The sequence below is a fragment of the Ursus arctos genome, unplaced genomic scaffold, assembly GCF_023065955.2.
Source record: "Ursus arctos isolate Adak ecotype North America unplaced genomic scaffold, UrsArc2.0 scaffold_31, whole genome shotgun sequence".
NCBI classification, from domain to species: Eukaryota; Metazoa; Chordata; class Mammalia; order Carnivora; family Ursidae; genus Ursus; species Ursus arctos.
The window spans coordinates 11,243,790-11,315,402 of record NW_026622997.1 but is presented as its reverse complement, the minus strand read 5'-3'; the positions used below and the strand labels follow the sequence as shown (position 1 = coordinate 11,315,402).

Below are 71,613 nucleotides of genomic sequence, written 5' to 3'. Positions count from 1 at the left end.
ACCCACACATTTATAATATATTCCCCACAATTACCAAATGAAAATAAAACATTGACCTATGAAAATCAGAGAGAGAGAGAGAAAAGTCAAATAAACAATAGTTAGAAAGACTTTTCAATAGTATTGTTAGAAACTAAAGGACAACGAAACAATGTCTTTAAGTATCTGAAAGAAAACGAATCCTGTTCTAGAATTTATGTTCAAACTCTTAGTTGAATGTGTGGAAGAATAATAAAGACATTTTCTAGACATGTAAGGCTTAAAACATAGACCTCTTATGCTACTGAAGAAGCTACTGGAGGATTAGTGTCTCCAAAACAAGGAAGTAAAGCAAGAACGAGGAAGACCCAGATTGCTGGAAAAGGGGGAATAAGTACATGAAAGAGATGGAAGGGATTGTCATGAAGATGCTGAAAGGGGTCATGGCAACACAGCCGAACCGTAGGCATAGAACGCCATCAGTCTTGACCTGTTATCAGAGTTCAAGAGGAGGCTAATACAATACATGATAGTCTGAAAGTTTGCAGAGTGTTAGTTGGTTGAGAGTTTGGGACATTAGCATCTCCATTCGTGTTCTATTCCTTCTTAAGATGGATGTTATATGGTAGTATAGCAGAGTCTAATCGTTGCACTGAGAAAGAACCAGCGTCAAATCCAGATTCTACCAAGTTCTGTGACCTCGCTCAAGCCACTTCTCTGTATGTCAGTCTCCTTGGTAGTAAAATGGATTATAGAATTGTAACAAGGGTTAATTAAGCAGGATAATTTACGTGAAACTGAATGTCCACCACATTATTAAAAGTAATAACACTCAAAGTATTTATAGATTTGATGGAGTATCTACAAGCAGATATAGATATTTCTGTGGTTTTTTTTTTTTTTTTCATCTGCAGGAGGCAAAGTAAGATTCTAATCATCTAACTGTCTTGGCATATTGCTGCTCAGTGCTGTGATTGGGTATAGTCTCATTGTTTTAATTGATTGATTGATTAATTAATTAATTATATTTTTTTAGAGAGATTGAGAGCAAGGCAGGGAGGGGCAGACAGAGAGGGAAAGAGAGAATCTTCAGCAGGCTCCTTGCCCAGCACAGAGCCCGATGTGGGACAATATCTCACGACCCTGAGATTATGACTTGAGCCAAAAGCAAGAGTTGGACACCTAACAGATTGAGCCACTCAGGTGCCCCTCTAGTCTAATTGTTTTAATTAAGTTCATTCTGGGGGGGAAAGAGAATGCTGAGGGATAAGATTTCAAAACTAGAAGTACATGGACTTTTTAATTATTTTCCACAAACATTTACTGAGAACCTGCTATATTTCAGACACTTTAATGGGCTCCAAAAAGATACACTTTTGTTTTTCTTAAGAGGACCTCAGAGTTTAACGAAAAATGATTCTTTATAAAGAGATACACAGACAAATTGTGGGAAATTTAAAAAAGAGGAAGACTTTTTAGCAGTGTGTTTCTTTAAGTTCCAGAATGTGCTCCTGGAAATTGACAGAACTTGCTTCCTGAAGTTCTTCCTCAGAATAGGATCTATGGTTCTCTATTCACAAAGGATTAGAAGAATGTGTTATGTGGTGCTACACTTCACAGAATTCTAGAATTGGAATCTAAAAAATTATAATGCGGAAAGTGCGAGGCAAACAGCAGGTGCTCAACAAATTCTTAGAATAAATAAACAGGAAGAGGAGTTGGAATTCACTTCATTTCCAAGTAAGGAGGGTGAGCCCCTGGGAAACCAGGTGACTAGTTGAAGGTCAAGCTGGGAGTGGACAGAAAACACTGTATGTAATAGGAAGGAGGAGAAAAAGCCCCTCAGATTTACCCCGAAAAGAAAGAGAAAAAAACCTTCCACTCCTTTCCCTATAGTGATGACTGGTAGGAATAAATACCCTGAGTCTGATCTAAGCATTTACCCTGAGACATATGAATCCTTTCACTTGTTAACAAATATTTATGGAGTACCAGGCACTGTTCCTGGTGTTTGTGCTACTTTCCCAGCAAAGCAGAAGAAGAGTCCTGCTCTCATGTAGCTCCAGTCTAGCAGGGATGGTGGCGGGGGGGGGGGGGGGGGACAATCAGTAAACAATAGATACGGTACTAAGTATGTTGTAGCACATCATATAACATGGTAGGAGGTGATGGGCACCATGGGAAACAGAAAAAGCAGAGCAGGCATAGTGGGTGCTCAGTCCAGACCTCTCTTCAGCGCCAAGGTGCACCCATCCCTCAGCTGCTGGGAGTACCAGCTACCAATGGTCAGAGTTATATCCCTCACCCAGAATTGCTCTTAGCCTCTGGGGATTTCCTCGCTCAAGGTTATGTCTCTCCCAGGGTGCAGCTCAGGAGAAATGTCTGGCTGAACTGGGGCTACAAAGGCGCATCCCCTTCCTCACTTTGGAATACTCTGAGGGCCACCCCAGCTTGGGAGCTCCTGAGAGGGCTGGCTGAGGCCTTGCTGGCAGCCATGTTGGACAGCAGCGTTCCTCTCTGCCTGGCCCTGCCTTCCCACTTCCTTATAGCTGTGTGTTCCATGAGCACTCTTCAAGAACCCAGTGTCAGAGACTTGCTCCAGGAAACACAATCTAAGATAGTAGAGTAAGAAGATCAGGGATGGGAGAACAATGGGTTATAATCTTAAACAGCATGACCAAACCTCGTTGGGAAGATGCCATTTGAGCAAAACTCTTAAGTCATGAGAGCATTTGCCAGCTAAGGGAAACATCACCATAGTATACGAATCCTCTGTTTCCCCCCTGGCAGCCTTAGGGATAAGGGCTTGAGTCCCCCAGGGAGAGAAGGCAGAGGACAATGGTACAAGGGCGAGGACCCCAGCAGCCTGGTAAAGAGTCCTGGACCAGGAAGTTGGCAATGATTTATAGGAAAAAGAGGTCTGATACCCACCGTCAGACTTCTTCCTCACACATAAAGCACAGATTCTCCCAGGATCCTAAATGTTGGGGGGGTGCTGTCTCTGTGCAGTTTGCATGAGATGCTGACTTGAGTGTATTTATTTGACTGTTCAAGAAAGAGAAACACCAGGGGCGCCTGGGTGGCACAGCGGTTAAGTGTCTGCCTTCGGCTCAGGGCATGATCTCGGCATTCTGGGATCGAGCCCCACATCAGGCTCCTCCGCTATGAGCCTGCTTCTTCCTCTCCCACTCCCCCTGCTTGTGTTCCCTCTCTCGCTGGCTGTCTATCTCTGTCAAATAAATAAATAAAATCTTTAAAAAAAAAAAAAAAAAAGAAAGAGAAACACCAAAGGTTGAAAGCCTGGGAACATTTGGGCTACAAAAGAAGCGTGCATATTTAGGAGTGTTATATGTTTAGAGAGAGGACACATATCTAGTAATCACAGAGAGTAAAATAAAAAGATTTTTAAAGTAATGACAATGAATAAGACTTTTAAGAGGAATTTAAAACATTGAGAAATACTGTGAAACCTTTCAACCTTTCATTTCAACATTCAAATTCATTCTGATGAAAGCTCTTTATTAATGACAATTTTAGTGCATGTGAGTCGGATTTTACTCTATATATCTCAAACAAAACTCCTTTCATTACACCTGTCAGTTGGGCAATGCCCTTCACGGGGGAGGAGGAAGCTCCAGCCTGAGTTCTGCCAAAGACATCAGCACAGGCCTGGGGTGGAGATCTGATCACCCTGTGTCTGCAGTGAAATGGAAAGGAGTTTGAGGAAGAGAAATATTGAGTTTAAGGAACAAAATGAGCTGATCCTGTTCAGATTCTAACTCAACCATGGTTTTACTTGGCTGGTATTCTATGCCCAGAGAAGAAAGCGAGAGGTCCTGTGCCTTCCCACAAGGATCTCTTCCTATGTGAGCTCTATTTTTTAAAAGTAAACCTTAAAGAAAATCTCTTATCATAAAGACATATATGGGTTGATGGAAAGGGTTTTGCAGGACAACTTCCCTAATGCTTTCACCCCAGTGCAGCTTTTTTAAAAATTGGGTTAAAATATACACAACATAAAATGTACCTTCTTAACCCTTTTTGAGTGTGCAGTTCAGTGACATTAAGTACATTCATGTTGCTGTGCAACCGTCACCACCATCCATCCACAGACATTTTTTTTTAAAGTAGGCTCCATGCTGGGTGTGCTCGAACTCACAACCCTGAGATCAAGATCTGAGCTGAGATCAAGAGCTGACTCTTAACTGACTGAGCCACCCAGGTGCCCCCCACGGAAATTTGTAATTATCCCAAACTGAAACCCAATCCCCATTAAACACTAATTCTCCATTCCCTCCGTCCCCCAGCCCCGGGCAACTACCATTCTCCATTCAGTATCTATGAACCTGACTATTCTGGGTACCTCATGTAAGTGGAATCCTACAATATTTGCCCTTTTGTGTCAGAATTTCCTTCCTTTGTGAGGTTGAATGATATCCCATTCTATGTGGACGCCATATTTGGTTCATCCATTCATCTGTCGGTGGACACTTGGGATGCTTCTGCCTGTGGACTATTGTGAATAATGCTGCTATGAACACATGCGTGAGAGTCCCTAGTGTGGTTTTGCTTTTGCTTTCCCAGGCAAACCTAGAACCTGTTAGAGTTTGTGCATGGGCTTACTTTCTTTCTTTAGACTAGATAGACTTAAGTAGATAGATGATAGATAGAGAGATAGATAGATAGATAGATAGATAGATAGATAGATAGACAAAAAATAAATAAATAAACCTGACCTTTTATTTGCCCCAACATTATAGAAAGCAATTTTGTTTCTGGCACATGCTACCTTACTTCTCTGAATAAATAACTCCTACATCTTCAAGACTTTTATAGTTGTGAGAAAGGAATAGGTACTAAGCGAACAAGTCATGAGAAGAGGATGGCATGGCTGTGGGAACCCAGGTTTGAGCTGTCCTGGACCAACACTAAGAAATCAAAGAAGGATATGCTAATATTGCAAAAACACACCCAACTAAGGAACTGTTTAAAAGTCCGAAAAGCCCAAAATTCCAGCTGTGTTTTCTTAACTACCTCAGGGCTCAGACTTTTTATTTTCATTTATTTATTTTTAATTGAAGTGTAATTGGCATACAATATCATGTTTGTTTCCAGTGGACAACATAGTGATTCAACATTTATATATGTTACATAGTAATGCCCACCATAAATGTAGCTACCATCTGTCACCAAAGTTGGTACAGTATCATTAACCATATTTCCTATGCTGTGTGTTGCATCTTGTGTCTTATTTATTTTATAATTGGAAGTATGTACTTTTGAATCCTCTTGCTCTATTTTACCCATCCCCTCTGGCAGCTACTAGATTGTTCTCTGTATCAATGAGTCTGTTTCTGTTTTGTTTTGTTTTTTAGATTCTACATGTAAGTGAAATCATATGGTGTTTGTGTATTTGTCTTTGTCCGTCTGATTTATTTCATGTAGCAAAATACCCTCTAGGTCCATCCATGTTGTTGCAAATGGCGAGCTTTCAGGGCTGAATAATATTTCCCTGTCTATCGAGGGACATGTAGGTTGCTTCCATAGCATAGCTATTGTAAATATTGCTGCAGTGAACACAGAGGTGCATATAGCCTTTCAAATTAGTGTTTTCATTTTCTTTGGATAAATATCCAGAAGTGGAATTGCTGGATTGTATGGTAGTTCTATTTTTAATTTTTTGAGGAAACTCTATGCTGTTTTCCAGAGTGGCTACACCCGTTTGCCTTCCCACCAGCGGTACACGAGGGTTTCCTTTTCTCCACATCCTCACCAACACTTGTAATTTCTTGTCTTTTTTGTAACAGTCATTCTGACAGATGTGAAGTGGTCTCTCTCTGTGGTTCTGATTTGCATTGCCCTCATGACGAGTGAGGTTGAGCATCTTTTCATGTGTCTGTTGGCCATCTGGATGTCTTCTTTGGAGAAATGTCTGTTCAGATCCTCTGCCCATATTTTAGTTGCTATGTTTGGGTTTTTTTGATATTGAATTCTGTGGCTTCTTTATATATTTTGGTTATTAATCCCTCAATTATATCATTTGCAAATGTCTTCTCCCATCCAGTAGGTTCTCCTTTTGTATTTTGATGGTTTCCTTTGCTGTGCAAGAGGTTTTAGTGTGATAAAGTCCCATTTGTTTATTTTGCTTTTGTTGTCCTTGCCCCAGGAGACAGATCCAAAAAAAAAAAAAATTGCTAAGAGTTTACTGCATATGTTTTCTTCTAGGAGTTTCATGGTCTCTGGTCTTACATTTAAGCCTGTCCTACATTTTGAGTTTATTTTTGTATATAGTACGAGAAAGTGGTCCAGTTTCATTCATTCTTTTGCATGTTGTTATCCAGTTTTCCCAACACCATTTATTGAAGTGACTGTCTTTTCTAGGGGCTGAGACTCTTAACTCATGATAAGATGCAATCAATTAATTGGGAATAAGTATCTGAAGGGTCAACTTTGGTCGTGCTTTCCCATCTTATCGCACGATGATATATCTCAGATGGTTCATGGCAAGGATTCATATGGGCCAGATGATGTGGCAGAGAATATACCATTTCACAGCTCAGACCATCCTGTTGGCTCACCCAGCAGTGTCACAGGTTAATGTCCCTGGCCAAAGGAGAGGACACTTAGCAGTTATGAATGCTTAGGGCCTCTGGAGCTCAGGAATCAAGTCCAGGACCTGGACTAAGTCTGACGCTGGCCAAGCTGGGAGTTACATAACCCCTCACCTTGGCTTTTCCTTAACACATCTGCTCTCATTTCTCCTTCCCCCTGCTTCCTTTGTTTCCTCATTATGAATGTGGTTTAATAATGCCACCAACCTTGACTTTCCAACATTACTTCTTTCAGTCATAGAGTTCATCATTATCTGTCAGTTGTGTCTGCGGCTCTCAGTTGAAAAATTTGAGGGAGATTCTGATTGACAAGCTTTTGACTCATTGCCCAATCCATGGTGTCCAGTACCCTGAGTGGTGATGGGGGTAAGGTGGGAAAGGTGGGGAGGATGGTGATGGAAATAGTATGGTTTCTAAGGTTGCCCTTTTTAGAAACCACAGTGGACAGCCAACAAGACAGGCCTAGAGCACTGATTGAAAGCAAGTTAGATGAAATAACAAATAGATTGAAAATGAAGAGAGACGTATTTCCCCTCAGCTCGTAACCCTTACCCTGTTTAGCTTTCATCCCTCCTTGTGCAATATGCAGCCCTCTAGACATGACTCATTCATTGGAGAGACTGTAAAACTTCCATAGAAGTGAAGCATTGTGATTTCGCTGTTCTTTTATGGAAAGTCATTGGTTATGTTAATTAATTAGGCAGTTAATTAACTCATCACCTTTCACATGTTTACTGAATGTTGTCTATGTGCCAAGCACTCTGTTTTGTCTCTCCACTCAATGTACAGAGGGTGTTAGAGTCTGGACTACATGTAGCTTAAGGATAAGGCAAGAATCCTAACATTTGGTGAGAATTTTCCAATCTCCCGGACATTGTCAAGAGCTTTTCATGTATTATCTCATTTAATCCCCATGCAGCCTGAATTATTAGGGATTATAATTTCCCTGAGGTAGGGATTAAACCAAGGCTGGAAAAGGTAAATAATTGAGCCAAACAGCCCGAGTAGTAAGTGGAGTGTCCAAGAATGATATCCTACGTGGTCTTTTGCGAAGTTTCTGTTTTAGCACTACTTTAAATTGCCTCAGACAGAAGCATAAATTTCTCCCAGTCTTAATTCCTACACCAATCAGGACTCCACAGCCCTTGGCAAAGCCATGAACACAGGTAGGTGTGGAGGGAATATTTGATTGAAATACACGCTCTGTGTAAGTAGATCTCCAACTCCCAGAAAGAAGTGTAATTTTAAAGGGAATTTAAAAAAAAATACTGTGCCATTCTAATGATTAAGACATCTTTGAAACATCTAATGTTATTTATGACCTGTTAGTGGCTAGGAAAAAAATAAAGCATGGAAATGTACCTGAAAACAAAAGAAAACAAAAAAACCCACCACAAACAATATTCTATCTCCAGAAAAAAAATAGAGTTTACAATGGTTTTAAAAATCAAATCACATGTTTTAAACATTCTTTTGAAATTCTTCAAACTGGCCATAGATGGACATTATGGTAAACTCATTTTGGTTTTATAATTAAATATGTCATCATTATCAACTCCTTTATTTCTTTTTAATACTTTTTTTTAAAGATATTTTTTATTTATTTGACAGAGAGAAAGCCAGCAAGAGAGGGAACACAAGCAGGGGGAGTGGGAGAGGAAGAAGCAGGCTCATAGCGGAGGAGCCTGATGTGGGGCTCGATCCCAAAACGCTGGGATCACTCCCTGAGCCGAAGCTTAACGACTGAGCCACCCAGGTGCCCCTCAACTCCTTTATTCTTTAAAAAAAAATATTTTTAGGGCTCCTGGGTGGCTCAGTCAGCTAAGTGTCTGCTTTTGGCTCAGGTCATGATTCCAGGGTCCTGGGATCAAGTCCCTAGCCAGCTCCCTGCTCAGCAGGGAGTCTGCTTCTCCTTCTCTCTCTGCCCCTCCCCCTTGCTTGTGTGCAGGCATTCTTTCTGTCTTTCTCTCTCAAATAAATAAAAATTAAAAATTTTTTTTAATAAAAATTTTTAAAAGATTTTACTTTATTTATTTATTTATTTATTTGAGAGAAAGAGCACAAGAGAGAAAAAGAGAGAGAGTGAGCAGGGGAAGGGTCAGAAGGAGAGGGAGGGAGAGAATCTTAAGCAGACTCCCTGCTGAGTGCAGAGCCTGACTTGGGGCTCCACCTTAGGACCCCGAGATGATGACCTGAGCTAAAACCGAAAGTGGGCCGCTTAACTGACTCAGCTACCCAGACACCCCTATCAACTCCTTTATTTTTAAAGGAAATTACATTCTCCATGATTATCTCTTTCTGAACTTTTTTCTTTTTCTTTTATTTTTTAAAAACTATTTAATTTGTTTATTTGAGTGAGAGAGAGAGAGAGGATGAGTGGGAAGAGAGGCAGATGGAAAAGCAGACTCCCCGCTGAGCAGGGAGCCCAGTGCGGGACTCGATCCCAGGACCCTGGGATCATGACCCGAGCTGAAGGCAGCCGCTTGATGACTGAGCACCCAGGCGCCCTCTGAATGTTTTTCTAGTTCCAAGTTCCACCCATTTGTTTAAATCCATTTTCATACTCTCTCTCACATGTGGAGATACACAGAACTTAAAAATAATTTCAGTATTTTTTTTAAATTTAAGGGTAAATTAGAATATTCAAAAATGTTTATCACTTCAGTTTCACTTTAATTAATAACATACAGACCCATAATGTTAGTTAACCCAAAAATAGTTATAAAATAACTATCTTGAAATTTCCATATAGTGACGGGAATGGACTTTGCAACCTGAAGGTATCTAAGCTCTAAAACCATCTCCCCAAAGGGCTTCTTTGACTCAGCAGCATGACTCGGGCTCCGCCCCATTGCTCTGTCCCCTTCCCAGGAAAACACACACGTGTGGCCTGTGGTCCCAGGGTATGCACTACCTCACCTCATTCTCACCTCTCCACTGCACTTGATCATGTAAGGGTCACCTTGTTGCCAAAACAGAGCTGACTTCTCTCCACTAATTCCAAACTGTCAGCAACATTGAATATAGTTGATAATTTCCTGTTTCTTTTTTTTTTAATTTAAATTCAATTAATTAACATATAGTGTATTATAAGTTTCAGACGTAGAATTCAGTGGTTCATCAGTCTTATACTGTGCTCATTACAACACCCAGTTACCCTATCCCCTCACTGGCCCCCCAGCAACCCTCAGTTTGTTCCTATGATTAAGAATCTCTTATGGTTTGTCTCCCTCTCTGATTTTGTCCCTCCCTTCCGCTATGATCCTCTGTTTTGTCTCTTAAATTCCATATATGAGTGAGATCATATGATAATTGTCTTTCTCAGATTGACTTATTTTGTTTAGCATAATACCCTCTAGTTCCATCCACATTGTTTACAGATGGCAAGATTTCATTTTTTATTTTGATGGCCGAGTTGCATTCCATTGTATATGTATATATACCACATCTTCTTTATCCATTCATCTCTTGAGGGACATGTGGGCTCTTTCCATAGTTTGGCCATTGTGGACATTGCTGCTAGAAACATTGGGGTGTAGGTGCCCCTTCAGATCACTACATTTGTATCTTTGGGGTAAATACCCAGTAGTGCAATTGCTAGATCATAGGGTAACTCTATTTTGAACTTTTTGAGGAACCTCCATACTGTTTTTCAGAGTCGCTGCACCAGCTTGCATTCCTACCAACAGTGTAGGAGGGTTCCCCTTTCTCTGTATCCTTGCCAACATCTGTCATTTCCTGATTTGTTAATTTTAGCCATTCTGACTGGTGTGAGGTGGTATCTCATTGTGGTTTTGATTGGTATTTCCCTGATGCCGAGTGATGCGGAGCATTTTTTCATGTGTCTGTTGGCCATTGGGATGTCTTCTTTGCAGAAATGTCTGTTCATGTCTTCTGCCCATTTCTTGATTGAATTATTTGTTCTTTGGGTGTTGAGTTTGATAAGTTCTTTATAGATTGTGGATACTAGCCCTTTATCTGATGTGTCATTTGCAAATATCTTCTCCCATTCTGTCAGTTATCTTTTGGTTTTGTCGACTGTTTGATAATTCCCTGTTCCCTGAAACAATTACCTTTTCCCTTGGCTTTGGCACCATACTCCCCTAACTTTCCTTCCACTCACTGCTCATCTCTTTTCTGGCTCTTTGTCTTGAGCCCAGTCTCTAGCTCTCAGTCTTGGCATGTCTTCCCTCTTTACATTGTTTTCTCTATGTCACTCCATCTTGACCCATTGCTTTAAATACCATCAACATTCAAGTAACTCCCGCATGGCTATCCCTGCTACTACTGACCTGATATCGCCATGAGGAGAGCTAATAGGCATTTCAACCACATAATGACGAAAACGCACCTCTCAGTTTTCCACCACAAGCCTGTTCCTTGGTGGTTTTTCTCAGCTCAATAAGCAGTCCTACAGTTGATTCAGTTGTGAAGGCCAGAAATCTAAGATTCGTATGAGATTCTTCTCTTTTTAGTCAGCATCTCTGTACCCTCATTTCCAGCCTGGTTTATCAGCAATACATGCTAGCTCTACCTTCAAAATATTTCCTGACCCAAACTAGCTCTCGGTTGCCACCTTAGTCCATGTCCCCACTTCTCACCCATTGGCCCCCACAGTAGCTGCTTACTGATCTCTCTCAATTTTCACCCATGCACCTTCCACTCAGCAGGACCTGGCTCCTGCCTGTCTCTGCAAAATCACCTTCTACACACTGTCCTTTGCCTACAACCCTCTGACCTGCCGCCTGTCCCTTCACCCCCCTCCTGTCCTGGCACTTTCCCTGGGGCTTCTCAGGGTCTCTGCTGTCTCCTCCCCCACAACCCAAATGGAAGCAGACTCTCCAGTCCCTCTACCCCATAACTCTTTGTAAATTTTCTTAGAACATCACTCTACAAATATATCTTGTGTATTGATTTTTTAACCGGTATTTTGTCTTTCTCCTCCAGAATGGAACTCAGTGAAAATAGGAACTTATGTATCTTTAGCCCTAGAATTGTCCTTGTTCTTAGTCTTCTAAATAGCGTTTGATTTTAGTTCTAAGACTATCACACATTCTTTGTTTTTTTCCATGCAAAATTTCCCCCCATATTTGTAATTATATAGTAGCTTTCTCTACTACTCTTTTTACTGGACATAAATAAGTAGGCATTTTTTTAACATGTTATTTGACCATATTCATAAGCAACCTTTTAATAATTGTGTAATACAGTATTCCACAGTTGTTTACTTTGGTTTTTTTTTTTTAACTTTGTTAAAGATTTTATTTATTTATATGAGAGAGAGAGAGAGAGTGCGAGAGAGAGCACGAGAAGGGGGAGGGGCAGATGGAGAGGGAGAAACAGATCCCCTCTGAGCAGGGAGCCTGAAACTGGGGCTCCATCCCAGGACCCTGAGATCGTGACCTGAGCCGAAGGCAGATGCTTAACCGAATCACCGAAGTGCTCCTACTTTGGTTAATTTTAATGTTTCCCTGTTTTCAACATACTTGTTCCTGTGCGAGTGTGTGTGTCTGTATTGCTGTTTCATCTGTGCCTCTGGAGGTAAATGGACGGAGGTCCCTGATTACGGTAGCATCCTTTCAGGGTGCTGGGAGCCTGCTCTGGCCTGAGTGGGAGAATAAGCCAGGGTCTAGAGTGCAATTAGCATTTGAATTAATGACCTGAGGATAAACAGGTGATTATCCCATTTAACAGCTGTTGAATGGTGTTAAAGAGACACTGTCTGACAGCTTGAGCTGCAAATGTAGGATTTATTAACAATGATTAAGAAAAAAAAAAGTAAAGAACTATTTTTTTAAATAAATGAAAATAGGATTTCAAAAATTAAGTCCTTTCACAGTGCTTTAAACAAAACTAAACTCAATTGATTCCCACTCCTAAATCAAGCTCCTTGTTTAAAAATGAATAGTGCAAATAATCACATTTCATAACTTCCTGCCTTTTGTCTGAATAGCGCGGAGTGATTTATAGATATTCTCACAATACCCCTTCAGTGAGGCAAGGAGCACTTAATCATGATCCAGTATCTGCATTTTGCCTGTGGGGAAACTGAGTCATAGACAGCCTGCAGACTTTCACAGGGTCATATTCAGAAGTAGAAGAGACACGATTAGAACTCAAGCTCCAGACTTGACGCATTGGCTTCTAAAATAACACTTTTATTTTTTCCCTTGGTGAAAACCGTATTGAGAGTTTCAGAGTTAGCAGCAGGTGAGAACATTTTTATTGTACATGATGTTTATCTTGACAGTTTCCCTTTAATTACGTGTTTCGGGTTAGAGCTGTGGGAACCCTTGTAGTCTGAGTTGGCTCGGGCCTTATGGAACATGTGATTGCTCCGATTTGCTTTGTCTTCACGCAAGCTTATGTTTCGTGATTTATTTGCCTTAAATTTTAGGTTTGTGAATTTAGGGTCAAAACAGATGTAAAGGTACACAGGTTACAGCATGACAGCTAGTGGTCTAGGTTTTCCAGAAGTTCTGTAAAACTCAACACAGCTTTCATGGAGCCAGCCTTCCCTCGGTGATGAAGCCACCGACCTCAGCAGAAGCCGTGCTGGGGAGAGTGTGTGATACATGCAGATGTCATTTTCTCCCCGTGGACATGTGTGTACAGGCACCGAAACCACAGAAAGCCAAACAGAGGGCGACAGTATAGCAGCTCTGCTGGGCTGTTCTCCACGCAAACTCCCCAGCATGATACTCAGCAACAAATGTGATTTATTCCTGGAAAAAAAAAAAAGCACCTTAAAAATATTTTTCCTGTCAAGGAAATAAAAATCATTATTCTTCAGGAAGCTGCCTTTGACTCTTAGTAAAAAAGTAAAAGTAGATACCCAGTACTGAAATCTTGTCTACTTAGCCATCAGGTCATTTACGCTGGTTGTGTGGGGTAAACTCATTTACCGGTTGGTAGGTTGACTTGCCTCTGTTTACTACTGGCATATATGTAAATAATCTCCTTCCTCCCTCCCTCCCCCCTCCTCCCTTCCTTATGTCCTTCCTTCCTTCCTTCCTTCCTTCCTTCCTTCCTTCCTTCCTTCCTTCCTGCCTTCCTTCCTTCCTTCCTTCCTTCCTTCCTCTCTCCCTCCCTCTCTCCCCCCTCCCTTCCCCCTCCCACCCTTCCTTCCTCCCCCCTCCCTTTCTCCCTCTCTTCCTTCCTTTAACAGTTAACCAGATAATCCAAGGGTCAGATCATCCTAAATGGTAACCTGGCACTTGATTTGCTTTTGAGAGAACTCATCTGTTACACTTTTGTTGGAGACAGCAGTAGTGAGGAGGAGGGTCAGGATAGGATTGGGTTAAGTTAGATTTACTCTAGATATGTCCCAAATATTGTGTGGAATAGACTTATACAAAAAACCATTTGTTGGTTATTTGGAAATCAAATTTAATTGGGCATCCTATATTTTTCATTTGCTCAATCAGTTTAGTCAGGCGTGAGCTCGAAAGGCATTCTGGGAGTTTTCCCAGCCCGCTCCCTAGAGGTGGAGGGCCTCCATTTTGTCTGGCTTGGTCCTTGAGATAGGTCCTGTGTTCCGGTGGCGTGCTGCCTCCATCCCCATGAGAAAGAGGGGAGTAATAGTTTCTAAAGATCTTTCTCATTCCCATGCAATACATTATATTAATGAAACTTATCACTTGAAATGAGCCCTGGTAGCTGTCTTTGCTATCCTAATGACTAACGACTGCCTATGGGCTATTAAGGCAAGGCAAGGGGTAGGAGGAAGGCGGGAGAGGAAAATCTGGAGATGCAATGAGACCTTCACTCTCCTATCAGCTGTTCTAGAACAGCTCTTCCAGCAGGAAAGCATTGCCCAGTGGTTTGACACTCTGAATGATGCTTCTGCTCATAGGAAACTTTTCAATGTGTTTCCTCCATGGGTGTCTGGCTCTTTTGTTTTCAGCTGTGCTTTGCACAGGAGCTGGAAAGCTAACTCCCCAAAAGTGAACTTCCTCTCCTTCTATAAACTGACCCCTGGTGGTTGCTATAGCAACTGCAAAGAGCGCATAATGAGCTGTGTAAACAAGCCTGCTTCCCAGTGCTAGGGCACGGCAAGCCCAAGGGAGAAAGAAGGGGAAGGAATTTGATGGGCCTGAAAAGTGGTTCTTGGGGAGAGTTGGAGGCGCTGCAAAACCTCCCTGCCCCATCCCACCCCTCCCTTCCCTTCTTTAGTCTCCTCTCACCTCTTGACTTCCCACCAGGCCAGGAGAGGAGACAAAGGATGTAGGAGGGGAACGTGCAGGGGCTTGTCTTGCACGCTGCGGAGTCCAATGCCATGCGACTGAAAAATGAAATCTAAACATTTACCCAGAGCCCTAGGCGAGAAATGTGCCAACCTGACCCTGACAAACAAGCCACCTGTGTCGCTGCCACACCTGCTTCAGGCCAAGCTGCCCTGGCTTGGAGGGAACGGGTTCTCCAGCCCTCAGCTACTCTTCCCTTTAACAACTCGAGCAGAACCAGAGACAGAAGCCTAAAGATTTCTGAGCCCAGCGCTGCTGATGTTGATGCTTTGTCCTTTTTTGGAAGGAGGGAAGGACGAAGGCACACAGTACCTAAGAGTTTTAGGATTGTGAAGCCAAACACACACACACACACACACACACACACACACACACAGTTTCTTCTTCTCCAGGAACTTGGCTGCTACTTGCAGGAAACTGTGCATATAATAGCAGAGGTCACAGCATTATTTTCGGTTCTCTTTGGTTAACTCTCTCCCACCCTCATCCAACTGGCTGCAAGGGAAAGGTTTTCTACACTAAGTACGAACTTTCCGATGTACATGACACCACGAAGTCCCTAGAGCCTTTCTAAAAAGGTGATGCACGTTGGTAGATTGGGTGAGAAATCCTGTATTTCATGTCTTTAACATGCTCGGTATAGGTTTTCTTCTTTCTATGCAAGTTAGTGTTTTCTCAGACCCCTGATAAGAAATCTAGTATAAGGAACTGTGTTGACTTTTAGATTAATCCTTTACATGGTACTTTTGATATTTTACAGAATTCCCACGTCTATTATTTCATTAGATCCTTACAACAACCCCCAGAATCACATAGGGGAAATTGTACCTTTAATGAATTCTTCAGATGAGGACATGAACATAAGAGAGATTGGATGACCATATTGCAGAGACACTGGGGCTTAAAAATGAGTATAAAAGGAGTTATCAAGGTATGTATTGCTATTATTACCAAGATACCAAATCTCCCTGTATTTATGAGTCTAGGTATTAAAGAAAATTTATGTAAGACTCATATTATATATAAACTATAAAACCTAGATTTATATGGCATTTTCCTCCAGTATAATTATTCTACCTAACATTATTCTACCTAATCCAAATAATTCAACCAAATAATCCAAATAATTCTTCCTAATATTATTCTTTATATTATCTTTTCATAATAGGTGACCAGGTCCTACTGTTTTAATTTGATTCCTCGTTCTTGCCTGGTCCTCATTTTGTCAACTGCCATTAATATATTGCTATCATTTATCTTTAAAACCATATTAGGGGCGCCTGGGTGGCACAGCAGTTAAGCGTCTGCCTTCGGCTCAGGGCGTGATCCTGGCGTTATGGGATCGAGCCCCACATCAGGCTCCTCCGCTATGAGCCTGCTTCTTCCTCTCCCACTCCCCCTGCTTGTGTTCCCTCTCTCGCTAGCTGTCTCTATCTCTGTCAAATAAATAAATAAAATCTTTAAAAAAAAATAAAACCATATTAACAACTATTGTCCAAGGCTGACATGCTTTAAGCTTATTCGCCTTAGTGAGAAAGAAGAAATAACAGGCCTCCCCGTCATTCTTGTTTTTCCCACACAATTTCTTCTTCTTTTTCTCTGTTTAAATTGAGTCATTGGCCATAGCATTTGTGGGAACACCCCTCCCTGCTGGGTGGACCATGCTTTTGTGAGATTTGGGGGGAGATAAAGGGAAGGACCTCTGGGCTGGCCATGCTGTCTCCTCGGGGAAAATAGGGGAATCTATGAAAAGTAGCAGTATTTTGGAGCCCACCCTTCCTTATTCCTGCTCAATGGTGGGAAGAGATGACTGTCTTCTACTAGATATAACCCATGATTCCCAGGGACCTGCCAGTGGTGGCCTCTGTGGGCGGGATGGCTAGAGAGTCAAAGAATACATTCATTCCTCGAAGACCCAGGGACTAGATTCCGATGGCATCCCATCCCTCCCTTGGAAAAGATTATCGCCTTTGTCATTGGAAGGTATCAGTAGTGTTGAGGTTCCCACGGAGACCACATTTGCTTCCCCCGCTCAGGCATTATTCACTCAGATGGTGCAAAATATTACCAGCAGACCTTTCGGACGTGGATGGCTCCTCCCCTAGGTTCAGAACATCAGCAAGCTCTGGAGCCATAACCCTCCAGTCACAGGAAAGAGCCCATTCTATGGACATTTGAAAAGGTCCCCTGAATGTTTGGGTCTTCCAGGTCGTACGTAGGGGCCTCCGTCACCCTAGAGGGAGTAACTTCTGATACCGCCTTTGACATAAAAGCTCTCATTTAAGTTCTTAGAGCAGAGAGAAAAAGCATGACGTGTTATCGTTGGGAAAAAAGTTGGAGATCTTTAACTGGAACTAGGTTTTCCACATTTTAAATGTCAGGGTTCCTTTCATTGTCAAAACGTTCCTGGGCGATAGTAGTTGTACCTTTATTCATGCTAGACTAAAGCTGTCCGGTAGAAAGCTTGTGGGAATCGAAGGCTGGATCTTGAAGAGATATCTGTACACCCATGTTCATAGCGACATTGTTCACAACGGTCAAAAATTGGAAGCAACCCAAGTGTCCAATGACAGATGAATGGAAACAAAACATGGTCTAGACATACAATGGAATATGATTCAGCCTTAGAGAGGAAGGAACTTCTGACACATGCTACGACGTGGATGAACCTTGAGAACATTTTGCTCAGTGAAACGAGCCAGTCACAAAAGGACAAATACTGTATGATCCCACTTCTGTGAAGTCCCTAGAGTAGGCAAGTTCATAGAGACAGAAAGTAGAAAGGTGGTTGCCACGGGCTGTGGGGGTGGGAGGGATGGGGAGTTCGTGTTGAATGCGTACAGAGTTTCAGCTTGGAATGTTGAAAAATTCTGAGATGGATGGTGGTGGTGTTTGCACAACAGTGTGACTGAACTCAATGTCACTGACCCACACTTCAAAAGGGTTCAGAGGGTAAATTTTATGTTATGTGTATCTTATCACAATAAAAAAAGAACGGGTGAGAATAATTTTAATAATATATCACATTTTACCCAACAGAACCAGAATATTATCAGTTCACATGTAATCAATATTAAAAAATTATTGGGATAGTTTTTATTCTTTTTTTATATGAACTCTTTGAAAACCATTTTATACTTTACACTTTGAGCATATCGCAATGGCCACATGTCAAGTGCTCAGTAGCCACATGTGGCCAGTGGCTAACATGCTGAATGTTTTGCTTTAGAGAATATTTGGTGGGAATATGGCTTCAAGGACCCCTTACAGCTGCTCCTAGACCCCTAGAGTTCCTTAAACCATGGGCTGGGACCTGATGACAGTCACACACCAGGTGTCTTTCTCCTCCAAAAAGAAGGAGACTGAGGGAAACAGATTGTAACCCTGAGCTGGTGATAGCCAGGAGCTCTGCACTAAACCTCAGATACGGTTTAGTGACTAAGGTTACTGATACTTGAGAAGAAAGAAAGAAAGAGAGAAAAAAAGAAAGAGAAAGGAAGAAGAAAGAAAGAAAGAAAAAGAGAGAAAGAAGAAAGAAAGAAAGAAAGAAAGAAAGAAAGAAAGAAAGAAAGAAAAGAAAGAAAAGAAAGAAAGAGAAAGAAAGAAAGAAAGAAAGAAAGAAAGAAAGAAAGAAAGAGAGGAGTCCTTAAGAATTGGAAATCAGAAGGCAAAGGATTTGATTTGGGGATAATTAGGGCTTGATGGGAAAAGTCTCATGCAATCTGGCATCCTTATCACTGTTAAAAAAAAAGGAGGTTCTATGATGATCCTTCTTAGATAGCTTAATGAGTCAGTTTCTTTTTTTCCTTCTCTCCCTCCTTCCCTCCCTCCATCTTCTCCGTCCTTCCATCCTTCCACCCATCCTTCCCTCCCCCCTTCCTTCCATCCCTCCTTCCTTCCCTCCTTCCCTCCTTCCCTTTTGAGTGTTCTTGTCTGGGTCTCTCTGACAGGTGTCTATTTCTCTGGAAGTCTGATAAGAGCTGTTCCCCTGCTTTCCCCCAGCCCCTTTCCTTTTGTTCCACAGGCTGGGTAGGCAGAGAACATGGTCTGGTCCCCGAGCAGAGGGCTGCAGTTCTCCCCATAGCCACCCTGCTGCTGTGGGGAAGCCGGTGGGTTTCTGGAAAAGTGCTCATTGAGAACGCTAAGGCTCCTCCCCGACCTTCTGGCTTCTCTGCTGGGGACGTGGGGGGTCTGCCTGCAGCCTAATCCACTACTGCAAATTCCTGTGCTTCCAGAAACCACTCCCTTACCTGTGAGAGACTCCAACTTGCTGACTGCCCAGGAAAGACAAAATGGAGCATTGCCACATGGCCCAGTGAGGGAGACTCCTGTTACACATGCCTGCCACTTCTTAGGATGATAAGCACTGGATTTGCTTAAAAGTGGGTTTTCTCACACGTAACGCTGCCCACCAGCCAAACTGCAGACGAGCACTGTGTATGCCAAACGAATGTTGCTGGCAGAAGATGAGCAAGGCTTTACCCAGCCATCCTCTGCTCGGTGAGTGAGGCCACGGTGAGTGCCTATGCGCGTGCTTCTAAATAAGAAGGCTGGGAGGCCGAGGCAGAAATGGGCCAGTTTCAGTTCCTATCATGGTTTTACAACCTCAGAGTTAATTTCCTCCTCCAGAAAGTCAAGGGAACAGCTGTCACCTGCCATGCACAGCCCTATGGCCTCCGAGTGGCGTCTACTAAAGGCCGCTCGGTGAGCACAGATGCAAGGCTTGGATTTCTAAAGCTTGAGAAGGAACTGATTGCTAGGAGGGGCGGGGGCATGGCTGATGGCACGGGGTCTGCCCCTCCTGAAATCTGGCCACCCCTCTACGTGCTTCCTTGGAATTGCAAAATGCACCCTTGTTCGTTAGGCCTCGGGCTCCTTGGTCCCCCTGGGTTTTCCACGACACAGCTTTGTTCGGCTGTGTGGGCTCCAAAAAGAACCCTGGGATGTTCTGACGCCAGAATTCAGGAAAATCAGCGACCTGGTGAATTAGCAAAGTAGCTGAAGGAGCACTGTGTCTCCAGCTCCACGCCGATCAAAGTGCACCCTCCCAGGCCCGGCTCTGGGGACCAGGATTTTTGTGGTGTCCAGACGCTGGGCTGAGGTTTGGAATCAGACTTAGCGTGCTGCCAGGCCTTCCTCTTCCTCTGACAGCCATGGATGACTCTTTGCTCTGCCCATCAGTCTCGGGCCTCGTTCAGGCAGGTTCCTAACACCCGGGCTGCAGTGAACGTTGACAACAGACAATCCAAGGCAAATCAGGATAATGGCATCTATGCCGCTTTGATTCCCCTTGGGATTAATGTCACATGAATAAACAGTCCACAAAGCCTATATTCATAGAAACGCTTAGGATGTAGAATTGGAGCCAAATTGGTGCCCGTGGACAGCCTGGGACAGGGGGACATGGAGGACGGGGTGGGGCTCAAAAGGGGCGGAAACCAGGGGGCTGCCTGCTCAAGGATTTGGAAGTGGCTGCATTTGCAAAGTGGTGCGTCTGCCTTGGTAGGCAGGACGTGAGACCAAGCAGGGAATTCATGTCACAACGTCAGTCACAAGAGCTGAGCCTGGACTAGATGACTAGCTGCTCAGGGTACAGGGACCAGGAAAAATAAACAATACTCATTAACTGAACTGTCCTGCGGGAATGAGCTGGGCTTCAATTCATGTTGTATTTGCTCCAGGACTCGTGGCCCTTAAAATCCCTGCAGGGAGCTGCCTTGTGCTAGGTTGAATGGTTCCTTTTTTTTTTTAAAGAAAAAATTCTGAGGCAAATATGGCAAAATGTGAAAGCGAATGCACGGGTGGCTCCCTGGGGCTCAGCTGTATGATTTCTGTATTTTTCTATATATTTTTGATTATTTTGTGATCAATAAAACATATATTTAAAATGAAGGAACTGAACCTTCTTGATTTTACCCGGCAGAAACTGTTCTGGGATGTGGTGGACTGTCTTCCTTCTCACCTCTTTTGTTAAGATTCTAGGCAGGGCCGGGAATGCTGGACTCATGGACAGCTGTGTTTTACACCCTCCTCCCCCGCAACTCCCCCCGCCCCCCCAGCAGGACAGCAGCACCATCCCGGGGTTTGCACACCAGGAAATCCTGGTCCTGGTATCACCACATCCTTACAGCTCAGCTGATCCCAGGGCATGCAGCAGAGGGAGGCACCATCCTGGCTTCGTCGGCATCTGTGGTTGGCTGGGAACATCTAGGATGATGATTCATCGGGAAGTCAGTAGTAATCTCCTCTGTTTCGCAAAGAGGGGGGCATGGCAGCACCGCAGGGTGACCTGCCTGAAGCCACAGAGGGAAGATAAATAACTGGGAGGAAAAACTAGAGCTGAAAAGCTCCAGCTGAGATTTAAGGCCTGAGGCTTGTGAACTGTTCTGGGAAGGGCTTGGCTCTCCCAGTAAAGGGCCTGTGTGATGTGACTGTGGGTCTCAGTGGAGCCCTGACCATTCAGTGTCTTCTCCGGGTCCGTGGTGTGTACCTCTGGCCAGGCCTGCAGAGTTGCCCTCCGGCACAGATCCTTGCTAATTCCCTGCAGGCCAGCTTCTAGGAGAAGGGCCTATGGTCCAGACACTTGAAGAAGGTGGCTGGCAGCTCAGGAACTGGTAAGACTGGTTTCCAATGCTGACAGCCATTAGGCAATGCCAGGAGGACAGGGTTAGGAGAAGCCCTTGGAGTGGGCAGATGGCAGAGCTGCTGCTACCAATTTAAAGGAGACTAGAAAAGCTTCTGGAATCTCCAACTCTGCTGTCCATCGCCCCTGGTCCTTCTATCCCTAGGGTATGATCCTACAATATGGTGACCTCTTTGTTAAGCCGTGTGGGAATAAATTGTGTTGAAAGTAAAATCCAAGTGCCGGCATACCCTCAGAGAATTACCAGGGGTCTGATTTTACCCTAAACCACTTGCTTTCGTCTCAGAAAAAGTTAAGACCACAAAGTATTTTTAAATGGCGAGTGTGGCTTGGATTAAAAGTGTTCCTTTTACAGCACTTGGCTGGCTCAGTTGGTGGAGCATGTGACTCTTGATCTCGGGGTCGTGAGTTCAAGCCCCACGTTGGGCATAGAGCTTACTTAAAAAAAAAAAAAGTTCCTTTTATATAGAGGAATTTTATTTTTTTTCCAGTTATTTACTTTTTAAGTCAAGACTTGAAATATAGTTACGATAGCATCTTACATAAAATGTTTTCTTTGAGCACACTTGTTTCAGGCCCTTGGAAACCCATGTCATCACGTAGGGCGTCATGACTCGAACAGTTGGGACTTCTGTTCGGTCAAGATGTTTGAGGAGTTAGCTCTGTTTGCTACTTTAGAATAACAGCCCTCCCATATTTTCTAGGGGAGGCAAAGCTTCATTAGCCCAGACTATTTATCAGTGGTTTTTAAAGACAGGGAAATGTTGATTTTATGAGAACATTTGTCCCACCTTAATTTGCAAGGGATTAAAAAAAAAAGCCACTGACATGAAACATAATAGGAAAGTATTTGGTTCTTGTGAAACCCATAAATGTTTGTGATAGAATTTCTTCTACATAAAAACAAGCGAGAAGTCATTTTCCAACTGCCCCATCTTCCATGTTGTCTCGGTATCGGGTCTTCTCAAAGCCCACAGAGGGGAGAGGTTGCAGGCTTGGCGGGGTCCCACAGTCACTTCCCTTGCCTCGCAGAGTTCAAATGATCTGCCTCGTTGCATTGCTCTCGGCTTCCTTACCCAGAGGAAAGTCCCCATGGCCCATTTAGTGTGCAGTGCTTTTCCACTCTTTCATAATCTATTATTGTGACCTTGAGATGCACAGAGGAGGCTTTGGCAGGGTGTACTTCACACGGAGCCAGCTCTGTTGGCAGCCGGGCCCCGGTCCCACACGTCCGTGGCTGTGGCTGCCCCGTGCTCCCCAGAGGACATGTCTTTGCCTGCCATCCTGCATCCTGGCACCCTGGTCAGGGGCTGCAGGATCCCAGAGGCCGAAAGGACTCCTGTCAGGTTCTCTGAGAAGTACCGTGTTCTTGGGGGGCTGGGTCAGCAAAGAAAGTGGAAGAAAGGGTGTGTGTGTGTGTGTGTGTGTGTGTGTGTTTTCGAGAAAGGCACAGAGAGGGACAGAGACAGAGAGCCAGAACTAAGATAAAGCTCAACAATATACTCTAAAAATAGATTTCAAGTTATTTTGTTCTAGGATTGTCCCTGATGGATTTGATTCTTATAGAAATCACCTATAAAAACTATATACTTCACACGAGACAGTTTGTTCTTCAGGGAAGACATGGAGTCTCTGAGACAAACACCCGGCCACAGGAAGAAGGCTGGGCAAGTCAGAGCGCAAGAGGCAAGGGGAAGGAAGCTCGGCGCGGAGGGAAAGTGCTGGAAACCCCAGCTGCCCACAGCGCTGGGCTCCACCCGGGTCCCTCACTCTCTGCGCACTGCGCCGAGCCTCGTCCTTCTCTCCCTCTTCACCCTGGTCCGCGCTGGCAGGTGCTCCTGCCAATGCTTGCTGCATCAGAGGAAATGAAGGGGAAATCTGATTTGCCACTAATTGGACTTGCTGTAGGCAATTAAGGTTAAGCTGACACGAAGGAACTATCAGACACTGGGATTTTCAGTGTTTTTCTTCATATTCCTGGGAACTTTTTCCAGAATCTAAGTGATTGAGATACTGAATGTGGTATCAGGATTTTAAAGCCCTTGAAGTCAGGATACTGGACATAGCCAGTGTGCACACTATCGTTATATAGATGAACATATACCGTGTGTGTGGCATATATAAAGTGTATGGGGGGTGTGTATGGTATACGATAAGCATACTCAGTGTATATATAGTACATGGGTGTACCTAGATGTGTAAGCGAGATGGAGATCTCCTCTCTCTCTCTAGGTAAACACGAGCGCGTCATACAAAGTGCACCGGCTGTTTTCCTTTTATTTTCTAAAATAATCTGGTCTTTAATTCCTGTCGTGATCTATCATTCATAGATAAAGAGGGCCGGGATGCCGTTCCTGGGCATTCTAATCCCTTCCTTGCAGTGCATTTACTATCTGCATTGACCTTGCAAATGTTTCCAACCATCACCTGCCTCAAGGCTTGCAGTGAAGTTTTGGCCCCGCCGCCTGTCTTAGTCTTAGACCTCGTTCCCAAGCAGAAACTTCTGTCCCTCTGACCAACCCAGTCAGTCATTTAATCCTTCATTAGATGAAGTAAATCATTGTTTGATAAACATTTATTGGTTGCCCATTCTGGGGGGAGCTCTGTGGGCACTGCAAATGTGGGTGTGTGTGTGTGAGAGAGAGAAAGAGAGAGAGAGAGAGAGAGCCTCAGGAGCTTGCTACTCAAGAGGGGACACACAGGTGTACCCACACGTTCCACTTACGTGCCGATTTCCACTCCGCAGTTCTTGGGCCACATAAGTAATTCCTTAAACCGTGTCCGCCAGGTCAGAGCCAGCCACCTGCTTTCATTACACCACCTGCTGTTTAGTTTCAGTTTCTGGTGCCCAGTGACCCTCCCCCAGAGAGCTGCGAGAAGGGGATGTAGACACCTCGCCCTCGTCTGCTGGCAGCAGGCTGTGGAACTGCGGAGAGGGGCGTCTCCAAGGGAGGGGGCAGTGATGGGGGACCGGGAAGCTGCAGGACCCAGTACTCACCACCTGCCCCCGCCCAAGGTTTCCTCTGCTCTCTGTGATTCCTTCTGGACCCTTCCAGGGGAACGCACATCTTGTGTGGCAAAGCACTGTCTGCGTTAGCCTGCTCCCCGCGACCCGCCATTCTGCACACGGGGGGCTGCACCTTATTTTTTGAGCTGAGGTCAGACCTTTGCTCCTGTCACCACCCCCAGGCTGCTATAAAGACCCTCTTAAAGCGGGCAGGTGTGATCAGAGCATCACGGGGAACATGTGTGATAGACAGTGACCGGGACCTAGAGGCGTGGGTCCCCCTCATGGTCACTTCAGTTCTCTGGGTCCCAGTTTCTTCCTCTGACTCAAAGGGTTTGGACTAGTGCAGCCCCAGGCCTCCAACTCTGACCTGTATGGTTTAGCAGAGTACAGTGGCCTTCTTCCTACTCAGGAAAGGTGAGGTCTTCCTCCAGATCTGGGCAAGCACGTGGGTAGGTCTTGGGTGATGGTCCAACCTGGACAAAGGCCTTGTCTGCCCAGATAATCTGTGCAGGAATGTCCTCGGTTCTCAGGGCCGGTGTTTATAACTGCTGGGGAGGGTTGTAATGAAGAAATGCCCTTCACTGAAAAACCAGGAATACTCCCTGAGCCCCTGCTGGGGATAGCGCACCCCGTGGGGGACACAGGGGAACGTGAGGGCAGGCCCGGCCCTCCAGGGCCTCCAGCCTAAGGAGCGGCTCCTTGTCTAGTGTTTCCTCTCTGTAATCCAAGGCAGCAGAAGAGCAAAATGTGTCTACCCTGATGTTGCTGGTACCGGGGGAAGCACGGAGGCAGACAGGGGCGCTCTCCAGCTGTCCACCCGCTAGCTTCTCTGTGCTAGACGTCCTATACTCTGTCTTGTCACAGCCCACTGGTGTGTGCAGACAGCCTTCCTTCCCTTCCTCACGACTCCTGAATTTGGGTCCTCCAAGCTCACCACCCAGGAGGTCTCACTCGGTCTTTCTGTTTTCAACCTTTCTGTTTTCAACAGCTCTTGCCTACACCTTGCTTTCAATAAGGCCTAACTTTCTGCTGCCTGCCTCCTACCGGGGTCATTCATCCACCGCGCCTGAATTTACGGTGTTGAGTAATGTCACTACTCATGTTTTCAGATTCTGTATACCATATATATATTTCTTTTTTACCCAGTGGTAACCAACCCAACTAGGGGTAGGAAACGGAATTTATACACATGTAAGGAAAAGGATCACAGATTCCAAGCCTTCATAAACTACATCAATCAATCAATCAATCAATCAGTCAGTCATCTATCTATGTATCTATTCTCTCTCTCTCTCTCTCTCTCTCTCTCTATCTGACTTCACAGAACACACTGCTCAGGTGTCTCCAGGTGCTCGTGGCAGCTTATTCCCCTATAGATGGATATGATTCGAGAGAAAAGATACTGCTTAGAGGAAAGGAACAATACAGACCATGTTTGTAAAGGTCCCTCACCAGCTGAATGAGAGTCCTGATAGCTGTTATTGTCTTAGAGATAGCTAAGCCCCTGGCCACTCCCTCATGCCTTCCTTTTTGCTGGGCCCTGCCTGTCCACACGCGTTTTCAGAATTCTCACTGGATCCACTGTCAATGTTCTTTCCGTCCTCATCTATTTTATTCAAATATCTGTGTCCAACTACTATATTTCACTGATTCTATGATCTGCACCGCTTATTTTGACATTTCTGAGACTGAAATACATTTAAAATTGGTGGTGTGTCATAACTTGTCAGGATTGCCTTCCTTCCTTCCTTCCTTCCTGTTTCCGGGAACACCAATTAATGGAGCTACTGATGGCATTTTACATTTGCTGGGATATTGCATGTGGGAGCCTTGAGAGATCCTGGACCAATGATAATGGTTTTAATAACTCCCTTCTCAGCAAGATGGAGGACACAGGCATCTATTAAAAAACAAACAAAAAAAGGCTTCTCTGCTCTCAGTTTAGGAATCTTCCAGGTGCTGCTTCTACTCTCCTCCAAACTTACTTGACTGTCATGGCGGCTGTGCAGTGTTCAGCTTAGACTTTGTTTTGCTTGCTTTCTGTCCTGTCCCATCTGGGCCAGGGCCTAGTTTGAGGAGCAGACGATGATTACTGCTCCCATCATTGGGTCCGAGCAAACCGAGCCATATGTACTGATTAGGGACTGGGAGACTTGATCTTGGACTTACCAGCCTCCGGAACTGTGAGAAATAACGGTTTATTATTTAAGCCACCCGGTCTATGGTATTTTGTGATAGCATCCTGAGCTGACTAAGACAGTGGCAATGCTTTCCGTGACCTGATCTCAAGCCACCACTTCAGCCACATTCTATTTGCTAGGAGCAAGCCACTCAGTCTAGCCCACATTCAAGAGTAAAGGCGTTAGACCCCCACCTTTTAAAGGAAGGTAGGTCAAAGAACATGTGGACATACTTTCGATATCCCTTTGTGAAGGTTTTACAACAAGAGATTATTCTGTGACCCCGATGAGAAAGGACGGTGGGTTGTAATCTAGCTCTAAAGCGGGAGAACTGGGTGCAGATTCGAGGTGTGTTCGTACGACTCACAGAATTCAGAAACATACTGCAGGTAGACTGAGCTGGTACCATGAAGAGACGTGATGTGGAGAAGGAGGAGTGGAGTCAGGACGTGCTAAATGTGAGGTGCCTTTGGGATGGTGAGATGGGCATTTCAAATAGGCAGTGGTGCGTGTGGGTCTGTGGCATTAATCTGGGGGTTGTAAGCATGAAACCCATGGATGTAGATGAGATCATCCAGGCAAAGGGCATAAAATCAGGGGAGCCGAGGGCCCAGGGCAAGGCTACAGTGCAGTGTTCAGCTTAGACTTTGTTTTGCTTGCTTTCTGTCCTGTCCCATCTGGGCCAGGGCCTAGTTTGAGGAGCAGACGATGATTACTGCTCCCATCATTGGGTCCGAGCAAACCGAGCCATATGTACTGATTAGGGACTGGGAGATCCAAGGCTATGTTCACCGCAAGGGGCCTTTCTTCAAGGGGACCTGTTTCTGGTTGCTCCGATCATCCCTGCTGGAGTATTAGCTTGACTGCAACTGATTGCTCAGGCAAGGGGAGGGATGCATTTTTCTCACCTGGCTCCAGTATGGCCTTCTCCATCAGATGAAAAGAAAGTCCACTGTCGTGAGGTGGGTGCTGCTGGAGCCATGTTGGACATGAGATAAGTTATGCCCAGAATGATGCAGCTAATCAGAGTGCTTCTTATCTTTGGCCTGCACTCTCTCAAAGTGACCTTTGAGCCACCATGGTAATCATTACTTGGGTAAGTCCTGTCCCAGATTACAGTGACATGTGGCGAAAAGGAGCTCTATAACCTGCACGATGGCCTGCCACCACCCTCACTGCTGGCTGTCTTGCCCATGGAGACTACAAGTCCCAGCATGCATTGCACATGAGTCCTGGCTACAGCTTCCTTTCATAGAGAGGCCCTGGAGGCTCTCCCTCGCCTCTCCCAGAAATGTCCTTCCTCATCTTCAACCTGGCAGGTTGCCACCCGGGCCTTGATTCCAGCAAATGCTTTCCTTCAATGCAGTGGTGGTCATCTTTTCATTCCTGGTGGTTTTTTTACGCCATGATGAGACAGGAAAAGCGAGATGTCTAGCAGAATGCCACCTCCCTGCTCATTCATTCAGCCAGTGACCAGAACCCTGGCAAGATCCAGGGTTTTGTCAGATGGGAGCTGTGGTAGTGAATAAAAAAAGTGAAACCAGATGTTCTTTCCCTCCAGTTGTTTCATATCCATGCAGGGGCTTGGAGAAGGAGGCTGTAAAAATGTCACAGTCCTTGATTCCTGAGGCCCAGATTTACGCACCGTGTAACCTTGCACCATAAATCCACTGCCCTCGCCGGAGCATCGCTTCCGAAGGGGCAGCGCCCAGCTGTGGTGTTGACCAGAGGCAGCCAATGGTGCGGGAGGGACACGGGTGGGGAGCACAGGCCAGGGAGCCTGGCTGGGGGCCAGCGATTGCTTTTCAAGAATTTTAAAGAAGTCAAAAGATTTTTACAAGATTGGCTTGGCGTTTGGCCTTCTTAGGAGATAAGCCAGACTCTATTTTGCATTTTAGTCTGAAAGGGAGCTCGATTTTTCTTTGGAACGTATCTACACATGCAGGAGAACTCAGTGGGAATGAAACACACATAGGGGAGAGAGTTTCACTGCTGGTTGAAGTGCAGGCGGGAGAGAGGAGAGGAAGGCAGGGGCTCGACACCACCTGTCTGAGAAGGCCATCCTCCGGAAGCCAGAATGCACCCTGAGTACCACAGGAAGACATCCCACTTTGGCTTTAAAATGGTAATTCTATCTGCTGTGTGAAGAATTAATTAGGGGCTTGGGGGCAAGAATGGAAGCAAAGAGACAACTTAGGAGGCTTTTCTAGAAATCCAGGCAAGAAATGATGGTGGCTTGAACACGGTAGAAGACGTGAATGTGAACAGAAAACGGGCTTGGAGGTCTGGTGGTGACACAGTGGGAAGAATCAAGGGCGCTCGCCAGTTTGGTGGGAGTGGCTGAGTGGACCATGGTGGGACCGCTGAAATGGGGGGGGGTCAAGTTTAATGAGATTCAGACCTCAGTTTTGGACGCATTGGATTGGAAACGCTTGTAGACGTCTATGGGGATGTTTTAAAGAGACAGTTGGATATATGGGGCTGGAGCTACAGAGAGAGGCCAGGGTTAGGATATTAGTCTGGGAGTTATACTATAGACAGTAATTAAAAAGGTAGAAATGGAGCTGGTACTCAGACTACAGCTGCCCGTGTTGTTGACACTAACACGTGGTCGCTTTCTGACCTCTGTGTAGATGCCTACTGGTGCCAGGAGGCCTTAGGTCATGGATGCATCATTCCTTGGTCTGCTGCCTGTGCTTGACATCTGTCTGTCATCTTTCCAACTGAGCCCAGAGCAGCTCCGCAGTTTCCCCACAGGCCCCCTGCAATTGATGGGGGTTCACACGTGGTACAAAAACCCCTTACCATCTTGACTTTAGACCAGCAGCAGTCTTCCCAACTTCCCCATTTCTGTCTTTTTCATCATCTGGCTCAAATTTTCTGCTCTCAGACAACGTTTTCCCAGCTTGTTGACATTTTTACAGTAGGTAGAACCTTATTATCTTATTATTAGTCACTAAACCGGAATGCTTTGTTTTTCTATTTGAGCCCTGTTGCCTCAAGTGTTATGTTAGTTTCTAGCACATTCTAAATGACTAAGTTCTGAGAGCCGACTTTAAACAATGCTTCTAGGTATGTGTCTAACCAGTGGAGAGTCAGGGTGTCAGTCAACGATGCCCGTTTACAAGGATGCAGGTTGCAGTAGACCATTTTGTTCGTGCTTATTGTGTTTCATGAAATTTCTGTTCTACACAGCAACTGTGGTTTTTATTTGTTCTAATTAAAGAGTAACAATGTGCAGTTCAGTGGATTCCTCATATAAAATGCCTCAAATAGCCTCCCCCTTCCCCTGTCCCCAAATAAGGCTGAAAACAGACGCACGCTTGTACTGTAGAATTTAAAACTGCACTTGGGTGACTGAAGCCAGAACATATGTGCAGAACAGCTGAGGGTGTTTACTGTGGTCTGATGTGGAGCCTGTGGGCCAAGCAAGGCAGGCCTGGGGCAATTTGATTTACCATCCAGGAGGGCCCAAAACTAGAACTATGCTGAGCCCAGGATGGAACCGTCCTCTGTCCACACCTGTGAGCTCCAACCCCCACTGAATCTTTGAAGTTCACAGAGCTCTCCTGAAGGAAACAAGGGAGCCCACAGCTCTAGGCCCCGTGTCCAGCAGGGCTATCCAAAGCCCTTCTTATTCTTCCTGAGTATTTGGCCTTTGCTGGTACCGAGATCCCTCCCTGGACCGGAGCCTCAGACTTCATCCCCTTTTGGGAGGCTTGTTGCAGATAACTGGGACAAAATACAAGCTGGGGAGCCATGAGGGTACGTGGGGAATATGAAATCGTGTAGAAGGTCAGAGTGTTCATAGGAATGTGTACAGTGAGACACAGAGACAACTAGCAGGGAGCCCTGGGGAAGATCCAACAGGTAAGAACAGTAAATGAGCTCTTGAAACTAAGAAGGCAAGGTCATTGTTGGGGGGCGTGGGGCAAGAGCCAGGGGTGAAAGGGTTATGGAAGTCAGGGAGAAGCAAATTCCAAGAAGGAAGAATGATGCGTCATCACAGTGCAGATGGTTATTAAGATGAGAAGAAAAGTGCCCATTGGATTTGGAAATCCAGCAGTGACTGGTGACTTTAATAAGAGCTGGGGGGAGGAGGGGGCGGAAGCCAGCCTACAGGGGCAAGGAAGTGATGACAACAAAGACACTAGGTGAAGCTGCTCTGCGAGAATTTGGCCAAGACAGAGACAGAGGGCAAAAGGAGAGGGAGCCCACAGGGTGGAGGAGGAGTTTGGTCAGCTTGTTTCTGTTTGCTTGGTTTTGCTGGAGGTTGGAGTGAGGGTTTGTCACGGGATCCGCTTCAAGAAGAAGACTTGTTTCTCTAGAGGTGTGTCTGGAGGGAGGTTAGGAGTGCCAGGAAAAGACCAGGGAGTAACACACCAAAAGAAGGCGGACTCTTCAAATCCAGCCTCACCCCTTTGCCTTCATGATTCACCCCCGTCCCTCAGTGAAAGTCAGCTTGGTGTCATGGCCCCACCTGGGGGACAGTTCGCGTGATTCCTGCTATGGCCAGTAGAACATGTTGTCGTTTGTGTTGATTACCATTTTGGTTTTAATTGGGAAGAATCTGGCTGATGAGAGCAGGGGATAAGGGAAGGGGGAGGATGAGAAAACAGGGAGGGGTTCTCTAGGAAGGAGGGCAGATGGGGTCTGCCTGCAGGCAAGCCACCGGCAGGGCAGGAAGGGCAGGACTCATCCTTTGAGCCTGGGGAGGAGGTAAGGGTAGGGGTGAGCCAACATCCTGGGAATTCATGCCTCGTGAGCCCTACTTTTGCTCTTAAATAGGTGGCAAGGCCACCTGTTGTAGGGGATGACAAGGGTGGGCTTGATGACAGCATCTGAAGTCAGCTGTTGGGACTGAGGGAGATGAGCAGGGTCCAGGAGGGGACCTCCTCGGCACTGCTTGCTGGGCCCAGGTGGATGGCAGACCGAGGTGTCTCTGGCACAGATGGTCCAAAGTTGCCTCCATCAGGGCCATCTGGGTGTAAGAAAGAGGGATGTGTATGGGGATTCGAAGAGGGGTCGGGGTCCTAAGGCCTTTGTTTATTCTTTTGCCAATACCACACTGTCTTGATTACAGTGCTAGTCTTGATTTGTCAATTATAGGTCAGGCCTGTTGACTTCCTCTTAGGATTAATGCGAAGGCAACCTTCTTACTCTCTCCAATTCATCTCACCCCATTCTCCTCATGTAGCTATAACGGTGTTTTTAATTAAATCAGTAATCACTGTTTATACAACCAAGGCTATCAATATTGTTTATAGCAAATCTGAGTAGTGTGTTATGATTATATTTTTCTGTGGCCTTTTGAATTCCTTTTCGTTACCTATTTGTCTCATTCATTGCTTGTGTGCTTTTTAAATAGACGTATCTGTGGCAGTTTAAAAATATGGCCAAACGCCTTGGACCCTCTTCCCTTCAATATGGAGAACACTTGTGGTGTGTGTGGGCTGTACTCAGTGAATTTCTTCTAACTAATAGAATATGCTGGAAGTGATGGCATGTGACTTCTGAGACTAGGTCATAAAAAGCATTACATCCTCCTCCTTGGTCTTTCTCACGGATTGCTTGCTCTAGGGAAAACTAGTTGCCGTGTTGTGAGGCCACGTGATCAACCTTATGGACAGGGCCATGCGGAAAGAGACTGAGGCCTATTGCCCACAGCCATCAAGAACTGAGGCCTTCTCCGACAGCTGTGTGAGTGAACCGTGCTGGAAGCTGAGCCCATAGTCCCAGTCATGCTTGCGGCCAACCAGAGCCCCAGCTGACATCTTGCCTGCGACCTCAGCAGAGATCTGAGCCAGAATCTCTCAGCTAAGCTGCTCCCAGATTTCTGACCCTCAGAACCTGTGAGATAATAAATGCTTATTATCTGTAAGTCTTAGGGTAATTTGTCATGCAGCAATAAATCATTAATATTATATCTCTAACTTCTTCCTGATTATCGCTTTGTCGCTAGATCTGCCACATTATCTACTCTGTCAAGCCTAATTGTTTTTCTCCTGGATCTTTCCATCTTTCTGCTCCCACTGGACTGGTTATTCTCGAGACCTGCAGCATACTTGGCGTCTTTCCGACCCTACTGATTGGGGTCACTGCTTCGTAGATCCCTATCCTGTCTTATTCTGCATTTTTATTCTTTTCTTCCCCTGAAACCCATCAACTATTAGTCCCAGGAAAAGGTGCACAAGAGATAATTTTCCTAATCCTTGAATGTCTAAAAATGCTTCTACTTCTGCTTCTATTGACTACTAGTCAATAGTAGTTTGGTAGATTACAGAATTCAAGAGAGAAAATGGTTTTCTCAGGGCGCCTGGGTGGCTCAGTCATTAAACGTCTGCCTTCGGCCCAGGGTGTGATCCCAGGATCCTGGGATCGAGCCCCGCATCTGGCTCCCTGATCTGCTGGGAGCCTGCTTCTTCCTCTTCCACTCCCCCTGCTTGTGTTCCCTCTCTCACTGGCTGCCTGTCTCTCTGTCAAATAAATACATAAAATCTTAAAAAAAAAAAAAAAGAAAATGGTTTTCTCTTAGAATTTTGAAGTCATTGATTATTCTTCTAGCATCCAATGTTGTACTTGCTGTCCAAAACCATTTTTATTCTTATTTCTTTGTGTATTACCTGGTTTTCCCCTCCTGGGAAGTTCCAGTCCTTTCCCTTGGCAGACTTTCCTTCATGGCCCTACGTCCCAGATTAGGTGTTATGCCCCTTCCGAAACAAATCACTCCACAAGGGGAATAAAATTAATATAATCGCCCTACACTAATCGAGATCTATGCCCCGGAACTGAAAATGAAGTTGGTCTTCTCTGCCAACTATGGCTTTTCAGTAGAATGTGGGGATTTTAGATAAAATCTGAACCCTATTAGAGGGGTAATAAGGCAAGCGCTATTGGTAGGCAACCAAAATGTCCACTGTAGCAACGTGGGTTTTTCTGCCATTCACTGTGATGGAAACCCGACGATCTGTCTTCTAAAAACTTGTTTAAGTTCTCCTATCTGCTGATATCCCTCTCTGTGCTCTTTGTCCTCACGGGTTCATGCGATTTTGTTCCTTTATGACCATTTTAATAGGATCTCTGAAGGGAGGCGTGATCCATGTGTATATTCGATCTGTCATCTCTATTTGGAAGCCCCCTACTCAATGTTTTTCAAGCTGCGAATTGTCACGTGAGAATAAGTTACGTCCAGTACTTAAACAATGAAACAGAGTAGAAAATGCCAGAGCTTGTGTCCCTCCCATAGTCAGTGGAATATCGTTTCACAAAATGTTTATTTCAACAACACGTGCATGTGTGTGCGTCTGTGCTGGATAAAGATGTAGCACGTGTTTTTTGCTCTGTGTTGCACACACAAATATTGCGGAAGTATTGCCCTAAAGAAATGTCTTCTGAGCATTTGGTGCCCTGTAATACCATCTTATTTTGGTTGGTTTTACAGACCTGAGGGGAAGATCTAGCAAGTATATCAAACTTCGGTGGGTATGACCTAACGAGTGGTGTACGTATTAGGAAACAGCCTCGCTCTCTCACAGAGCAACAAAAATCTCATGAGAATAAATGTGTTACCGTTATCATCCCGTTCCTTTCTGTTTTCCAGAGGAAGAAACTGATCCCGACAGACATGAAATGCCCGCACAAGGGGCAGGCAGATAGGCCTGAGTGCATTTCTGGATACTGAATGTGGCACGGGGCTAAGATCCACCCCCGATGGTTGGGGCTGGTTCACAGAACATGGGGAGCTCTGCTTCCAAGGCGAACCTGTCCGTTTAGTAAGCAACTAGCGAAAACCTGCATTCCACAAATGTTTGGAGAGCCTCAGACAAGACGAGGTGCAGGGTTTGGGCCGAGTTAGACAATGTAGTAGGATCAAGATTTGTTTCCCAGGCTGATTTTCACTCCAGGCCCTCCTTCCCAGGAGGTTGTTTTCAGCAAAGACTGATGTGTCTATTTCCTATGCCCAAAGACCTTCGGGACGTGCAAACGTGCTTCTGTGCAGCCAGTGTGCTTAGATCGAAATGTGGTGTGGCGGGGAAGCTCTTGCCTCTGTCTGAAGGGGGTCACCATCAGCCACGCTGGTAGCACGCACGGAAAGCTGGTGCTCAGCTCCCATCTCTGCGCGGGAGGGCGGGCCTGGAGGACGTCTCGGTCTGGCAGCCCTGGCTGCTTCAGTGGCCCTATTACTGGCATCGTTCTGCCTTTTCTGCTTCCCTTCCTCGTTGCCATTTTGCTGGTCTTATTACACTGCGCTTTCTGCTTGTCATTTTTAAAATTCTTTTTTTAAACAGCTTTATGGAGACATCGTTGACATATAAAAACTGTGTATAGTTAAGGTATATATACATGTATGTATTGTGAAAAGATCACCACAGTCAAGCTAATGAACGTATCTACCACCTTTACGTAGTTACCATCGTGTGTGTGAGTGGATAGTGTGAAGATTTCATTTGAGACCTCTCCTCTTTGCAACTTTCAAGTACGGTTAACTATAACCGGCATGCTGTGCATTAGATCTCTAGAACTTATCTCTGGAACTTACTCATCTTGCATAACTGACCAACATCACCCCGTTTCCACCTTCCCCCTGCCCCTGGCAACCACCGTTGTACTCTCTGCTTCTACGAATTTGACTCTTTTACGTTCCACATATAAATGAGATCGTGTAGCATGTCTCTCTGTCTGTCTGGCTTACTTCTCACGTAGCACAGTGTCCTCTAGGTCCATCCGTGTTGTTGCAAGAGGCAGGATCTCTTTCTTTGTCTTCCTTTTTTTTTGTTAAGACTTTATTTATTATTTATGTGAGAGAGAGAACATGAATGGGGTAGAGGGGCAGAGGAAGAGGGAGAAACAGGCTCCCCGCTGAGCGGGGACCCTGACACAGGGCTTGATCCCAGGACCCTGAGATCATGACCCGAGCTGAAGGCAGACACTTAACCAACTGAGCCCCCCAGGAGCCCCTGGATCTCCTTCTTTTTAAAGGCTGGATCATATTTCATCACCCGTATGGATCACCTTTTCTTTATCCGTTCATCTGCCAAAGGGCACTTAGGTTATTTCCAAATCTTGCCTATCGTGAATCAATCATGAGGATGCAGATAAGTCGTTGTGAACCTAAGTTATTTCCTTTGGGTATACACCCAGAAGTGGGGCTGCTGGGTCATGTGTTAGTTCTATTTTTAATTTTTTAAGGAAGCTTCATATTGTTTTCCATAGTGGCTGCACTTAAAATTCTTTGTTAGTCTGTATCTACTTCCTCCAACATTTTCTCCCTCTTCTCTTTTTAACTTAGCCAGTTATTTGTCTTAAGTTGTTTTTTCTTCTTTATTATCCCTGTTTTGCTCACTTTTGTTGTTATTGTCGTCGTTCTACTGCGCTTGTGTGCTTCAGTTTTTTCTTTTTCTTCCTTCCTCCTGTGAATGTTTCCCTCCCCCTTCTCCCAAAGGTTTTTGATGTCCTCCTTACCACTCATGTAGAAGGCCTAGAATGGGCAGAAAAATAGTTCGGAGACAGAAGGCAGTGGGGCAAGATGGCCTGGGGGAGATAACTGATGGGGAAGGTTCACAATATTAGAGCTGCACCCCCCCCAAAAAAGAGAGGGCTCCCCAGCTGCATCTTGCCCAATGCTTTCATCATATCACCCACATGAAGTCATAAAGGTCACTCTACCAAATTCGTTGGCTGCTTAACAAGACCTGAACATGTTTTGGAAGGCTTGAGGATGGGCCGAATCTAAGAAGAAAATATGTCACTTTTTTCACTCAGGTAAGAAAATGAATGGCCCAAGACCAGGATGGGGAGATGTGGCTGGAGCAGTGAAGAAGATTTAAAACGGTTTCAGCCAAAGCAGAGTAAGAAGCAGCTGCCAGTAGGTGTGAACCTTCCCTCACAAATGCTCAGTGGGGCAAGGTTGCATCAGAGAAGCTGAGGGTCTGGAGGGAGATGTGCTGGTCGGCATCACACTTAAGAGGGAAACAGCCACCATCCACGTTTGCCAAGGGCAACTGGGATGGTGAGGGACTTGAAACCACACTGTGCCAGAAGGGTTGAAAGAGATAGGGATGCATAGGGAGGTGAAAAAAGAGATGTGACAACGATATTCAAATATCGAGGAAGAGAGAGTAGACTTTTCTCCAAATAGGAGGACTACGTCCCTGGAGTTGGACTTGATTTGCTTTTTTCTCTTCTTCTTCTTCTTTTTTTAAAAATACTACTTATTTATTTATTTGAGAGAGAGAGAGAGAGAGAAAATGAGGTGGGGGAGGGCAGCGGGAGAGGAAGAAGCAGACTCCCCACTGGGCAGGGGGCCTGACACAGGCTGATCCCAGGACCCTGAGACCAGGACCCAAGCTGAAGGCAGATACTCAATCAAGTGAGCCACCCAGGTGCCCTGGACTTCATTTTCTTTTTATTTTATTTTATTTTATTTTTATTTTTTAATTTTTTTTAAACATTTTTTTTAAAATATTTTATTTATTTATTTGACAGAGAGAGACAGCCAGCGAGAGAGGGAACACAAGCAGGGGGAGTGGGAGAGGAAGAAGCAGGCTCATAGCGGAGGAGCCTGATGTGGGGCTCGATCCCATAACGCCGGGATCACGCCCTGAGCCGAAGGCAGACGCTTAACCGCTGTGCCATCCAGGCGCCCCCCCTGGACTTCATTTTCAACATATGAGGAAGGAACTTCGGATCAGTCAAGGGTGTCCAAAGATGAACTGGATTGCTTTATGCGGAAGTATGTCCCTGTCACTGGAAAAGTTCAAGCGCTTGGTGGAATGCTTCAGAAGAGTTTCAGACATTGGATGCTTGCTTGAACAAGCTGCCGGTGATAACCTCTTCTGGTTGTTACTAATGCTAATAACAATAGTAATAACTAACACGGATTCGCTGGGTCTGTGGTGCCCGATTATTCATCTACGTTATCTTATTTAATCCTTACAACAGTATGAGGTACTTGCTATAATTACTACCATTTTAGAGTTGAGGAAACAGGCTTAGGGAGGTGAAGAATGTGACCCAAATCTAGACAGATGGTCTAGAATAAGGCTTCAGTGGTGAGTGGGACTAAAAACCTCATATTTAAAGTCAAGAGAATATGTACTGATAGTTTAATACAGACGTGGGATGGGGGTTGGAGTGGAGTTGAATGGTTTCCTCCATTGGTTGCGAATAAGGGCAGGTGGTTTCCGTAGTGTTCTCCGGTATAGCAGCGAGGCATACAAGAGGAGCCCCTGAAGGATTAGAACAGAGCTGTCTTCTTTAGGTTGGTGGACTTAGTCTTAAACAAACGAATCACACTAACCTTCAAACAACGTAATTTTTTTCTGGCTTAATACTTTTTTTCTTATAATCCGTAAAAGCAATTTTATGGAAATTGCAAGTACCAGTTTAACGTTTGAATTACAGCATCAATAAGTTTGTTTCTGATGCTGATATGATCAGAGAGGAAGGGTTGACCGTCACCATTCCCTGCACCAACGGCCACTATTCTACTTCTCCATGTTGAAGAAGTAAAACAGAAAGACTTGGAGATCTTTTACGTTTTATTCAGCTCTTGATGTTGTTTTTAGTGGGAAAGTGAGTCTGAATACCTAGCCCGACACTGTTGGAAATTGGAAGCCCTCCCAGCAACGTGAAGTTCCCCATTCAGTTCCAAGTGCATTCTATTCTAGATTGTGAGTGTTACTTCTATAATTAGCATGTCCCCAGTGTGGAGGCTCCCTCGTCCTTTTCACTTGAAACCCCTGGATTGAATGAAGAGGGTGGAGGAAGGCCCAGAGGCAGACCCCAATGGTCAAGCATACAGAACTGGGGGCACTCAGAGTTCCTGGCACCGTCAGTCTTGCTACCCTGCCTGCTCGGATCCTGAGCCTGGCTTTCGGTGGGCAGGATTTGAGAACAAACTGTTCGTGAATGTTCGTAATCTCTCCCGAGGGAAATGTCAGGCATAGCATCAGATGGAACTACAGTGTAGGGACTAGTGAGGGACACACCTGGCATTCTGGGGCCAGGGTGGATGGATCTCAGCGAGGAGAGGAAATGAAAGGGAGTCTGGGGGTGGGGTGGGGGGATGTGTGGACATGGGGAAGAGACGGGAGTGAGGACCCTGAAGTCCGTGAACATAGTGAGAGCTCCGTGCTGGGCGTTTGGTCACCTGTGACCTTCAGCTCAACACTCGAATCTGCCCTCCTTTGGGGGCACAGTCATTCCAAGGTCTCCAAATTCCATGGCATCCCGAAGAAATGAGTAAGACTGCACAAGCCCCCTCGGCTCTCTGCCTCTGGGGACCTGGACGCAGGCAAGGCCCACTCCACAGCTCTACGTTCTTTCTTTCCAGCATGCCCGAGCTCTCCCCCTGGGTGGGACCCTTGGTGAATCAGAAAGGTGTGCTGTGGGAGGAGGGACGAAGGCCAATCCTTGTTGCCCGGAGCCTTTTGAGATGTGGAGCTGCTCTTACAGGAGGCGTTGGCCCAGGTGCCAGCTCGCATTTGTCTTGTGGAAGGTTGCCACGTTCTTCTGTCTCTGGCAAGGCCCGAGCTTGTGAGCTGGGAGCGTGATACACGTCTGTTCAGAGCCAAGTGCTGGTCGCAGAACTGGGTCACCTCAGAGACAGGCAAAGATGATATATCCCGATCGGTGAGATCGGGTTTCATACTTCCTTGTAAAACCCAGCATGTCCCCTAGTGTCTGTCAGCATCAAGGAGCTCCTTTGTCCTCTCATTCCAGAAGGCTGAAGAGCGAAGGGACAAGGGGCATCTCGCCTGAGTCCCCCCACACCCTGCTCTGTTCTCAGCTCTGGGCACTCATGCTGGATTCTCTGCCTGGAGGCCAGGAGCCCGTCAAACGCAGTCTAATGGGGCAGGAGGTGTCGGCTTCTCTCAGAAGCCTGTATCTTTGTAGTTTTAGATCCCCAGCAGGTGCCAGGACATGCAGCCTGGCTCTTTCAAGAGTGGTGTTTCACTGCCACGGCTTTGGGCTTGGAGGGATGTTTCTCTGTCTCCCACCCCGCCCCTCCTCTCGTGTCTTTCGAACTTGTTTTTCCACTGACGCTGGAACCCTAGTGCTGGTGCTCTTGGAGGCGCCCTGTAATTGCAGAAAGAAGCTGCTCTGAGTTATGAGCTGGCATATGCCGCCCCCTAACGGCTCCTGCCTCTTAAGTCTTCAGGCTCGGTTGGGAGGTTGGGAACAGCCTCCAGGGGCCTTCGTGGAGGGTCCCCAGCAAGTCTCCTTCCAAGGAAGCTGGCTCTTTCCCTACAGACAGCTCAAAGAACCGGTCTTTGCTCTTGGCAGGGGTGGGGGGAGATGGGGAATGTCAAAAGTCAGGCAGCTTCGGTATGTCTGGCTGGGAGCGAAAGGCTCCAACGTTTCACTGCCAGAGACAGAATAACGACTCTTCTCGTCCAGGAGCGCTCCTTGGACCAACCTCACCTAGCAGCCGAAAAAAGGATCGCCCGTCCTTTCCACCTGCTCCCTTGCAGGCTTCTCACTGTGCCCGGAGAGACAAGCACAGCACGGGTCAGCTGTGAGCGCCGAGGGGCTTCCTTCTCCTGCCCCTCGGACGGGCTGCATGCTGCGATAGGCCCCTCAGACTTCCCCGGCGGAGCCTCGAGAACCAACTCAAAGGCCAGAAAGAAAGGGAGGGAGAACACACAAACCCTTGGAATCCTGTCTGTTGAGTTAATGTTTGAAGAAGCTGAAGAAATCGGTTGGACCTAGTCCAGTTCTGTTTCGAGGGGAATCTGGGCCTTCATCAAGGAACAAGGTTCATAGGTGTGGGAGGAAAAACTGGGAAACATTTTGTTTTGGTAGCTGGGAAGCTTGTCTCTAGAAGTGATGGAAAGCAGCTAAAAGAGGAACTCGCTATTTCCTTCCAATAGGCCCAAATCTGGCCAAAGTGAAGCATCGTGTTATGAGCTCTGCTGCTTGGCAGGAAGCAGTGCAAAAGTTAGTGTTCACAAGTTTAGACTGTTGTCTACAGTGGAGCTTCTGGGGGGGGGGGGAGGGGAGACTTAGTGTGAAAGGGAGTGCAGCTCTGGGCTTCTCTGGCTTTTCTTAGACTGGGGGTGGTGGTCACAGAGATGATGCATGAAGTCCTGGGGAACTGCAGCTGGCTAGTGGGGGCACACCGTGGCTCTCCCCTGCCCTGTCCAGGGGTGAGGAGACCAGAAAGTGGAGAAGGTAGGATGGAGCTGTGAGTTAACGGGCTCTGGGCTTTCATGTGACATGTAAGCAGGTAGACCATTTTCACTCCCTTGCAGAAATGGAAAAGAAGCACTTAACATTTCTTAAAAATTTTATTTGGCTCTCCGGTTGCACAGACTTGTCTGTAATTAGGAAATAAACCTTTCCCCCACTCAACTGTAGAGAATGGAGTTTTTTCCTCCCTTCTGAGAATCCAGAGCAATTCTAAAACATAAAAATAAGAAGGGTCCCCTCATCTGAAAGAACTGACCTGAGATTTTGGCCTATTTGTCTCTGGGTGCCTGATGGTGCTGACTCAGCCCCAGACATGGGCAGTAGCTTTCTAAAGGGCCTCATATGATCCGATGAGGGCCTGTCAGAGATAGCTGGTCCTGCTCCCGAGCATTAAGGGCCTGGCACGTAAAGGGTAAAGCTAGCTCTTCCTGCTGGCTTCCTCCGGGGAACAGAGCTGGGTTGGAGATAACTTCAAGTTATTCTCTTCAACCTCAAGATTTGGTTTGTTTTATTGCCAACCCCCCCGCCCCCCTTCCCCCAACTTAAAGATGGTATGGTGTGGCTGGGAAGATGTTTCTCTGCCTTGTTCAGCAGTTATTCACTTTCCGCTTTCAGAACATCTTCTAGAAAGCCAGTGCCAACTCCGGAGAAACGTTTCCCCAAAGCCTGGTTCCTGCTGAGCTGCACACATCTGCTCTCTGGTTTTATTTGGGTAAAATCGAAGGTCAACGGAGGGCCCTGGGCTTAGAGATGATGTTTAACACAAAAGGGTGTGACCAAAAGACCTCTAAGAGGCCTTTAAATCCTTGACATTCCATGATTCCCTGTTAATGTTCTAACAGCGGTTGGAGGAAGTCAGCGAATTCCAAGTGTCTTGGCGTTTCCTAGGGGAAAATGGCAGAAGCACTCAAGAGTAGGACCTCGACTCATCGGAATGTAGGTGAGGCTCCAAGCACACCCGGTATAATAGAGTCGCATGCCAAACCCAGGCAGGCCTGCATCTCGGCTTTGTTGACCCACTTTGCAGGACCAGAGGCAAAAGACTTCTCTGAGCCCCGGCATCCTCCTTGGTGAATGAAGATGTTGTAAGCATTATTTCAAGAGTTTCGTGTTCAGCGTATTGTAAAACATAAATATTATTATTTTTTAAAAGACTGGATTAAAAGGCCCGAAAGGAAATGAAATGTAAAATTGGCTTCTGTGAGCCCTCTATGTCTTATCTGGACTTACGTTTCAGTAAATGAAAGAACTTGGGATAAAAGTACAAATAAAAGCTTTGGGAGAAAGGCGAGGAAGCAGAGAGTGGACATCTGGGCAGTCTTATAGAGAAACCAGTTCAGATCACAACCTGAGCCGTGAGAACAGTGCGGGGGAGCAGACGTTGGAGAAAGTGTGAAAAAAAAGAAAAAGAAAAAAAAAAGACCAGGGAGGGGAAACCTGAGAAGTCCACTTTGCCTGGGGAATCCAGTGGTGAATAGAATCTGACAGAACCTTGGGCTTATGGTCTGGATACCTGCAGGGAGAAGTTTTGGCTGGAGTGGAAAAGGGGACCTTGCAGGGGAGCCCCAAACTGGGAACCCGTCCAAAGCCACCAGCCTGCCAGGCCGAGAGGGGAACTTGGAGCGCCCGCCTGGTAAGCACCTGATTAATGAGTGAGCCGCTGGCTGGTTTAGGTAGGCGTGCACCTGTGATTTACCTAATCCCTACAAAGCTCACACCACGAGCTCCCCACACACCCTAGTCATTTTTCACTCTGACTGCCTGACTAAGCCTGGATTTTGCCAAGCAGACTTTGGGGGTAGGGACTCCTGAAAAAAAACAAATCTGATTTTCATCGGGTGGACTTGGCCATTCACAGAAATGGCAATGAAAGCAAAAATAGAAGTTACTTCATAAACTTGGGAGCTCCAGAAGCTATGATTGTACAAAATGTGAGCAAAAGCTCATAGTTGGTCTATCCTATGTTATTACAGACTTTACACTATCTTGGCGTTTTTGTGGCCTTTCTCGTATAGTCGGGTTTTTATTTTTGTTAACATAAATTTTTTAAACTTTTAATTTAAGTGTAACAAGCTTAAGAAAAGTTAAGAAAAGTTCCAAAGGCCTAAAGGTATAATTTGCTATAAGTTCACAAATTGAAAACACCTCGTATGACCGGCACTTCGATCAAGAAACAGAGCACGGCAGCGCCCAGGAGCCCGCCCTGTGTCCCCTTTTCCAGCATGAGCCCGTATCTCACACCATGGTTTCGTTTTGCCTGGTTTTTCTCTTTCTTCCCTCTTTTTAAAGAAACACTGTTAATCGTGGTAAAAGGCACAAGACAAAAACCTTATCATCTTCACCATGTTTACGTGTCCAGGTCAGGGGCATCCTGTACTTTCACGTGGCCACGCTGCCATCACCGCCGTCCGTCTCCAGAACTGTCTTCATCCTGCAAAACTGAAACGCTGCCCCATCCCCTGTTCCCTGCCCCCCACCCCCCGGCCCCCAGCCCCTGGCAGCCTCCCTTCGACTCTCTGCTCTACATTTTGGCCACTCTAGGACCTTCATACGAGTGGAATCGTACAGTATTTACTTTGTTGATGGGCTTAGGTCACTCAGCATGATGTCCTCAAGGTCCACCCATGTTGTCGCCTGTGTCAGAGCTTCCTTCCTTTCCAAGGCTGAATAAGATCGCACTGTGCGCATAGACCACACTTGGTGTATCGCTCGTCCACGGATGAGCACTTGGGTAGCTGCCACCTTTTCAGTCTATTGTGAATGGTGCCGTCATAAACGTGAGGGTAAAGTACCTCTTCGAGACCCTGCTTCCAATCTTTCGGATCTACACCCCAAAGTGGAATTGTTGGGTCATGTGATAACTCCATTTTTAATTTTGGGGGGAACCTCCAGACTGTTGCTCACAGCTGGTTTTGCCCATTTTAAACTTTATATACATAGGACTGTTCAAGACACACTCTTTTGTCTGGCTTTTTTCATTCAACCTTGTGTTTGTGAAACTCAGTTTTTACTGATATAATTTTCTAACGGGCCCCCAGTGTTGTAAGGAGTGACAGTGTCCTTGCTTTTTATTTGCTTGTATTGCATATTCTCTCATATCTTAAGCTATGTTTTTTATAGGGAGCTCCTCCGTTCTTTTTATCGATGTAGCATTGTGTCAGAGTATTGAGTGAGGCAGTGCATTTCTTCCTTAAAACTCAATAGAAACCTTTGCTGGACCCATTTATAGGGTCTGTGAGTCTGGTCCCTTGTGAGGACATAAGCCACCATTCTCTGTTTTTACTGCCTTATCAGACTTCACAGCCTGGAGAAGCAGATACCCAAGTGAATATTCCTGCACAACCCACGACATGGGCCACTCACATGGCAAACATCCATTCCAATTTTAAGATTGATTCTATAATTTTATGATAGAGAACTTTGATCAGCCATCCAATTACCATGGCTGGTAACCACTGCATAAGATAATATACCTCTGCATTTCCACACTTCCTCTAAACTGGCTTTTCTAATGACCCCTTCCATCCACAATGACCCAATTGAAATAAAAAAAAAAACAACCAAAAACCTGCAGTTGGAATCACATATTTGTAGAATCTCGGAAGCACCTATGGGTTTCACTGAATAATTTCCTTTTTTATTTTTATTTTTTAAATTCTTTCTGTAGAGAGCTGGGAGAAACATTCTGTAAATCAGATGATCTAATTAGCTCTGTGTTAACCTCAACTTTTTTTTTTTTAAGTCTGCCTTTATTTCTTTATTTATTTTAAGTAAACTCTATGCCCAACATGGGGCTTGAACTCACGACCCTGAGACCAAGAGTCGCGTGTTCCACCAACTGAGCCAGTCGGGCGCCCCATCAGCTCTTAACAAAGTCTTGTTTAAGTGTTCCAGAGAATCCCAGCTATGCTCAAGGAAGTAAGGGAAGCATGTTCTAACTTGGTCAGCTGGAGTGTGGTAAGCACATAATCGTTAGAATGACCTTAGAGGACAGTGTTTCTAGGAATAGAGATGGGAAGCTGGAGGTCCAGCTGCCCCTCCGTAGGGTCATCAGCATATGATTACAAATTGCTGGCAGATCTCCTCGCACGCTCCCTCGTACTCTGGGGATAAAGCACGGAGGAGGGAGGGCAGGACATGATATATTTAGGTGGAGTCAGGGGTCCTGGGTTTGAGTCCCTCCTCTGACACTTACCAGAAATGCAATATGGAGCAAGTCACTTGACCCCGCCGAACCTTGCTTTCTCCACTTGTGGAAACGGCTTAATTTATAGATTTTAATTGCATTGTGTCTGTTGTCTTTTTCTTAAGGCCTCTATTCCCAGAAAATCAGATCTTTGAGGTCCTTATCTTGCTGGGAGGTTTGTGGTGCAAGACTGACAGTAGAGTTTTCCTGACTCCAAACCCACCCTCTGACGTTTGTTTTGAAAGCTTGAAGTCACTTAGCAGATAATGCTAGCTAGCTCCCAGAAGATGGGGTGTGTGTGCAGAGTGTGGGGGAGGGGGTGGAGGGAATGGAGGCTGGCATTCTTTGTTCTGTTTTTGTTTTGTTTTTCAGTGAGAGGAGAATGCTGCAGAGCAGAGAGAGTGCTTTCCAGTGGCTAGGAAAAGTTGGTGGATTGGGGATTCTAGAAGGAGCCTCAAAAATTTGAGTCCTGGGCTGTCACAGTCCAGCTCTTATGAAAGTGGCCAAACCTGGGAGGGAATGGCTACTTGGCTCCCTACAGGCAGCATGAAGACTCTTCAAGGTACCCAGTGGGTCACTGCAATGACATGTCAGGGATTATAAGGGGAAACTAGAGGGGACCCACCTTGAATGTTCTCCTTTGCTTGTGACCCTGGAACCGTCTCTGCCTTTTGAACAACTGCAGAAACTGGGATGAGAAGTGAGAGTACCAAGAAGCGAAGGTTGAATTCATTTGATTTAATAGAAATTAAGAAATTAACATTTCTTATGGCCTTAGTTTCTAGAGCGAAATTCCTATGGGCCACATGTATAGGTAATGGAGAGTCCTAACGTCCAGCTAACATAACTACTGTGGAAATTAAGAGAGCTGGCTTATCAAATAATTAAGCTGGCCACCAGTTCCTTTAGGACCCAGCTCTCCTGGTTACAGAGAGAACATGCGGGCCCCGGGCTCCTCTAGGGGTTGGTGGAAGCGGAAATTTACCATGGGGCGGCAGGCTTCCCGGGGTTTCTGCGGGGGTGTCGGGTCTGTTGCCTCCATCAGCAGACCAGAGCAGGATGTGGAAGCAGGGGCTGCTTCCTTTGTGGGATGAAGCAGGGCGTTGCCTCTAAATGCTGACACTGCAGATTTTGCTTAGTTTATCAAGGAAGAGAGAGAGACTCCAGTGCATCTCAGGCCAAGCATCGGAGATTCTCTGACAGGCTTCCGTGTCCCTCCTCTGTCACGCCTCAACCGTCTGGTCCATTGCAACAGCAGATAGTGCTGGAAAATGATTGCTTTGCTCCTGTGGTAGTAAGTCATTCGCAGGGAACTTGAGCTCCTGATCAGGGAGCGCCATGGCCAGCAGCCTCTAGACTTGCGTTGAACACTAGAAATCCAATGCTCCAAAAATTGAGCCATTATTTTCAATTTTTTTAGTAGCCACATTATAAAAAGTAAAAAAAAAAAAGGTGAAATTCATGCTTATAATTTTTTTTGAAGATTTTATTCGTTTATCTGAGAGAGAGAGAGAGAGAGAACATGAGCAGGGGCAGGCAGAGGGAGAGGGAGAAGCAGACTCCCCGCTGAGCAGGGAGGTCCTCAATCCCAGGACCCCAGGATCATGCCTGAGCCGAAGGCAGACGCTTGACCGACTGAGCCGCCCAGGCATCCCGTGCTTAAGATTTTTATCCTCTGTAACTTAGTGTATTGAAAATACTATCACTGCAATATGGAATCACTATAAAATATCAAAATATATTAATATAAAAATATTCATGGGATATTTTATATTCTTTTTTGTTTTTCACCAAATTGTTTGCATTCCAGTATATATTTTCTATTTACAGTGCATCACAGTTGGAGCTAGCCACCTTTCAGATGCTCAGTGACCAGGTCTGGCTTCTGGCTTAGACAGTGCTGGTCTATACCCATGGTTTTCGATTGGGGTTAATCCTCCCCTCTATCAATAACTGCAGGTATATTTGATTGTTGCAGCTGGAGGGAGTGCTGCTGGCATCTAGTAGGTAGAGACCAGGGATGCTGCCAGACACATCCTACAATGCACAGCAAAGCAGCCCCAGCAAAGAATCATCTGTCACAAGACGTCAATAGTGCCAAGGCCGAGAGACCCCACACCGAACACTTCCCTTCTCCCTGCTTTTTTCCCACAGCAGTGAGATTGAGGCACCAAGAGCCAGGGGGTGGCAGGACAGATGCTGACACCCAGGTCCCCTGAGTTCAGCCCCAGGGCATTCCTCTACCTCACCCATGGCCTCCTCCAGCCATGTGATAGTAGCAGGTGTCCCCAGATGAATACAAGTGACAGGTCACAAGCCCCAGGCAAGAAACCAACCCCCCCCCCCCCCCCAGAGTTCCATGGCACAAACGTTTCTTTTGTGTTACATGAAAATTTCGGGAAAATTCATGCACTTGTCAGAACCTGAAGAATAGAAGAGACAAAGGAAGCACTGAGGTCAGCAAGAATTTTGCAGCTGCCGCTGGGCCAGCTTGGATGAGGTCCCTGGACCATGGGTGTCAGAGGGGAGCATCTTCCAATAAGATCAAATTCCTTACTTCACTGCGAGAGGACTGTTTTCTGAATGTCCGTGTCAACGTTTATTCTCATCAGGCAACAAAAAATACTTCTCAGTGATGGGAAGCCACAGCCTGGAAGTAAAATCACCAAGCGTGTTTCCCTTCCCTTTGTCTCCTCGGGGGTCCTATCCGTGCGCAGGTGCATAGATAGGGAACTTGTTAAAATGTCTGTGGAAACCAATAGAATGAGCGAGGGAGTGAAAGAGTTGCATAGAACAGCTTCGGATATAAACTAACCTTTCTCCCAGTTTGCTTCAGTGTTAAGTAACCCGTTGAGTAAGTGTCACCTTTTACAGTACTTCTCTCCTGACCCTTGATCTCCTTGGGCAGTGTTGCGGCTCCCGGCTTTCTGCGCGTGCCCAGCCCCACCCTGCATTCCCGCGTGTGTTTGTGGATGGCCCGATTCCACGTTGGGAAGTGACGTGGGAAGTGAGAGCCCCCTGGACGCCTTCCTCCCCCTGTCCTGGGCCCGGCCGAGGGGCTCCCTGTAAGAACCTCCCTTTCCCTCTGCCCTACGCTCCTGGAGACATTCCGACCACACCTCCTGCATCGGGGACCTCTGCACCCTCCTGGAGCCTGTCCACCCTCCATGGGGAGACGGCACCCTCACTGCGAGTTTCTGCCGACTGGGGGCTCTTGAGTCTATGCCAGGGCACACTTGGATATACCCGCTGCTTGACGAGCCCCAGGCATCATTTGTTCGCGGGTGTGTGTTTCATTCCAAGACTCTCGCTGGGTTTTGCCCGTCTTTCTGCCTTTTGCTGCTCATCAACTTAGCACAGGATGAGTAAACAGCCCTCAGACTGGCTCCAGCCATTTTGTGGTTTAAAAAGGAGCTCAGAGCTGTTTGAAAATGAGATTGGCAGAGAAGCGTGTGGCTGTCACATGTGGCTCCCTCCCGGCCCGGTCTGTTTAATCACGGGCTGACCGCTGGTGCTCTGACCCCCAAAGAAGCAGATGTCAAGGGGCTGAATCACACGGGGGAATTCCCAGCCCTCTGACCCTAGGCTGTGTGCTGGCCTTTCTCCCCCTTCCATGGTCCCTATTTCTCTCATGCCATCATTAGGAGATTGAGAAGTCTCTAATTCCATGGGGTGGGCTGGGTGCAGGGCCATTAGGACAAGAGGCCCAGCTCTGGGACATGGAAAATATGATGCCTTATGCTGAGAACGAGAGGCTTGTCTCAGAACAGAGGGAGAGCCAGTGACTTGGATAGGGATCCGTCTCCTTACCGACTGCCAGCTGTGGGGACAAAGCCCTGGTCACCCAGAGCAGCTAGTTTCAAGGGCACGGCCACTGCACCAGCTCCTGGTTCTGTGCGGCTGCCCAGTGTGCTCACGTGGTCGGTACATCCGCAGAGAGGGGACGATTCTTTTCCAGACCCCGAGAGCTGCTCTCTTCAGAGAATTAAACCATGACTATTTCTCTTTCCTCTTTCTCATCTCATGATTTTATTTACTTTGAACAAAATACACAGATGTCTCTCTTAAATGAGATGAAGCCCAGAATCCAGGGATCTGTTGGAAGCACCGTGGATCTCTCCCCATCGCTCACAAGAACTGGGCTTCATCTCCCTGTGTCCCTGCTGTCATCAGCTGGAGTGCCAGCCCTGCGTGGGAAGGGGGCGGCTGCTCCTTTGCCCTCAGCATCTCTGGGGCAGCTGGGCTGGGGCAGGAAGTGGCAGACAGAGGACGCTTCCCTGCTGCTGTGCGGCTGTGTGCAAACCACCCCCCCCCCATGCAGGCAGCTTCTGCAGCCAGACCGGGTTGCGTGTTTTTGCGCTGCGGACAGATGCCAGGACCAACGTCAACGCCATGATGCAAACAGCGACGCGAAGAGGAGAAAGAGTGTTTTGCATCCAGGTCCTGGTTTCACGGTCGTGTTTGCTGACCCAGCACGTCACTTTAGCCGAATCTTAATGAAAACGTTTTTGGACAGGGATGAGTGCCAAGGTGCTTTCATTAAAGCGATTTCAGAGCATCGTTGACCCAGGTTCTCAGTGGGATGCGGTGCTTCCTCTCAGGGCTGTGGACTGGCCAGTGTCAAAGGAAAGCCACATTTCACTTTTTCAGCTCCATCTGCTTGCGCTGCTGGCTGTATTTTTATTTTACAAGACAACACAATGTTTTGGTGGAGGGTGAATACCCAGGGGAGTCATTTTCAGGGGGAGGATATGAGGACATTGGCACAAGGAAAACTTTATGTTCTAACTGCATTTATTTTTCTGTTTTTTCTTTTTCCCCTATGATGGCTTAGAAAGTTGGAAATTCAGAAACCCTTAGAAAGACAGGCAGTTTGATTTAATGGTACACAAATGGATCTTAAAACCATCCGTCCCCTAGCTTGTCTATGCTGGAGAACTGTCAGGCCAAACAGAGCTATACAAACCGTCGTACGGCCCGGCGGCTCGGCCTCAGGCTGCAGCCGCCAGCTGCCCCCCCTCTGGAAGGGCGTTTGTTGAATCCTGGCCCTGGCAGGAGTTACTGCGAGTCATTACTGCTCACTTTTGCACCATCTCCTGAAAAGAAAACACACTCAGATGCTGGGTCTGGCCTTTCTCTCCTGTGTGGTTTCCAGGCCTTTGCTTTGCTGTCATGTCCCTTGTCCCCTAGAGGCAGTGGCAGGAAGCAGGGCACCCGGAGGCCTCACCACCAGTGTGTGTCCAAGGGAGGAGGCCAGTGTGGGAAGATGGCTTTGTCACCCTAACCCCACTGCCGTCATCCCCCAGGTCTCTCTCTTCTGGGTCTCATTTCCCATCAGATTTCCAAACAGGGCACTACAATCAGATCATCAAAGAGCTGCTGCTTTGGGAAGGCATATGCTAATGAGGCTGGGCCCAGGACCCTGCTGATCTCTTAGGGTGGCCCCCTTTCCTGGGCCTGGGCCTGAGAATGCCGTCCCCTCTCTCCCCTCCCCCTCGCTGCCCCCATCCGCAGTGCAAGGGGAAAGCAAGATGCCTGTTTGCCTTTCTCTTTCAAGACTGCCACTGATCAGAAATCCAGAAGGGTTCATATGGTCAGGCAGCTTTAGTCTGCTTAGGACACGTGGGGTATGGAAGAATTAGAACTTCTGTGCCCCCAAGACGCGGTACAGATTGAAAACATAATTAAGTGCAAAAAAAAAAAAAAAGTTTAGATTGATTCATAAGTGATCAATTTCTAGAATTTTCAAAGGGATCTAGAGGTTACTTATATGTAAGCCTCTGTTATGTACAAAAGAGACAGAAGGATGAAGCAAATGTCCTCGCGTTCAAAGCGCTCACAGTCTGGAAAGGAGATGAGACACACCTGCCCACAGAGCAGGTAGGTGAGAGATCCCCACCCACACACAATGAGCAGAGCCTTCCTGCTCCCCCCTTCTCAGCAGGGGGTGACCACAGGGGAACACAAATCAGGCTCCACTGGTGAAGAGTAATGAATACATTCACTAAAAAATGCTTGAGGGGGCTCTGACACGGTGAGGGATTGGGTATTACACAGAACACAGTGAAGGCTTCATGGGGAAAAAATCCCCTTACCCTCCCAGGTTCCACATCTCATGGTGATGGCTGAAAATCTCTTCTCTCAGAGTCAGGCCTCCTGCGCTTGGTGATCTCATTTCCTCCTCTCCTTTGTCAACCTCACACCACATCGCCCCCCACTGTCAGCCCCACTGATGGTGTTTTCCTTCTCTGCATTCTGTTGGCCGCCCCTCTCCATTTCTACACCCACTTCTCCCATCAGCCAATGGACGCTTTAGGGGGGCAGAACAAAGGAAGGGACTCCTTCCTGATAGTGCTGAACGTCACCGTCACCTGAGTCTTGGGCTCCTGAAGAACAGGGAAGGTTAATCCCCCAAACTTTGTGACTGGAATCTCCCACCCTTTTTGTGTTCTGGGAGATGACTTACTACAGAGAGCTATCCTTCCCCACCTGACTTAGATAAGACTCACTGTTATCGGCTGAATATATCCCCTCATAATTCATATGCTGGAGTCTTGAATTCCTAATCCCCAGTACCTCAGAATGTGACTGCATTTGGAGATAGGATTTTCAAGAGGTGATTAATTTAAAATGAGGTCATAAGAATGAGGCCTTAATCCACAACGACTGGTGTCCTTATAAGAACAGAAGGTCGGGACACAGACATAAACAGAGGGACAACCATATGAGCTGTCCACAGGGAGAAGATGGTCATCTACACACCAAGGAGAGAGGCCTCAGAAGGAACCAACCCTGACAACACCTTGGTCTCAGACTTCCAGCCTCCAGAACTGTGAGAAATAAATGTCTGTTGTTTCAGCCCCCAGTCTGTGGGGTTTGTTATGGCGGCCTTAGAAGACTAAGACACTGGCTGTCCAATCTTTCTTGTGACCACCATAAAACTTACGGATGACTCCAAGGCCAGACAGAGACCCTCCAAATTCCTACCTTCATTTCATAAATGATTAGCTCAACTGTTTGCTCCCCCGAACTTGCTAGACACAAAGGTAGACCTATCTTGTTCAGCTGACAGACAGACTCCTTCTGATCACAAAATCCTCCCAACTGTGAAATGACCCACCTCTGGCTTGGCTACTCCTCCCTAAAATATCTAGACAGAATCGCTGGTGAGACACTCTGGTCTTTGGATCTGGGGTGCTTTCCCTCCTGCAACAGTCTGAATAAAATCAGTGTACTTACCTGCTTGTCCTTTGTCTTTGACAGTTTGGTGTTGTGATTGGATGGGGCTGGAAGCCCATCTGGACCCAGGCTTCTCCGCCCAGAGGCTGAAGCCCCTCAAGCCTGTCATGTTCCTTTCTCACCTGGCAATCCAGGGATCCCATGTGAGCCCAGCTTCAGGCATTTGTCTGTGGTAGCGTGGCAGGGACTTAAGTTTGATTCTTGGTTTGAGTGTTCTTTTGGTTTTGTCCTTTTCCTGGCTTCTGTTTAACCTTGGTACTATGGAAACTCTGAATCTACTTCTCAGCCCTTTCTGAAAATCCCCTCTGATTATATATGACAATTCTGTTCCTTTTCTCAAAAAATGACAGGGTTTTACTGAGAAACACTTAGAACTGCAGTGGTCTCTTTGAGGCACCTAGACTCTCCTAAAACTGGCCCATCTAAGAGGCGCCCTCAAATTTCAGGGCTTTAAGATGTCTCCTCCTCCATGGTGAGCTCCTTGTGCTCTACAAGGAGGCTGACGAATGAGACGATGCCTCCAGTCTATCTCAAAGTGTACTTAAGAATGTCTCTCTCAGTGTTCTCTCTCATGAGCAGTTCTCTGCCTCCCCACTCCCCGTCATAACCTGTACTATTGGTGCTTCCTATCTATGATGGAAAGCTCCCGACCTGAATGCCCACCTGAACAAGGACTTACTCAGATTTCTGTGCTCTTGGTAAAGAATTTCCAGACAATAAGAGTAGGGAAGGGTTTATAATTAATTCAGACTGGTCCTCAGGACATATTCACCTGTGATTCCTGATTTATAACAACTTGTGCCGCGGCTGGTAGGTCGCAAAGCTGCCCAGTATGATTTGAAAAAGCCAGATGGGCCTCATCAGGGCCTTCCAAAAAGATCAGAACACTCCTGGGGTTTATAGGCCAAAACTGCCAATTGGCCTAAAAACCCCAGGGGAGGAACTTTGGAATCCATCCCCACTGTTTTCTCTCAAAAACTGATGGCCAACAATACAAGATTGCCAGTGACAAAAAGGTGAGCCCACCCCTGCAGACATAGACTAGAAGATGCTGGGAAGAACTAATTCAGTCTTGCTCTTGATAACTAGCTGCTCTTTGTTACCAATTTTGTAAACGGCTTAAAACCAGGAATTAGAGATTTTATCCAAAAATGTACTATAAACAAACAACATACTCCTCTCTCTGAAAATGTACACTCACTCCACACCATGGAGACACCATTGCAGAAAAGGTCAAGTCAACACAGTGCAAACCGAAGCCTTTAGAACTTAACTAATTAGGAGAAGCAAGCCAGGGCAGTCTGCTACCTCCGAACCCCCATAGAGACACTTGCAGATAACATCAATGAAAGGATGCTGGAGCTGGGAAGCCTGGCTTTAAGATGTAAAAGGGAACAAGAATCCAAATTCCATCTCCCTGATGACTTTCACTGAGGGACCCTCCCCTGTGTCTACACTAACATGCAAGAGGAGATAGCCATTCATTCCCACGAATGGGCACCCCGCTCCCTTCCTAGTGGGCCACGTACAACACATCCTACCATTAACACTTCTCATTTCCCACCCCCGCCCCTCGTACAAAAGCCATACTGTGGAGGGACTTGATTATTGTTCACATGACTGCCTTTCTCTGGACCTCTTCCTGTCTTACTAGGATCCCTCACTACCCAGCCTGGCTTTCTGCTTAGCTTCACTACTCAGTAAACCTTCTTGAAAGGTTTCCAACTAGACTATCAACATTCTTGGCTCCTGCAACAACCTCACTATTGAGATCCTTGGCTTCCTGCTCACACCTTTTCCCTTTCATGACTCCCCTGATTTTGACAGCTCATTGGTTACCACCCATTATTTATTGCAAGCTCTTCCCTGAAAGGGCCATAAGCTCTCTAAAAGCAGAATGCAATGATGCAGTCCTCAAGCTCATTATCTTAAAGCATGATACCCCCACTAAATGGAAGATTGTATTCCCTAAATGAATTAAGACTACTATCAATTTCCCTCTTCATGAGACCAAAAAAATGACTCCAAAGGTTTCCAGAATTAGTTGACCGTTGCAGAAACTGGACCCCTAATTTTCCACTATTGTGTCTCCCTTACATGTCACGGCTAAGGAGACCATCCCCAAACCCTTTAGTGACTCTCCTTCGATACCTGCATTTCAAAGCCTCACGTCCCTTCGATCTTCTCCTCCCACGTTTGCATTCCCTGTTTTGGACTCATTGTCCTTTTCCCTTTTTATGAACAAAAAGGAAAAACATGTTTTGGGGGCTTCACCCTATGTCTTATAGTCAATGTGCTGTTGGAGTTATGTTATGGAAATAAAGTGGGTCTGGGTCACCCACCAAAACTGGAACCCAAATCAGTGGCCTATTGGAGGCTTTCCCCAAGGAATTAAATATTCTTGAAATTGAAGTTCATAATAATGGCCACACCCTCAAAATTAAAGGAAACTCCTCGTGTGACAAATATGTTATAATAGCTGCTTCTTAAGAAAAATTTCCTTGATTACCTGCATACTTCCCATTGCTCAACCTTCTTTAGAGATGGAAACTCTACTTAAGAAGCTTAGGGCACATTGACTGCGAATACCTCAGCCTGATAAAACTAATTGGAAATATGTTGGAAATTTGATCCGGTCAAATGAGCTTTGGAGATGCCCAGATGGTCACTGGGTCTCTTCTCTGTCCCTTACCTGACCACAACCTCCATTTACCTGACCACAACCTCCATAACATTGCACATCATAGCAAAGGTAATCTTAAAGGTCTCCTCCATGTCGGTGAGGTTGCTTCTGCAAACTTCATATTGAGCAGATAACGTCAAATTGCCCCATGGGTCAGAAACACAATCCTGGTGAAATGTAAATGCATGACAAGGATAAGAGCCAGCTCCCTCTGTCCCTGTCTTATTGACAAATGGGTTATATCCAATTGCCAAAGTCTTATTAACATGAACATGTGTCTAACCTTAGTCTTATGTTTTTAAGATAATTAAAAATGTTTTTATTTTATTTTATTTTTTATTTTTGTTTTTTTGTTTTCAAACTACCGGTCTACTGCTACCATTGTAGTTTCTACTACAAAGAATTTTTGTCAATTGGGGAATCCTTCTGTTCTTCTCCAGTGATAGAGGAACTCATTTCATTGCCTAGATTATGTGGGACATTCAACAAATATTCCCTTTCTCACAAAAATTGCACTGTCCTTATCACCTTCAATCCTCTGGAAAAATAAAATAGGTTGATAGTGCTCTAAAACTTGAATTCATCAAGCTCACTCAGGAAGTCAACCTGCCATGGCCCAAAGTCTTGTCTTTAGCCCTGATGATTCTTTCCTCCTCCCCCTCCAGTCAACACTGATTGTCTCCTTATGAAATAATCAGCAGCCCAGTGAAGATCCTTTTGCTCCTCCTGGACATTAGAGGATCCTAACCTGATATAATCCAATGTCCTCAAATACTGCCAAAGTCTAATTAAATACACTCCTACTTACCACCAATGGGCTACATCTGCTTCTTTCCCAGAGGCTCCATGGCCGTCCTTACCTGATCTACCTGAGACCTGATTTTCTGGAAAGATACCACTGAACACCATTCTTGAACCAGGAAGAATGGACCTTACGCTGCTCTCTGAACCACCACATTGCTGCAAAACTACATGGAGTACAACCTTGGGTTTATGTTTCACAATTAAAAAGAATTGTAAGCCATACTCTGAATGGAAATCCATTCTAGTGGGAGACCTTAAACTGAGGTTCCATGAAAGCCCCCAGAAGCAGATGACACTGCAAAGAGACTGCTTTCACAAGACTCTCAGAACAGGTAAATGGCATCCCCACCTGTTGGGCATGCATCCTGTCCAGAGTTGCACAGGTAGACCTTGCTTTTTCTTTTTTTAAAATTTTATTTATTTGACATTTTTAATTTTTTTAATTTCTAATTTTTTTAATTTTTAAGCAATAAAGTACTTTTTAAATTAAGATATGACTTTTTTTTAGACATATGCTATTAATACTTAATAGACTAGAGCATAGTGTAAACAACTTGTATATGCACGGGGGAAGAAAATTTCATTTGACTTGCTTTATCGTGATATTTGCTTTATTGCAGTGGCCTGACACTGAACTCACAATGTCTCTGAAACATGTCTGTAAAGGCTACTCTGCAGCCATTGACTTAACAAATGAGTCAATTATATATCATGATCTAGCAGCCCAGAGAACAATTCTGCCTCCAGCTGAATTTGTGCACAGTGGCCAAATCTGAGCTGACAACTTAACCCGTGGCAATCAAATCTGGACTGATGGTGGCGCGGATCTGGACATCCCCATTGCCTCATTTCCAGACATAGTTGTTCCAGCACAACCACATGATTGTGTTGAATGAGAGTAGAGGCTGGCAATATTGAACTTTACCTGAGCCCTGGCACTTGCAGAAAACAGTGAGGGCTAATCCCCTAAACTTTTGTTCTCCAAAATCTCCCCTTTTGTGTTCTGGGAAACAGCTTATTGCAAAGAACAGCCCTTCCCCATGACTTAGATAAGACCAGCTGTCCAGTTGTTCTTGTGACCCCACAAGGATCATGGATGACCCCATAGTTTACCTGTTTCAAGGCCAGACTGGTCCTCCAAATTCCATCTTTGTTTCATAAAGGATTACTGAACTATCTGTCTTCCGAAATTAGGTGGACACAGAGATAGACATTTCTTGTCTTGTCTTGACACACTTCAGATTATAAAGCCATCCTCACTATGAAACGACCCACCTGTGACTTGTCTTCTCCTCCCTATAAACACGTAGACAAAACCACTGCTGAGACGCTCTGGTCTGCAGATCTGGGGTGCTCTCCCTACTGCAACGAGAAGCTAACTTCTATTGAGCACTTAGTATGGGTCGGGCACTGTGCTGAGGGCTATACATATTACTTCATTTAATCCTCACAACAATTCTATGAGGTAGGTGTTATGCTTTCCCCCAGTTTTTGGAAGAGGAAAGCAAAGTTACATAACTTGCCTTGGGTCCCATGAAAGAAAATGGAGATTTGAAGTTCAACTGCAGCATTCTTCCTTTACAGTCTGAGCTAAGGCTCTGAATTTTCATACATTCAATACTTATCTACGTATTTTGCCATACTAGTAATAGAAATCCAAAGTGCTCTGCAAAGCCAGGAATTAAGAGATAGAGGAAGGTTTATAAGAAGGTGGCGTTTGAGGATCGTACGGAGGACCGAAAAAGTCTTTGTGGAGCAGAAATGGAGAAAGGACGTTGGGGCCGTGAATGGGCTTATGTCCAGCAGACACTAGAATCAGGGTCTGGACTCAGGAGAGCTTTTTTGGAACCAAGCTGCGGGTTTAGGAATCATCTGCATAGAAATGCTGGGGGACATTGAGAGAGTTTTCAGAGCATCGGTGGGATTAGCGGTCACATGGCCATGGGTTGATGAATTAGCAGGAAAAGGCAGAAAGTATCAAATGCTTTTTCAAGAAGTCTAATGGCGAAAAAAATGGAGAAAATATAAAAATAACTGAAGGGCAAGTAAGGTCGGGCAAGTGCCTAAAACATACATGTCATGGTGACATCTGTAACCCATAGAAGTAGACACTGAGCTTTGCTATTTTCCAGGTACGGGGCTAAGCACAACAGTATTCGATCCTCCCCCGGATCCTGTGAAGTGGATACCACAGCCATCTCCGTATCACGGAGGATAGGGAAGCTCGGAAAGGTTAGCAGGAACTTGCTGGCCATAGAGCAGCTGGAGCTCTTATTCGTGCATTGCCTGTGGGAATATCAATTCGTACAACTGCCTTTGGACACGGTTTAGCATTTTTTATAAGGTTAAACATACGCTTTCCATAAACCTTAGCATTTGCTCTCTGAGGAACTGGTTCTTTCCAAGAGAGGTGACAACGTGTCCATATACACACTTGACCACTAGTGTTCATAATAGTATTATGCATAGGAGCGCCACATTGGAGACAACCCAATTGCCCATCAATAGCTGAACGGATAAACAAGTTGGGACATAGCCATACGATAGGTCACTACTTTGCAATAAGAAAGACCTGACAACTGATATATGCAACCCTTAGGGATGAACTGAGAAGGCATTATCTTAAGAGAGAGAAGCCAGACACAAAGAGAGCACAGATAGCATGATTTTGTTTATAACAAACTCTTGACAAGACAAATCTAATCTCTAGTGACCAAAATCAGATCAGGAGCTAAGGGTACACATTTATTACATAGGAGCATCTTGTTGTGTGTAAATTATATTTCGATGAAGTTGATATAAATTTAGGCGTGTCTGGGTGGCGCAGTCCTTTGAGCCTCTGGCTCTTGGTTTCCACTCAGGCTGTGATCTCAGGGTCCTGAGATGGAGCCCCGAGGCACGCTCTGTGCTCAGCGTGGAGTCTGATTCGATTTCCCCCTCTGCAGCTCCTCCGCCCCGTGCTGGCTCGGGCTCTCTGTCTCTGTATCTCTCTCTCAAATAAATAAGTAAATCTTAAAAAAAAAAAAAGTTGATATAAGTTTAAAAACAAAAGAGAATACTGACACGGAATACTTTAAAAATAAGTCACAGAAATATAAGCCTAGAATTCTATTTAAGAAATAATACCATTTTAATTACTTCCTTATCTATGTAAATACATGATAAAGGACCCAGAAAAATCACAACGAAGTGATAACGGAATGTCACCCAAGGGTAAAGGAGCAAGATGGAGGGGGCTTTGCACTCACAATAAATATATGTTCACGCTGTATTGTTAGGTCTTTATAATAGTGTGTATTTATTGTTTACTGGCTTTAAGAAAATGATAGAAAAGAAAAACACAGACATACACACAGACACAAAGGCACCTTTCCCAAGTCACATGAATCTGAGCCCAGTTTTGACTATAGAGCCAGAAGCCAAGAGCCCCTGGGCACAGGGGCTGGACTATGAAGGGGGATCACAGTGGCCTCCCCATGCGCTCCAGGCACAGGACACCAGGCTGAAGGAGCCGATGTCCCAGCGGCCACCTTGCATGCTCTCCTGGGCTCTGGACATTGTGGTCGCTCCACGGATCTTGTGAAACCACTAAGCCAGACTGGAGAATGCTTCAGTTCCACTCACTGTCTCATAATATTTGGCTACAAAGCCAGAATAATTGTGAACAGTTTTTTTTCTTGATAAGTGTTTTCTGAAGGAGACCCTTTCGGATGTCACAAGCCGAGGGGAGAGGGTGCTGCCGGCCTCTAGTGGGGAGGGCCAGGGATGCCACTCAATACACATCCTGCAAAGCACAGGGCAGCCCCCCCAGCCAAGGATTATCCTGCCCAACACGTCAGCAGTGCTGAGGCTGCGAAGCCCTGATGTAGACCACACTGCTTCCATGACACTCTTCAGTCTTATCTAAGAAATAGAAAGTTTGTTGTAATGATGGAGGTTGATTCTCACAGTTGTGTTTTATCTTTAAATGTCACCTGAACCATTACGTGGACATAGAGACAGAAGAGTTGCCTTCTTGCTTCTGGACAAAAGTTGGTCTTGGGCAGTACCTGAAGGGTGACTCGGGGAAGTTCACGAATGTGTTAGAGAGCCCTTGGCAGTGGTTATGGTGCCCTGGGCTCTGGCCTTGGCTGCTACATGCACCTGCTGTGGGCCGCTGTCTCGGGGGCAACTCCCACATCTTCGGCTCTGCTCTGGTTCCAGCCTTCATTCGCCAACTAGCTCATGTGTGAGCCGGTCTGGGGTGTTACTGAAACAGGACAGCATATAACGGAAGAAGGAAGAAGAAACCATCCAGCACAGCCCGGCTACTCCCAGCATGTGCTCCTCGTGTGACCCGCTTCCTCTCGTGCTGAGAAAGGAGGAGGCCAGGCGGGCAGGAAGGCTGGCCAGGAGTGAGGTCCCAGCTTGGGGACTGGTCGTGTGACAGTGGGCTGGACAGAGGGAACTCTGTGGTGCTTGTGTTCACAGCAGGTCCAGGCGGAGAAGTGGCTTGCCAGTATTCTCAAAGAAACTCTCAGAAAAGTGGTGACCAGCCTTGGACATTGCAATGTCACTCGCTGAAAAGAGCTGTGAGGCCCCCGGACCTTGCAGGCGCTTAAGTGTCCGACTCTTGGTTTCGGCTCAGGTGGTGGTCTCAGGGTTGTGAGACTGAGTCCCGCATTGGGCTCTGCAGTCAATGGGGAGTCTGCTTGAGCTTCTCTCTCCCTTTTCCTCGGCCCCTCCTGCTCATGCGTGCTCTCTCTCTCTCTCAAATGCATAAATAAATCTTAAAAAAAAAAAAAAAAGAAAAGAGCTGTATTTTTTTCCAGGATGAATTCTAACTCACGATATTTCTTATTAGAGTAATTCCAGAAGTTAGTATTTTTCTTTAATTTTCGTGAAAGATTTGCATTTGTGTTTTTGTTTTCAAAAGCAAGTAAGAGTAGGTGGTTTTAAGAAATATACATATTAAATACTTTTTGTAGGTTATCCACGCACGTGGGAAGACATTTAGCTATTACAAAGGGCATACAGTAAAAAAGAAGTCTTCCTTTCAGCTTTGGGGCAGCTGCTTCTGTTTTCTTCACAAAATGATCTTTGGAGGACAGACGAGGTTGGAGAGCAGCTGCTCTAGCTGTTGCTTTAGAAAGGAACAGGGGCCCCAGCCAGCCAGCCAGGGGCCGGATGGAACTGCTTCTAGGAGAGGATATTCTATTCCGGACAGACGTTTACAGGGCAATAAACTATTGCACACAACTCAGATAGTTGCCCTGCTGCTTGTTGATAAAAGAAAGTGTGTGTGTGGGGGGGGAGTCAAGGGATAGGAACAAGGCAAGAAATTGAGGCTTTTGGAGTTATAAGCTGGGGTTTTACTGGGTTTTCTTCTGGAACAGTCTGCGCAGGTGTACTAACCAACCACCTCTGTCTTCTTTTCTATGGCGTCATTTTCATAGTAAGTGGCCAATACAGGGGAGTGACATGAGTCAGAAGGATTGCATAGGGTTCCTTGGTCTTTCATGTGTTCTTAGAACCCTGCCGTCTTCTTTCTGTGTTCAAAGCAAGTTCTGGTTTGCCCAGAAAGCCCGCTTCCAGCGGCCATCAGTGCCCTCACTTACTCAACATAGGCTGATCATGTTTACCTGGCACTGGTTTTGAGTCTCGCTGGACTCCCATGCATGTGGGTCCTCTGGGATTTTCTGCTCAAGGGCCTCACGGACGCTGCCTATGAATGGGGCAGCAGGGTGGGGAGGGGGATGTGCATGCTGTGTCTGTCTCCTCTGTTCTTGGGTATGCTCCATTGTCCTACAGAACTTCACTCACAGAATCTGAGTTCGAAGATGAAATTATTAAGATTTTCAAGAAGGCGACAGCAAAGCATAGAACAAGTGTGGGGCCCCTCTGAGCACGGGGTTCTGAGCAGCAGCACAGAATGATGGCCCTGCGGTGTGATGTGAAACTGAGACTGCTGAAAGTGTCTTAAAACCATGAGATGAGCTGCCTGAGGCCAATACCAACATCCCAAGGACAGTAGAGCCACAAGCTGGAAGGAACTGGGTTTCTTGATGACATTGCCAAGCCACAACTTTAATCCCCTTGGAGCTTGCTGGGCTTCTTATCATATGAGATAAAAATATCCTTGTTTTTAAAGCTGGTTGGAGCTGGGCATTCTGTTACTTGCAGTTGAAAGTATTCTAACATATACAGGGGTGCATTCTGTCCATAATGAGTGAGTGCAGGACAGCCTTACCTCCTTTCTTACCAGGCTGCGTGTCTCTGCTCCCCGCTGTTGGCAAAGCTGGATACGTAAAACCAGGGGCCCCCTTGTTAGTCCTGATAAGGCCTGAAACTGAAAAGCTGAAGGAGACGAAAGGAACCAAGATGGAATGCCATTGCAAACAATTACCTAGCCAAGACACGTGCTCTCCTTAAAGACACTGCATGTACCTTCACTGTCTCCTTTAGGTAAATGGTCATCTTGTAGGAGTCTCCCGTGACCTGAAGAAGCCTCGTCCAGTCCCACCCAGGGTTAAGTGAATGCATCGAGTTTCCCTGTCTCTCTGTGTTGGTTCCTCTTGCTTCCAACTTCCGGGTCATTTGGTTTAGGAGGTTTACAAAAACAAAATGGAAAAGTAATAGCATAAACAGTACATCTGAGACCCTCCAAGTGGGACCTCAGAAAACATTAGCCAAGCAACAGAGCCATGGCAAATCCTTGCAGATAATTAGACAATTCTACCAGCCTGCGTGGGTCTATCCACCTTTCCTGGACATGGTAAGTGCCCATGTACGCCAAGAGTGCTTGACCCATATCATAAAGGCCTCAGGAGATGTTGTACAGACCGGTCTTACAGATTCAAAGCCATCCCCTTTTCTTTACATGCAGAGCCCAAGCCCTGACAGTGGCCGCAGACGGGTTTCTAATGTCACAGTTGCAGACTAGGGTTATCGAACACAAGTAGCTGGAAAATGCTAAGAATGACAATGTTGTTATCAACATTCTCAAGTGCCTGCAATTCTTCGCAGGAGTTTATGGCTGGCAAAGTCCCCTCGAGGTGACCTGGTCTAGCCCTGCCATCGAGGGAATTGAGACACAGGTGTGGCTTGCTCAAGGTCACCAGTTGATGCCTACCCGGGATTGGGTGTTTTGATTTCCTGCCTCATGCTCTTTCCCCTGCACCCCACCCGTCTCTTACTGCTGGCTAATTTATTGCAGGCTCTATTTCTACCCTCTCCTCTAAATGCTTAATGTGCACAGGACGCTCTCTTCAGGATAAGATCGCACTTTTTCCCACATTACTTCCCCATCCTCTCTCTTCTCCCCCAGTGCTGCAGAGTCCCCACGGCTGTGGAGTCTCCAGCTGAAACCAGTTAAGAGGGACTTCCTGCCAAGCGACTGATTCCCAGCGCTCAAGTCTGAGCAGCTGGGTATGGAGGAGTCTCGGTTGTATTCTTTCTGATAAGTGTTACATATCAGCTTTGATCTAACTTTGTCAGGCTCAAAAATGTGCCTGAGTTACTCTGTAAACAATCACAAAATGTCAGATTTAGAATATAAATGCGATTTATTTAGAACATGAAGGCGATTCTCTAACTGTGCTCCAGGGAACTCTAAGGGTTCCTCAGGGGGGTGCCTTCCATTCAACCTCTAATAGCAGGTGAGCTGGGGAGCTGAGCAGACTCAGATTTAGGCCTTTGTCCCCTCCCCTGAGTTATTTCATTGGGTTGAGGTTCTGTGTACGGTTTCTTGTGAAGAAAGGGGTTTGATGCTACAAAATGGCTTTCAACTCTGGATCTAGTCCCAGTGCTCTCCTTTTAAACGTGGAGAACATGGAGGTTCAGAAGGAGGCAAGAGGAAACTGTAATAATCCCGTGCAGAGCTGCACAACTACTTAGTGACAGAAGCGGGGCTGGAAACCTGGTCTGCAGACTCTCCCCCAGCACCTGATAGAGATGACCCGGCCCCTCCAACAAGCTGTATTTTCGGCCTGATAGAAAGACAGAGCTATGGGAACCAGCACCACAGTGGGGGCTCCTCTGGACAAGGAAAGGGACAAAATCAGCACTTAGCAAGTTGACGACTGAGTGCTAGACACTGAGAAGACATACATTCACTCTGTCGGAGCAGACTCATTGGGCGTCTCTTCTGTGCCAGCCACTTGGCCTGGATACCACCGCTGCCTGCCACAGGGACTCTTTCCTCAAAGCTTCCCAGCAAGGCAGCCGGAGTGGGGAGAGGGGAAGTGCCTGACAGGGTAACACGACGAGGAAGTGGAGAGCTACATCTGAACAGACAGCGATTGCACTCCAGACCTGCTGTCCTGGGCCTCATTGTGTCCCTACACTTCGTGTGTGTGTGTGTGTGTGTGTGTGTGTGTGTGTTTGCACGGGCTCAGGAAGCCAACAGCTGCCAGGTGCATGTGAGCCTTCCAGAGACTCGAAACTCAGCAAAAAGAAAAAAAAGAGAGAGAAAGAACAACTTGCGTTTTCCCTTACCTATTTGGAAAGTGGTAGGTCTCCTTTCCAGGCCTGTTCTTGGTGGGGGAGGGGAGGCACAAGCTTTATGAAGTGGAGTTCCCTTCTAGCCCTAATCCATCTCCCTGTTCAGGCTTTCATGATTCACCCACATGCAGCTTAGCCGGGCGCCCGCTCACAGTGGAAAACATTGCTCACCCTGCAGCTCAGCTTCTGGGTGGGTCTCCGAGCAGCTGTCCCTCGGGATCCGGGCATGGGCGAGGCTGAGCACTGTGCATGTGAGCGATGGGGTGATAACAGCCATGAGCTGCAGAGGGAGAAAGTGTTTGCCTTCATGGGGGGGGGGGGGGCATTGGTGGTGTAAGAAGTTTCCAACTGTCCTTGTCTTTCAAAAGACAGTGTGTCTCAATAGAGTGCTAGCAACTTCTGAAGATATTCCAGGCCTTGTTTGTTTGGTTCTGTTTGAGGTTTCTTCCGGCTCTACTGTCTGGCCTCTGCTCCTCCAGATATTCTTTGCAGAGACCAGGAGTCATTTTAACAAACTGGGTGCTGGGGGGGGAGGGGCTGTTGAAAAGAGGATGGAAAGGAAGCACAGGGGCTGTGCCGTTTGTACTGGGAAACGTGATGGCTGTCATCCCTTCAAACGCTGACCTTTCCAGCCTGGTACCCAGGATCTTTTTTTCCTGCTCTTACGGGGTGCTGTAAAAAGTCGTTGACGGCGATGGTTTGGTGGGAACTTGGGCACGGCCATGTGGCTTGAATTTTAAAGCTTGTACTCCAGATTTGCTTTGCAAGCTATAGATGTAAATGCATTGTCCCTCAATTTAAAAATTGTAAATCTTTATGAAAACATTTGGACTTAAGTAATAAGCTCAGTAAAGTATTCCAAGTGAGCACAAAAGTTATGAGGAAATGAAAACCACAGCATCTTTTGACATCTTTCTCATTAATTTTTAAGTTATTAACTTACAATCTTATTCTCTCCCATTGGAAAGAGATCATTTTCTATATTTCTTCTAAAGAAGAATGAAGCACCTTGTTCCCCAAGGCAGCTCTACCAGAATATTCCATTCTTTTTTAGCCACTACTTAGCAAAGACATGGCAACTCTCGGCAAATTACCTCTGGGCCGATGAATGCCAAAAACGAGATTTGGGGGTGGTGGTGGCTCGGTGGCCCTGGACATCAGAAGGTGGCTGTGACTGCTGTGGTTTGGCCAGCAGAAGTGGCCTCTGCCCACCCCACCCCATCACTCCTCACCGGGTGAACACCCGTCAGCATCTCCCTGCACCCCCCACCCCCAGGCAGGGCTCTCCAATAATGTGGCACAAATCCTGGGCTAGGGGCCAGCCTGTCTTCCTCGCTTTGTGAGTAGTGGAGAATGAAAACAACATTCTGCACTTTTGTGCTGCTTTCTGACCTCCAGAGTGCCCTGTCTGCATTTTCCCCCTACAGGATTCCAGGTAGAATCCTGACCAGGATAAAACAGGTTGTCCACCCCTAAGGGGAAGATGTTACTTGGTAGTGTTGGTATTCACTGAAGAACCCTTCAGATATTCTCCTTGCTTGTCATTATCATGAACACAAACATTAGGCCAACACAAATCACCCAGGGACAGCTGTGCACTTAGGACATGTTACACACGGGAAGGTTTTCCTTTGTTTTTAAAGAAATTATATCTCTATTCTCCACATGCTTCTTTGCCTCCTCTACCATGGATTTCTTTCTTTCTGGGACAGCCAGTTCAGGTCATAGGACACTCAAGAGCATCGGGAACGGGCCAGGGCTGGACCTCTTGGGGCAACATTCCTCATGACTCTTTTAAGAGCTTAGAGATTTGGAACTGGTGGCAACTGGTAAAGTTTTCAATATTTGGTAAACAGCCAGGGTCCTGAGCTCTGGGAACAGCCTTATTTAGCTCTTTAAAATTTGGGTTAGAGGCTCCCAAGAAGCTGGTGCAGGACAGAGAAATGAACAATTGCTTCTCGGTCACACGTGACAGCCAACGGACAGCTCTGAAAGACTCAGCCCCCAGTGGAGAGAGAGACCAAGGAACAGCCTTGGACCAGCTCTCAGAGGAGAACAGTTTTCTCCCCAACTGCTCTGCATGTGCCTGGATGTCGGCCAACATCTGTGAAAACCACAGTGCTGGTATGCTTTGGGCGAGGCTTGTGGCCATAGCAACAGGACGGGAGAGACCCGGTCCTTGAGAATGAGAACAGTGGATAAGGATGAGATACGGATCAGGCGGGAGAGGCTAGGGAGGCGAGGGAAAGGTTGGACCTGTCTGAAGAAGCGAGCCATTTTCCTGTTGTGGAGAAAGCCCCCGGGTAGGGCAGTGCTTAAGGTCCACCTGAGACTCAAACTGTGGCTCAGATGCACACTCCTTCCTCTAATGAGCAGGTGCAGCTCAAGCTGAGATCTTGGGAGATTCGGAGACTATAATCACCCCATTTGATGATGTGCCACTGACCTATTGTGGGCTAATTCTTGTTGAAATCTTTTTGTGAAAGATGCTGTCCAAGGACATGGAGTCCCGTAAGAGAATGCATGTTCTTTCCGTTGGGCAATTCCTGAGTGAAACTCATTCTCACACCGGTGTGGAGGAGGAGGAAGAAAACCCACCCCATCCAGAGAGATGTGCTGCCTGCGGGAAGCCTGTGATTTAAGCACTGGGCTCAGGATAAAAGATGTGAGTTCAAATCCTGCGAATGCTATGATCCTTCACGTGACCTCCCTGTGCCTCTTGCTTCCTCACACATGAGTGAAGGTGGGGAGGTAATCTACAAAACCTCTCCAGGTCTGAATTTCTGTGTATCTATGGACTGTAGAATAAAAGATTATGAGGTACTTGGATTGGGTAAGCCTCCTTAATTGTCCATGTTCAATGCCTTGGAGCCATCGGCTAGAGTTGAGGACAAGTTTTAGAAATGGATAGGTTTCTCTTTCGACCTTCCTTCCTGCCCTTTCTCCGTCCCTATCTTCCTAACTCTTGCAAGTGTCATGGTAGCCTCATGATTTGATGGGAGTTTTGTTAAAGCAGCAGTTGTAGAAAGTCATTTATCTCTTCTGGTCTTATCTTCTTCCCTCTAGGATAACACTCCAACCCCAACACTCCTTAGGGCCTAGACCCCCAGGCTCACTTTTCCTGTCAACCCATACCCCAGCAGGTCAACCATCAGAGTTCTAAGCTCTGGGGCCCCACGCCTTCTTTTGTCCCAGTGACCTTGACCCTGGCATTGTAGCATTTGAAATTGTTCATCTGAGGCAGTAATTCTCAACCCCTGCTCTACAATGGAACCAGCCGAGAAAGTAAAATTAAAAAAAAAAAAAAATCAATCTCAGGAGACTGATTCCTGGAGATTCTGATTCCATTGATCTTTACTGGTATTTTTTAATGTTTCCTAGTGATGCTAATATGGAATGACTCTGAAAAGTACTGTGAAAAGGAAATGGACCCCTGCTGTTGGATGTCAGTCATCCTTACCATACGACCATGGACGGTTTTTTTTTTCTTGTATTCTGATATGGTTGCCCTGTGAGGGCATGCCCTTTAGATGCGAGGTCACTCCCTGGGGTTGGCAGCTTCTAAGATTGTCCCAAATGGTCCCCACTTCCTTGTATTCACACTGTTGTGTAATCCCTTCCCCGTAAGCCTGGGCCAGACTAGAGACTTGCTTCTAGCCAGCAATATAAAGTGGCAAAAGTGATGGAATGTCACTTCCAAGATTTGGTTATGAAAGATAGTGAATTGTCTTGCTTGCCCTGTCTGTCTGTCTCTCTCTGCCCCCTCCATCTCCCCTTCCCGAGCTCTTGCTCTGAGGGGAGCAAACTGATATGTTGTGATTAGCCCTATGGAGAGACCCATGTGGCAGGAAGTTATTGTTTCTGGTCAACAGCCAGTGGGGACTCGAGGCCTGCTGACCCTCTGATATGAGTGAGCTTGAAAGTGAAATACCCACCGTGGGGCCTTGTGATGACCGCTGATATTTTACAGCAGTGTGAGAGAGACCTTATGTCAGAGGTACCAGGCTAACCATGTCCAGATACCTAGTGCACCGAAACCATGAGAGAACAAATGTTTATGGCTTTAAACTAACTTGGAGGGTCATTTGTTACACAGCAATAGAGAGTTAATACACTCCCTGAAAGAAGAAGTGGATCCATAGACAGGAAGACATATCACTGGGAGGGCTGGCAGTGAAGGGCCCTAAGAGAGGGTTTCCGGAAGTGGGAGCTGAGTAGGCAGGGCCAGGTTGCTGGGGCGAGGAAGGCAGATGCCCGGTAAGTAGAATGTCGCCAGCTAGATCACTGCCTTTCAAGTATTCAGTGTGCGCCGAAGATCACCTGGGGGATCTTGTAAAATGCTGATGCTGATCCGATAGGTCTGGTTGGGGGCCAGGGAACCTCCGGTGCTCCCAGGTGACGTTGATGCTACTGGTCTGAGCGCCACATGTTAGGCGACAGGGAGCTGCACTGTTCAGATTTGTCTCTCTACGGATGCTTCCTTCTTAAATAATCTTCTCTGTTCCAACCCTGACTTGGTGGTGTTTCAAGAAGCCAAGGAAGTGGAATTTAGAAGGAGGAGCAGTGCCCCCTTGAGGCCACATGGTAGAGGCGGTGGCGAGGGAGAAACACCTCCCACGTGAATCTCAGAGTTAGGTTGAATCACAAGTGGTCATTCATATAAGTAAAAATTGTCAACGATTAGCAATTTCTGGAAGTTCCAAAAGGTCTGACTGCCTGTCTCTACTGAGAGATCCTCCTTTCAGGGATGGTCCTGGAGCTTTTAAGTGTATAAATTCCTCATCCGTCTTTCTCAACTTCTTCCTCCTCCCCGTGAGCACAGAGGGGCACCAACCCTGGGTGGCCTGAGGCAGCCCGCAGAAAAGTCTTTGAAGTCTTTTTTTTTTTAAATCTTACTATTCTATGCATATTAATGGAATGTGTTCATTATAGTATAAAAATAATTTCCTCCCCAAATATACGTGTAGAAATGCTGTATCAGGAAGTTGTGCTTGGTCCAATAGGTGAGCTGGGAATATGCCTCTCCCAGGTGAGCAGCTCTGCCTGGACCCAAAGGCCCCTCGTCCAATTCTGAAACTCCCATCTCCCCCTCAAACCACTCCCATCTCCTCACCCTCCCTGACCTCCTGACCTTGACCCTGTTTTCTCCTCTTTTCTCAGGGGGTACCGGTTAGTTCCCTCTGGCCATCATTCTAGTCTCTACCAAGTGCTGGTCCAAGGTCAAGCATTTCAATTGTGTTCAATAAACCCCCACGCCCTGGACCTCCCACCACACCTACCTGGATAAACCCCACCCTGTTGGATAAACCCTAACCTCTGGATAAACCCGGTCCTCCTGGATAGACCCCACCCTCCTGGCTAAACTCCACCCTCCTGGATAGACCCACTCCCATGGCAAAACCCCACTATCAGTTTTCTCCCCGTGGACTTTCGGGCATCAGTGTTTTGCTGTGAAAAGGATACTAAATGGATAACACCATGTTATCCAGCCTCTCATGGGCTCTCCATGCTGCTCAACAGAGCTTTAATCCACTGTTTCTCCAACCCCCCCTGGTGTTAAGTATATACACAGGCTGTCCTAACAATGTAGATTTTTGGTCCCATCCCAGGCACACAGAATCCGCCTCCAGGGGAGGAGCTGGGGAATCTGCATTTTGACACTCCCTTCCTGAGATTCTTCTCCCAAGGCAAGCTTGAGAACCGCTGCTGTTATTCACCCAGGAGGCCCTATTCTTGGCCCCTCTGTAGCCACAGGGGAATCGTCCAGCCTCCCTGCTCCGCCCTGCCTCCCATCACCACCCCAGCCAAATCAGATGTTGCCTCCTTTCCCATTTAGAAGATTAAGGCCATCTGCTCTGTGCTTCCTGAGTTTCCCTCCCTCCACCTTCCAACAGTTTCCACATTTCCTACCCTTTCCCCTACTCTCCCGTCTCTTAGGGAAGAGACACGGTCCCATGGCTGACTTCTCTTCTGGGTCTGGGCACCTCCTTGTTCATGTCCTCTGACATGTGGCCCTTCATCACCCCCTTTCCTGTACATTCGGTGTGGCCCTTGCCAAAGAGCATTTTTTGTTTTTTTGTTTTGTTTTGTTTTTGAATGGGACTTCTTGTCATCTCCTTAAGAAACAAACTATCTCACAGTAACTTCGCTTATTCCTCAAGCTCAGCCCCCAGCTTCCTTCCACTGCTGTTGCCTCACTGCCCATGTGAAGCACCCTGACTGGTAGTTCTTTCACCCCTCCCCTCTCTGGCCTCACGAGTGCCCTGCGCAATGTTGGCGGGGCCTTTGTGATGCCCCAGGCTTAAAGCCAGAGTGGGGGCCTGCCGCACCTTTAAAGGTGGGGTTAGGGTGAGAAAGCCGAGGAGCCCTTAGGCTGAACAGTCACACGGATTTTGCTTTCCTCTACACGCTGCTCTGATCCAAGGCTGTGTCCTTGGTGTCTGCTTGCAAAAGCATTGGGCCTATCTTGTAGGAAGAACTACAGAGAGCTGACTGTATCTCTGCTATGCGTTGATCTGGAGGATGGAAAGTTGCTGAGGCCCCCAGGTGGGTTTCTTTGCCCAGACGGTGGTACACAGGTCCCCAGAGATGACCTTCAGGAATTGGGGGGGATCTGGGCCAAATGTCACCCCCAGAAGGGCTCCAGGTACTCGGCTCTGATTACTTTTACTCTCACCTGCACCCACCAGCCGGACAGGCAATTTTGGGGGAGCTTTCAAAAAACTTAATAGAGGTGAAATTCACATAACATAAACGTAACCATTTTAGAGTGATCAATTCAGTGGTGTTTAGTGCACTACGGTGCTGTGCAAGCACTATCTACGGAGCTCTAACACATTTTCATCACTCCAGAAGGAAACCCAGTAAGCAGTTTTTCCTCAATCCCACCTCCCTGAAGCCATGGCAACTACAGATTTATGTATTCCGGATGTTTTATATAAGTGGAATCATCCAGTGTGTGACCTTTGTGACTGGCTTCTTTCCCTTAGCGGAGTGTTTTCGAGGTTGGTCCATGCTATAGTATTAGTACACACTTCATTCCCTTTTTTTCCCCCTCCCAAAAGTTTTCATGGAGGTAAAATAAACACAAAGATTTACCATCTATTTACTTTGAAGTGTGCAGTTCAGTCGTACTAAATACATTCATAATGCTGTGTAACCATCAGCATCATCCATCTCCGTAAATCTTACCATGGTTGTAAAACCGAAAATCTGTTAAATGCTGAATCCCCACTCCCTTACCCCCCAGCCCCGGGCAACCACCCTTCTACTTTCTCTATGATTTTAATACTCTAATAATAGCGTATTGCGTATTTGAAAGTAGCTAGGAGAGTGGATCTTAAAAATTCTCATCACAA

General features: G+C 46.2%; 2 long non-coding RNA genes across 3 annotated transcripts; one reads left to right on the top strand and one right to left on the bottom strand.

Moving 5' to 3' along the window:
* Positions 1 to 30,472: 30,472 nt before the first annotated feature.
* On the top strand, positions 30,473 to 36,532 carry LOC123001707 (uncharacterized). The gene is made up of 3 exons (XR_006410898.3): positions 30,473 to 30,539; positions 32,250 to 32,369; positions 36,432 to 36,532. It is a non-coding gene; the product is annotated as an uncharacterized LOC123001707 (long non-coding RNA).
* A 21,935-nt stretch (positions 36,533 to 58,467) lies between these two features.
* Positions 58,468 to 64,538, bottom strand: LOC113264194 (uncharacterized). Of its 2 annotated transcripts, none has more exons than XR_006410897.2 (4): positions 64,250 to 64,538; positions 62,201 to 62,338; positions 62,004 to 62,110; positions 58,468 to 58,785 (listed from the first exon to the last, which is right to left on the bottom strand). It is a non-coding gene; the product is annotated as an uncharacterized LOC113264194 (long non-coding RNA). The 2 variants fall into 2 exon arrangements; XR_008956591.1 differs by lacking the exon at positions 58,468 to 58,785 and adding an exon at positions 58,891 to 60,542.
* Positions 64,539 to 71,613: the final 7,075 nt, after the last annotated feature.